This window comes from Bidens hawaiensis, unplaced genomic scaffold (assembly GCF_021521415.1).
Source record: "Bidens hawaiensis isolate Kalapana, Puna unplaced genomic scaffold, B.hawaiensis_p1.1 tig00032475_1, whole genome shotgun sequence".
NCBI lineage: Eukaryota > Viridiplantae > Streptophyta > Magnoliopsida > Asterales > Asteraceae > Bidens > Bidens hawaiensis.
This window is the reverse complement of record NW_027495544.1, coordinates 174,428-246,516: the sequence shown is the minus strand read 5'-3', so window position 1 is coordinate 246,516 and position 72,089 is coordinate 174,428. Positions and strand designations below refer to the sequence as shown.

The 72,089-nt window shown below is 36.9% G+C and overlaps 2 protein-coding genes and 1 pseudogene across 2 annotated transcripts; 2 read left to right on the top strand and 1 right to left on the bottom strand.

Annotated features, from left to right (window-relative positions):
* Positions 1-36,383: 36,383 nt before the first annotated feature.
* LOC143583640 (uncharacterized) lies at positions 36,384-38,269 on the top strand. Its single transcript, XM_077065887.1, has 2 exons — positions 36,384-37,631; positions 38,188-38,269. The coding sequence occupies exons 1-2, from the start codon at positions 37,257-37,259 to the stop codon at positions 38,251-38,253; spliced, it is 441 nt and encodes a 146-aa protein (XP_076922002.1). The 5' UTR covers positions 36,384-37,256; the 3' UTR covers positions 38,254-38,269.
* A 2,270-nt stretch (positions 38,270-40,539) lies between these two features.
* LOC143583639 (17.8 kDa class I heat shock protein-like) lies at positions 40,540-41,385 on the bottom strand. The gene has a single exon (XM_077065886.1). The coding sequence runs from the start codon at positions 41,142-41,144 to the stop codon at positions 40,671-40,673; it is 474 nt and encodes a 157-aa protein (XP_076922001.1). The 5' UTR covers positions 41,145-41,385; the 3' UTR covers positions 40,540-40,670.
* An 8,141-nt stretch (positions 41,386-49,526) lies between these two features.
* Positions 49,527-50,151, top strand: LOC143583638 (22.7 kDa class IV heat shock protein-like; annotated as a pseudogene).
* The last annotated feature ends 21,938 nt before the right edge of the window (positions 50,152-72,089 follow it).

Genomic DNA, 72,089 nt, shown 5'->3' with positions numbered 1-72,089 from the left:
GCGTATCTGCCTACCATTGGCTAGTTCTATAGTATAAGGCGTGTCTAGCCTACTGGTTGCTAAGCCTAGGGAGTTTTTAAACTCAGTGGATATGAAACTTAGGTCAGCGCCAGTATCAAATAAGACAGATGCAAAATGGTCGTTAAGTAGAAACGTACCGGTTACCACATTCGGTTCTTCTTTTGCTTCTCCCGCGCTGATCACAAAGGCTCTCCCGCGAGCTTGGTTTCTCTTTTGCGGGCAATCCCGACTGAAATGTCCTGGCTTCCCGCATGCGTAGCAGTTATCGTTTACTCCAGTTTCTTTGACATGGCAATTTATCGCCTTGTGCCCTGGTCTGCTACATTTGGCGCATACGATGCTTGCGCATTCACCCTCGTGGTGATACTTGCATCTGCTGCACCATGGGCGAGGCCCATTGTACCCTCTTCGTGGTGGCTCCAAGGCTTGTATCGCGTAAGCCCTTACGCTCTCCTGTCTCTTGAATGGTGGTTGCTTGGAGTCGGACCCTCGGTGGTGAGAGTTCCATTTTCTCTTGGGGTCAGAGGTTCGCTGCTCGTTCCCGCGCGAGGTCAACATGCCCGCACGGATTGTATCTCTTGTAAAAGTGATGGCCCGCGCCACTGCATCATCAAAGGTTGGAGGCGCTGCGGCATTGAGCGGAACTCTGATAACATGGGGTAACCCAAAGATATACCTCTCGATCTTTTTCTCCTCCGTGTTTGCCATATCCGGCACCATCTGGCAAAGTTCGTTGAATCGGTTGTTGTAGGCGTCGATATCAGCTCCTACCATGGCGTGGTTCCAAAATTCCTGCTGTAGACTCTGAATTTCGGCGCGAGAGCAGAACTTCTTCATCATCATATCCTTTAGTTCCTCCCAGGTCTTGTGGAGAGCAACTTCTCGTCCCAATGTTTTCGTTTGAAGCTTCCACCAAGACGAGGCCGCTTCTTGGAACATGCAGGTCGCGTAAAGGACCTTTTGACTTTCACTACACCCGCTAATGGAGAGAACTGTCTCCATTTTGTCGATCCAGTTGTAGAGCCCAATGGCCCCTTCGGTGCCCTTGAATGGCCAAGGCTTACAGGCCATAAATGCCTTATAGGAGCATCCTTTGTCCAAAGCTCCTGATTCGGGTTCTGGGGTTTCGGTCTCTTGACGGCCCTGACTGGATTCGGCCTTGCTGGCCTCATGCGTTGCGATCGCCTGTACGATTATTTCTGCGAGTTCCTCGGGTGTCATGGTAATTCCTTTGGCTCTGGTTGGAGGCATTCTCGTTTTTCTTGAAAGAGTGAAAATATATCAAACTTAGCGCATGTACCCTGAGCACATAATGTTTTTATCCATAGTGTTCACTAGACATTGTGTGACCCGTGTTCCTAAGTGTGTGTGATTTTTCTTTCGAAAATATTTTCTTTGAAAAAATATTTCATGCGATTCCCCTACGGTTATAGTCTAGGTTAAAACTTCTTTCCTAGTTCGCTATAACCAGTGCTCTGATACCAATCTGTCACACCCGGCCCTAAACGGCGGAAACAGCCGGGCGTGCGCGCGTGGGGATTGATAATCAAGCACGGGTCATTGCAAACATTCATATAAATTTCCCATTTCTCATGAAATGTCTAGTACAAAATACATTACATTGTTTAGAAGAACATATAAAAACATCCAAATATGAAAAACGTTGAAGATTTCCGCGCCATATCCCCTTACACGGCGGGAACAACCACGCGTGTGGAAGGGATAGAACTAAAATCTTCCAAAAACCATTTTTATAGCTGTTCTGCGTGAAGTGCTCTACGTGTGACCCCTTGCGCTACTTAATTACCACCTGAAAGAAACGTAAAAATATTTGAATCAGTATAAACTGAGTGAGTTCACAAGTTTCGGTGACTTGATAAATCATATTGCATCATATTCTTGATAAAACCATATTGAAACATAGTTCTGATAACATCATTAAAACATATTCTTGATAAAACCGTCCCGCGGGTTTCGCGCGGACATTTCTGAAAACTATGTGCTCGTCCATGCAAAGTGGCGCGGCCACTACAAGCGAATTTAACCAGTAGTACTACCCCATGACCATACTAGGCGCTCGTCTATGCAAAGAGGTGCTACCCCTACGAGCGGGTTGATCAAACCAGTAGTCCCTACTCTTAGAGTTCCATTGATAAAGTGATCACTTTCTCGTTCTAGCGCACTCACATTGATAACCAAGATAGACACTATGAACAGATAATCGTTTGCATTGCTTGTAAATATACCATGATAAAACATAATTTAAACACGTGTCCCTCGCTCCGAAAACAGTTTAAAAGCAGTGAAAATAGGGGCTGTGAGACTCACCTGTGATTCTTGTTAAGTGATGGTTTAGAGAGATTAAAAGAGATTCGGGTTTCTTGGTGTTAGCCTCGAAATTGGAAGTCTAGAATATGTTTAAATAACAAGAAATATGTGTATTAAGACCAAGTAATCGAAGAATATAAGGGCTGGTCAGAAAAGTAAATCTCAAGACTAAAGTTTCGGCTTACCTAGCGATGGAACTGGAAACGGATGCTTGGGAGATGGTTAGTGCAGAATTACAGGTTTAAGAGAGGAGTTTGGAGTGTGTTTCTTGTGGTTGTGATATTTTTATTCAAGAATTGATATTTATAGGCAAATTCAAGGGAACACAATCCCTTGATTTATTGAGATCTTATCATATTGGGTGTAGTGATGACTAGGTATGGGGTTTATTATTATTTATTTAGGGATGGGGGTGATGGTCCTAGGGAGTGGTTATGAAGATTCTGATTGATTTGACAGTACATGCAGGACTGTGGTTGGTGAGAGTAGGTGCGGCTGACAGTTGACATTTCGTGTTACAGTACTGTTCCTGGTACTGTTGTCAGTGTGCTGTCAAAAGGTAAAAATCTCTGAAACACGCAACTGGTTCTTTCTGGGCGGGGGTAATCCCCTTTCATCTGAAGAATAGACTAAGTGTTTTGTGCGCGTAACCTTGCGCGTATAGCCTTCTGCGTGTAGGCCATTTCTTTGAACGTTGTGGGTCCGGCGGCTCCAGTTGGTCTTCGCGCAAGCGTCCTTGTAGCGAATCCTGCGCGTATCACTGCGCAGGCGTCCTTATAAGGAATCCTGCGGGTCCATCTGGCTCTGCTGGAACTAGCGTTCTCAGAGTTTATTAACAGGGTGAACTTTTGGATTTAAGCGAAAAGGTGGTTGGTTTCTGTGCAGACGTTCATGCGTAAAGGGTTTAGTTTTAAGGTGTCCCGCGGGGATTCTTCCCGCAGGTGTCGCACATAACTCCTTTTTATTTGATGCGGGTAGGTGCGTAACCTTCTCGTAGTCAGGGACGTTGAGTTTCATTTGTAGATTCTCCATGAGGTCTTGGTATTTCAACATAGTGATCAGTTATGTTGAAGTCAATTCCATCTTGGAGCTTCAAACAAACTAGCTCTCAATGTTCCCGCCATGCGGGGAGGTTAGTTCCCTTTTTCCGCGCGCGCATAAATGATTTGGGTCTTAATTAGGAAATTAGGATATTGTTTGAACATAGTTTTACTTATTGATCAATGAAGAGGTATTCAACCCATTAGACAGAAACGACATAAAATTAAGTTGTCATGAAAACACAACAAAAACCTGTGCGCGTGGCGCATATAATATATGCCCGCGCTGATCATAACATGGCGCGCATAATATTCACAATCACCTAATAATTAGGTTGATTACTTGGTTGATGGGATTGGGAAATTACCGGGTGTCACAATACCTTTGATGTCGATAATCTTCCATGCAATGGTCTCCTTATACGCCCTGAGCGCCTTCAACAACTTCTTCTTCTCGCCCTCCGTCAATGCAGAAGCAATAATCACTAGAATTTCCTCTCTTCATCTAGAAATGCGTACTCCAAATGAGTGGGCAGATTTTAAGATCTAAGGAAGAAGGAGGACTCTCGACGGAAGGTCGGTCCTTCGAAGCGACTCGCGCGATATCAACCGATATGTCAGAATCAAAGGAGGACGACTCGGCGCCAGCATCAGGGGGATGCTCGGTCATGGCGACCATCTCAAACTCTAGAATCTCCCTATCCAGAATCTGTGTGTATGAGGCGGAGCCTCCACATATGCCATCGAAAAGCTCCACCACATGAGTCATGATCATATCAATAAAGTATAAGGAGGCATCAGCTGATTTGGGGTGTTTGAGAGACTGTCGTAAGTCAAAGGTGACGTTCTCATCCCCAACTCGAAGAATCGGTTTGCCATCGCGAACATCAATCAACGCCTGAGCGGTGGTATGAAAAGGTCTGCCTAGAATGAGCGGAACACTATCATCCTTGTTCATATCAAGAATAACGAAGTCCACCGGGAATATGAAGTTGCCAATGCGAACAAGCATGTTCTCAACAATCCCATGTGGATATTTCATGGATCGGTCCGCGAGCTGAATACTCATCCTTATAGGTCTTGGCTCGCTCAAACCTAGTTTACTGAAAACAGAATACGACATAAGATTAATACTGGCCCCAAGGTTGACCAACGCATGACTAACCTTATCATCGCCCGAGATGCAATGAATCGTGAAATCCCAGGATCGGCCATCTTTTCAGCCAACGTTTTTTGCAAGACGGCAAAGCATCCAACACTAAAAGGAACAGAAGAGATTTCGGCTAACTTCTGCTTATTCGTGAAAATGTCCTTGAGAAACTTGGTGCATTTAGGCATTTGAGTCGGTGCCTTAAGGAAAGAAACGTTTAGATGAAGCTGCTTAACAAATTCTAAGAATTTGGAGTTTTGCTCCTCGTATCTATCCATCCGAAGTCTCCTAGGGTATGGCAGTTTAGGCTTATAAACTCTTAGTGGTGGTTTGGAATGCCTCTCGACCTATGATGTACTTGTTGGGCTATGCCTTTGGTGAACCTTGGCCGGCAGGGACTCCGTATGGATCTCCTCGTCTACCTACTCCACTCCATCAACCGCAGGCTCCTCGGCGACTCCTCCTGAATAACGGGCTCGTCACGTGCCCCTGCACCACTCCTAGTCATTACTAATTTGGCAAATCCTCGTGGCTTTGTCTTTGTGTTGCTCGGTAGTTTTCCTAGCGATCTCTCTGATAACTGACTAGCGATCTCTCCGACGTGTCTCTCAATATTAGCTAAATTTGCGGCTTGGTTTTTCAACATCGCATCATGATCGGTGAATTTCGCTTTGTTTGGTTGCTCGACTATGTTCATCTAGCCTCAGAATCTCCGCCATCATCTCTTCCACATTGCTGTTGCTACTGATAGCCACCGGTTTGGCCTCCACGAAAATTATTCTGATTTCTCCAGCCAGTGTTACCATCGAAGGCGGGTTTTGATATCAAAAGGCGTTATTGACGAAGTCAACCACCTCCTGAATTTTACTAAGGGTCACTGGACAATCGATGGTGACATGGCCGCCTCTACATACCTCACACTTTTCAACACTCTTCACTTTAAGATCGTTCACCATTATATTTAGCGAGTCAATTTGAGCTTGGAGTGAGGTGTTTGAATCCACTTCGTACAATCCTTTGTTTATAGTGTTCGAGGCCCGTGTCTCTCGCCCCCATAGCTCACGGCAAGGTCCTCGAACAAATCAAAGCACTATGCAGGAAGTTTGTTCTTCATCAGATTCCCATTGGCCGCTTGATTTAGCATCTCTCTAATGTGTTGTGTCGCCCTGTTATAGAACTTCTCCATAATCATCAATGTTGCCAGACCATGATGAGTACAACTAAGAAGAAAGTCCTTGAATCTCTTCCAAGCCTCACAAAAAGACCCATTCGCCCTCATTTAGAAAGAACATATTTCAATGCGGATACGAGCATATTTGGACATAGGAAAGAATTTGTTCATGATTTTTCTTGCTAACCAGCCCAGTCGGTAGAGATTTAAGCCACACGAAGGCTTTATCAGTGAGAGAGAATGGGAACAAATAGAGATAGATGGAATCATTGCTAAGATTTCCAATGTTGAAGGTATTGCATGTTTGAACGAACATCTCGATGTGATTAGACGGGTCCTCATGTGCTATACCATTAAACTGGTATGAACTTCGGATCAGCTAGATGACGTGGGATGGGATCGCCTAGTACCCATTTGCAGCTCCAACATCGGCGGGTATGCTGATGCTAGTCCGGATGGTGGTGGCCGGTTTACCGTAGTCGGAAACTACTCTCCTATCAGGCTGGTCTCCGATATCCCTAATGGAAATAGGCGAAGAACGTGAAGTAGGATAAGAAGGAGCACTTACTGATGATTGGGCGCGCACCTCTCACGAAACTCTCTCTCGGGTTCTTTGAATTCTGAAAACTCTGGTGGTCCTAGAGAGCGAGTACGTCGCAATAACTAACTACAAATAAAAGAAAAAATATTTTTTTACTAAGTAAAAAATTAGCAAATAAGTCACTAAAAACTAACTAAACTAATTTGAACTAAAGACAAAATTAAAAACAATTAGCAAACAGGCAAGTCCCCAACTCGGGTCGTTCTCTAACCACCTCTAACCGTGTCCCCGGAAACGGCGCCAAAAACATAATTTGCGAATATATATATATATATAATAACACGAAACGCAATGAAGCTTTAAAACCAAACAACCTAACCTAGTTCACACAATAGGCAAGTGTACCAGTCGCGTGTAGCAAAGAGAAAGGAAGTCCGGGTATCGAACTCAAGGATACTAGATGTGGCTCGGATACTAAACCCTAACTAAGCCATGTCCTGAAAGATTTTTAATTGATTTTATTATTTTTATTTTATTTTCATTAATTTAAATTAACTTAAACGAAACTAACTGGAAACTTAACGGCACTAACGGAGCTCTCAAATATGATGAAGAAGAACCACTAAGGTTGGGTATCCTAATGATTAATAACGAGCCTCATATATTAACAGACATGTGTAACTGGGTTCAAAAATAGGTAAACTAAAGATACAAGGGCAACTAGATCTCCGGGTAGGTCTCACTAAAGAACCCCTAAGCAACTCTAGAAAAAACTTAACAAATACCGGTGAGAACTTAACATATCCAAATGCACCTCTCTTGGTAGGTCTCAATGTCACAATTTCCTCTAAGACCCGTATTCATAACAAATCTAGGGAAAATGGAACAATTCAATTTAAATCACTTAGTAACTTGACTTACAATTAAACCTAACCTAATAAAGATGAACCGATCGATGTCTTGCAACAGTGAACCTACAACCGCTAAGCAAATAGACAAGTTGACTCTAATTATCCTGGTAGGAATAAAAAGAGGTGGACTACCGGGTTAGACAAACTTGACCATATAAACTCTATGGCTAGCTAGACCATAAAAGAACCGAAAACATCTAGTAAACGGTAATACATGCAACCCAAAAACGACATGAAACTAATTCATGCAAGACGATGTCACACGGGGTTTAATATAAGACCAAAATATTATCATACACAACAGTATATCACAGAACCAAACGATAAAAATAGAACTTTACATTAAAACTCAACACATGTTCATCAAATAATCCAAAAACTCACCAAACAATCATAAATCAACCATAACCTAGCCAGTTCTAACAATTTTAGCCAATAACCACAATCAAAACAGAAGAAACAACAAAATAAATCAAGTTCAACATGTTCATGAATTTGTAATGACAAAAACTTGTATCCAAAACAATACCCGAATGATTAGACAAGACGATTAATAAACCGAATAATCAAACCTTGCTCCTGATCATGTTACTCGCCGAATTTGAACTCCAAACTTCTGCCATGTTTTTGCTTTGTCCAATACCAGCCTCCAAAACTCCAGGAAGAAATATGTTAATAATATGCTATTTTGAAAACCACAAAAAAAAACCTCGAATAATTGCCACGGCCCCAAGTTGTATATAATTCTCTTTCGTAGCCTCCAAGATAATCCCCCACCAACTTCCTTTTATTACTTCATTCGGCCCAACTAATTAAATCCTAAGTTCACATGGGCTTGCTTTACTGACTTCATTAGTGGGCCCCTCGTTGTTAGTAGGCCAAGTAACAATCAAATTGAGAAACAGTTTATGCGTGCACATGCTTTCATATTCACTCGTAGGCATGTTCAAAACGGTTTGGGACTAGGAACCGGAACCGGTTCTTAACCGGTTCCTATATTCAAAACCCCATTTTAAACCGGTTCCAGGCTCGAACCGGTTAGGGAACCGAACCGGTTCTCCCACCCTCAGACCCCTAACCTATCTAACCGGTTCTTACCGGTTCTTAACCCGGTTCCTGTACCGTAACCGGTTCCACCGGTTACAGTGTAAAAAAATTTTATTTTTTTTTCGTTTTTCGTTTGCGATTTGGATTCTAAACTATGATTCGTATTTGTATAACATGAAAAATAAAAAAAACAATTAACATAAAAATAAATAATTAACTGATGAAGAAAAGACAACTACTGAAGATGTTTGCCACTGAAGACAACTACTGAAGGTTGCCACTGAAGACAACTACTGAAGGTTGCCACTGATGACAAGTTGACAACTACTTAAGGTTGCCACTGATGATAACTACTGAAGGTTGCCACTGATGACAACTACTGAAGGTTGCCACTGATCACAACTATTGAAGACTGCCACTGATGAGGAATACTCATCAGTGGGAAAGTTGCCACTGATGAGGAATACTCATCAGTGGGAACAGTCATCAGTTGAATCAGTGGGAAAGCTGCCACTGATGACAACTACTGAAGGTTGCCACTGATGAGGAATACTCATCAGTGGGAACATTCATCAGTTGCAGAGTTTGTTGTCACTGATGCAAAATATGAATCAGTGACACGTCAGTTGCAGAGTTTCATCAGTTGGAACATCATCAGTTAAATATGTAACCATTGTACAATGTAAACTTGTTCATTGGATTTGCAATACAAGTGCATTTAGTTTTTTTTTTTCGTTTTTCGTTTGTGATTTGGATTCTAAACTACGATTCGTATTTGTATAGCATGAAAAATAAACAAAACAATTAATATAAAATTCATTTTATTTACTTTAAGAAGTTCAAAAAAAAAAAGGTTACATGTTTTAAAATCTTCAAAAACAAACTAACAAAACATTAAACTTATAAATATAAAGTCGTGACATATTATTTCTAGAAAAGCCTTCTTGTTCGTCGTAATTATTGAGCGGCGACTTCTTCCTCGGAATTACTTGTAGAAATGCCTTCTTGTTCGTCGTGCACTCGAACATCAAGTGGTGTTTCATCTTCGAGAGTGGTTACGTGTTGAATACGATCGATTGAGTCCAAGTGATCCTTTAAGCAAATGCACATCTCCACCGACTCCGAATTTAGTCTTGTTCTTCTCATCGATATTACCCTGCCACTAAGAGAAAAAGCGGATTCCGAAGCTACCGTAGAAGCTTGGACGGTTAGTAAATCACGGGCCATGGTGGCAAGAATCGGAAACTCGGTTTCCTTTACCTTCCACCAAGCCAAAACATCAAAAGTGTCATATTCCTCTTCGGATAAACCGTAGAGTAATCATTTGCACTATACCTTCCTAGTTCGCTTGAAGGGGTGTTACCCCTTTGTTTTTTAGCCGTTACGTTGCGAACGGTGTTCATAAGGCTAATCATGGGATCTCGTACTCTAGTAGCACTTGAACTTGATGAAGACACCCCCGGCATAGGCATGTGTATGTTTGACCCATATTTATTTAAATAAAAGTCATACATAAATTTAAAATTCAAGTTAAAATCATTTTTTGCCTCTGTTGAAAAGTTTAGGTCAACTTCATGCATATCTAAGGCTGAAAAAATTTCGTCTATCACACATTCAACCCCCGTAACATTTAACATTGGGTTTAAAGCGGCGGCGCAAGTAAAAACCGGTGGCAATTCAAGAAAGTATTTTTTTAATTTAAACTTCATTGGTAATATGATGTTTGAAAACATTGGACTTTTATTTTCAAATTCTTTAAGATTGTTAACGATTAAAAATAACTCCGAAAGAACCAAGGGACTTGTCGGATAATACGTTCCCGATAGTTTCGTAGTTGATGTTTTAAAAACTTCAAGAAAAGTCGATAAGTCATTGATAATTTCCCATTTCTCATTTGAAAAGGGGATTGCCAAATCATTCTCGGCAAGACTAGAATGAAACATTTGTAAAGTTTCTCTTTGTTTCAAAGCACTTTGAAACATTATGCAAGTGGAATTCCATCGATGAGGTACATCCCAATTAGCTCCCGAAGCTTTTCTTCCCGTATCTTTACAAAAGTTTCTATATTCCATTTGTCTTTTTTTACTTTTCTTAAAAACTTCATGTATCATTAGTCTAAAATCGTTTATAACCGATGTAACCTCATCCGAAGCAAGTCCGTCTTGCACGATTAAATTAATGATATGTGCAACACACCTTGAGTGAAAAATACACCATTGCAAATCGGCGTATATTTTAATTTTAATTTATCAACCGCCGATGTATTATTCGACGCGTTATCAAATGTCATTGAAAATATTTTATTTTCTAGTTTATAAGTTTTTATAACATAATCTAAAATTTCAAACAAATTATCTCTCGTATGTGGATACTCAAAGAGTTCGAAAGCAATGGTGCGTTTCATCATTTCCCACGATGACGGGTCTACCCAATGAGCGGTGACACAAAGATAAGATTCGGGTAGACCATGTGGAGCCGACCAAACATCACTAGTTAAGTTTATTCCCTTATTTATATTTTCAAAATATGCAATTAGTACCTCTTTGGCCTTCTTCCACAATTTTAAACAATAACTTTTAAGAGTATGACGACTTACGTGAGTGTATTGTGGTTGAAGCGTATCTCGAATCTTGGCGGTTAAGCGAGGGTTGTCGAAGTGGCTAAACGGCAAAGCTTCTTGAATCACAAACTTCGCCATACGATCTTGAACTCGATCAATTTGGTATGTAAATATTCCGCCTTCACTATCCATTTGCGTTTGTTGCGAATCGACGTTCTTTTTCAACGCCTTGCAATACGGTTTTTCGATGTGTTTCTTCAAATTTGAATTCGAAAGTGGATTTAAATAAATCCCACAAAACTTGCACCGAGCCTTCAATGAATGGTCATCACTCAATTCAACCAAATCTCTTGATTACGATTATGACTTACAATACGAACGAAACTTGGTTCGGCGTTGGAACCTTGACCAACCGATGATTGTGAGGCAGCCATAACAACAAATATGAATATAGAAGAAGAGAAAACAAGAGATTAGAGAACTCAAAACGTTGTAATAGCGTTTTTTTGTATTTTTTTGCGTTCGGGTTTGCGTTTTGAGTGTTGTGATGAACCCATGACACCAAATACCTATTTATACTAGTAGTGGGGTGCTTGGGGGAGCCAAAAAACGGCTATTTTTGACCCCAACGGTCAAAAAACGGCAAAAAAACGATTTCCAACGGCTATATTCGATCCAACGGCTAGAACCGGTTAGGAACCGGTTCCGGATGGTTCGGTTCCAGAACCGGTTCCGGTTCAGTTCCGGTTCCTACCCGCCCCCACTCAGAAATGCAAGAACCGGTCACGGATCATCGGGTTGAATCAGATAGGGTCCGGTTCCTACAAAAAAAGGGTAGGAACCGGTTCGGGTCCGGTTCGGGTCCACCGATTTGGTTACAGGAACCGATTTCGTTGAACATCTCTAATTCACTGTGCTTGTATTTTCTTATTTTCACTTTAACTTGGTGCTTTTACTCTAACGTGGCCTACAACATTTGTTATTATAAGAATCATTAATATATAACATTTGGAGTATCACATTTAGTTATTAGTTACTTTTTTATATAATAAAATAACTATAGTAAAATTATAATTCGTTGGGTAAAATTAAAGTTCTAGAAAATCAACATATAAAAGTTGTTTAATGTGTTCCTCATCGTCTCAAATTTAGTTTAATACACCGTTTTAGCCCGGTGTTTCTTTAAACCTTTAAAATCAAATACGAACCGATTAAGGAAATTATTTAATAAAAACAACCCTAAAGCCACTCAAAATTGTAGGAAATAATAATATAAAAAGATATATAATTAAGACCACAACAATTTGGGAAGTTTTGTTTGAAGACGGTGTTCTATTGTAGACTAAAGAAGAAAAACAAGAAACAAATGAAGCTACTGCCAAGGGGGAATCTGTTGGTGCATTTTGATGTGTCAGTACTTCAAAGGTTTATTGTCTGTCTTATCTGTAATAAACGATATGTTTTGTTTTGTATATTATGTTTAAACGGCTTAGTGGTTAGCGAAGTTAAGGTTTATGCGAAGTTGTGATAACTTCACCTATTATTTAACAGACGAAGATATGTGTTATATAAACATATCTTCGGCCTAGGGTAAGTGGTTGTTCATTCCAGCCGTACGAAATTGTGATGTGCTTTACCATGTATTGATTGATCCTAAAATATTTTTCAATACAAGTACATGTTTGCTATAATCCTTGTTTGTGTGTTTTTGTTAATTACTAATACTTGTAAATCAAATACTTAGGGGATTCTGCACCCTTTGTGTTTGTGATATCTACTGTAGCGATCCATCCCATAGACCTACATGCCTTGCTTAGCACGGTCGTGCCTTGAGGGTCTTATCAACCTATAAATTGAATGGTCTTCTCCTTCATTAAATGGACTTGAACACCCCTTTGAGGAGCATTCAATACTCTCCAACCAGTTCCTTTCACCACCATTAATAAAGGAATCAATCACATCCATCAAACACTTGAAGATTAAGGAGATTAAGCTTTTGGGATAAGTCATTAGCATCAAAGATTAGTCACCCAAATTGGTTAGACTGTTTCAATTTGATCATGTTTGTATCTATTACTTTGATAACTATCATTATGTCTATAAGTAGCTAAACTCCCATAGTATCATCTTGGTTTATAATGAATCTTAATAAAAGTTTGATAATACTAGTAAAACATGTGATCGATTTTTAATAACTAATGGTTGTGTTGTAATAATCACTTGATGAGGAATGTTAAAATACTCTTAAAAGATATCCCAAGTGCAAAGCTTGACGATAAGGCGAGAAATTGCTAGTCTTGTGAAACCTTGGTGAACCTTAAAATAGACATCAAGACCCCGAACTTGATGATAAGTCAAGAAATCGCTATTCTTGTGAGGACTTGGTTGATAAATTAAAAATCCTTAAAATCAACCCCCAAACGTCGAGCTTGACGATAACCGGTGTCACACCCCAACTTAGGACCTAGGCGTCTGACACATAGTTTGTACCTGTTTTGTAAATATATCAGAGTTGTGGGTTATTTAGCTAAAGTCTTTGTTTATAATAAAATATTAATTTGTTTTGAACCTTCTCGGATATTAGATATCTGAGTGATTGCTTTATAAATCGTGTTTAAATATGGTTTACAATATTTTAATAATAAAAATTTGAGTCATCTATACCTTGCAAGCATCTAACTCCATGAATGGCTCTAATTCCTTGCTACCTATGCTATTACGTTTCCCTGAAATACGGGGGGAAATACATCTGCGACATGCGTAGCGCGAAGAAACTAGTTTTCAAAAACATTAAGGCAGCTCTCAAGCGTGCGAAGTGCAAAGTGCGTCATCAAAGCGCCACATTGCGTCTGTACACGTGCGCGTCAGGTGCTTCCCACCATCCGCTAGGACCACTGGCTGCATGCTAGGCATAAAAGAACATTACTATGGAAACTCATTTCCTTTTAAAAAGATTTCAAATTTTTCTTACTTTCTATGTGGGAGGAAATTCTTTTTCCTTTTTATACCCATGTGGAATGCTTCCACTTTCTTCAATCTTTCCATGTGGGATGGATTCATTTTTCCCGTTTCCTTAATATGGGATGATCTTTCTCATGGAATATTTTTATTTTTTTATTTTCTTAACATGAAATGCTTTTATTTCCTTATCTAAATTTTCCCATTACTTGTTTTGAGAATAATCTTTATCGTTCAACCTTACTAAGTTTGTCAGATTTTGATCAAAATTGGGGATGTTACAGCCGGGTAACTGCCACTCTTGTGAGTGTTTGGGGAATAACTTGAGAAACTTTTAAAGAGCCGCCAAGATTCCGAATTTGATGATAAGTCGAGAAATCGTCATTCTAGTAAGGGATTGGTTGGGGAAAACATGAATCTTAATATTGACATGAACCAAATAAAGTATTAATAGTGATTGGCCATCTTATAATGAGGATTATCAACAATATTGTGGAAACGATTGTTGGTGTTCATCCACTAAGATTGGTTAATTACTCATTCAGTGAGTGTGCAACATACCAATTTAAAGCAACTCTTGAGTGGTTACAACATGAGTTCTATAATTGTTCAGGAGTTATGCGCGTTAAGATTTGGTAATTCAAGTTAATCCTTTAAGACTCACCTAATCATAATTGGTATTTCAGGTAAAAACAAGAGTTATTATACTAAAGTAACAAGGACAATTCACTTAGTAATTTAAGGGATTATGTCATCTTTAAAGTGAGTTAACTTATCTTTATTAAAAACCACCTGCTTACATAAAATGATGTTTTAGTAAAAGGGGTCAAGAGTCATCTCTTTCTTTAATTATCATGGAATAACATGACTAACTATGTTATTATGACATTTAATTACCATAGCAAGCTCAAGATCACATGTTTACTAATCAACTATTAAACCTAGTTAAGAGAAGTTATAACAAGATGATACCCTTTTATCTTTAATATTCTTTCCACCCTAAAATATAAAAACCCAAAAATATTGTCTTTTATTTTATTTCTCTTAGAACTTATTTACTAAAATCCAAAACAAAAAAAATGATCTTTACTTCTGGTTAAATAAATACAACGATTAAGTAGTAAAATTCTATAATTGTGTCTGTGGATCGATACTTGGTTCTTACATATACTTTACTACATATGCAATAGGTACACTTGTTTATTTGTGTGTGGTTTAGTTAATATATATAATAATCATTTTTATAAATTTAAAACTCAGCATTGTTTGAACAAACCTTTCAAAGAAATTAACACATTTTTTTACAACTTCCACATTGCATCACATATCATTCTTATTTACTCCCTGGTGTATAAGAATTTATAGATCTTTTCAACGCTAATAAAACTTTAAATAAGCGTAATATTAGCAAATATATTAGAATAAATGACCACTAACGTTTATCAATTCTATCTATAGGTAAATATAGCCTTAAGAAAATAAAACGAGCTGGTATACGAAGAAAAACGGAGATAAATGGTGAAAACAAATTCAACACACTCCATGGTGGATCAAGACATGGTCATGCCTAGAGCCTACGAAGTAAAGACAAAAATCAGGAAGCCAAAACATGGCCATGTTAACCTAAAGACACCCATGTTATCAAGAACGAGACGAAAAGACAAAATAGAATATTCTGAAGCAAAATATGGTCATGTCTTCCCAAAACGCGGCCATGCCTTCAGTATAAGAGAGAAAAACTAAACTAGATGAAATTTGGACTGTTGTGCATTCAACATGGTCGTTCCTTGCTTAACACGGTTGTGTTAACCCATGATGTATGAAGTAATGATGAAACATTTAATGCAACTGGACAAAAAAGTCACCATGGTCGTGTTATGCTTAACACGACTGTGTTATGGGCATCTGGACAGCCTAAAAATTGAATGCTCATCTCCTTCATTCAAGACACCTTCGAACCTCATTTACTCCTTACCCGGAATTAAACCGGGAATCGTTTAATGCAAATTCTGAGAACCGAGAACCGTCAGGTAACACATGTTAACGGTTCTGAGGCACCGTTTCAGTTCCGGTTCCTCGGCGCCCATTTTTTGCTTACCCCTAGTTTGTTTTAATCCAACAATGGATTGTGACAAACGTTTTACGATTTTGCCTGACGATGTTATGGAGGTTTATGATATTGGTTAATCGAGTGATTAGGTACCTGTATCTTACTGTCTTACTGATGTTGAGCAAGAAGATATTATTAGTGGGTCTACATAGTTTAACGTCAATAAATATTTAGTTCTCTGTTTTATATATACGTGGTTGCATATATGTGTAAATAACAATAAATTGCATATATGTAACGCGGATTTATGTAAGCTTAGTTGACTAACATACATGTAGTTTTCCATATGCACGCACACACGTCATATATGTTTACTAGTGTCCATTTGATTTTGTAACCTTTTAAGATAAACTATTATTGTTGTATTTATATTCTTATATTCAGTGGATACGAAGAACAGGGGTGCAACTTTTAAGGGTCAAAATACTAATACAATGGACGTTACTTCCATTAATCTTATTCTTTGTTGCAACTACAAAGTTACTAATCATAGAGCACGTATAAAATTGAGAATTTTTAAAGGTACTCCAAGTTTTGAGTTAACTGAATTTGACGAGACTCATTACTCATAAGTCATAATCATGGTCTTGTAAGGTCTTAAAGCCATTTCTCTTATAGGGAAATTCATTGATTTTAAGTTGTGTTTGTTCCCATATTGTTTTTCTTCTCGGCCCATTTACAAGTTATAGTTAATAGACTCCGCTTATCATTTTAATTTTATCGCATTAGGCTTGAATGTCCCCTTGCCCGCCTAATATTAAGTTTGGTATAACATAACCAATCTCTTTATTTGTTGGCCCATAACTAACATTCGTACTTAGAGGTGCACAATCGGGTATTTCAAATACCCGATTACAGGTATGGAACCGGGTTCGGGTATAACCGGGTATTGAAAAATCGGGTATTAATAATATATGGGTCGGGTTCGGGTCCGGCTATTGTCTCTAAAAGCCATACCCTATGCATCGGGTCCGGGTCGGGTATAGAACCGGGTATTTGAATACCTTATTTTCGGGTATTGAAAAAACCTTATTAATTTTCGGGCTTTTTTCCAAGTATTTATCGAGTATATATTGGATTTTTTAAAAGTTTGAATTTTTTAAGGGTCTTTTTAAGGTATTTTTTGGGTATAGATCGGGTATTGGAAAAACCAGGTTCCGGGTATGGAACCGATTCTGGTTTTATGGTATTACTGGGTATAAATCGGGTCCGGTTTGGGTTTTAGTACCAAAATGCATACCTTATCCGTACCCTACGGGTAGGGTTGGGTACGGGTTCAGGTATTAAAAACCCGAGTTTAAAAAAAAACCTGTTCTAGGTTTTTATTTCCGGTCCGGTTCCGCGTTCTGATTTTTTTCCCACCTCTATTCATACCCCCAACCACTAAATTATGATCCAAAATGCAATCCAATTGTCATTCCCCTTCATTTTAATATTACCAAATTCTCTATAGATCCCATTATCAAATGGAGTTTTGAAAACAATAGCTAGAGTTGGGTGACGGAGCACTCCAAATTTAAGAATGTGATGACCTTATTAGTGAGTGTTTGGTTGTGACTAATTTTTAATAATATTACATCTTTAGTTTATATATTTGTTGGAATGCAACTACATTAATTGTTTTTATATTTTTATAAGTTACGAGCAAAAACGAATTAACCAAGTTTAATAATCTTAACACTAATGAATATTTATAATTTAGTATATTATGCAGTATACAAAATATTAATGATATAATATGTTAGTTTAATTCATTATTTTGTAGTTTCATGTATCAATAGTTTTTTTTTATTCTTTGCTAAATAGTTCTAATGTGTTTTTTATTATATTGAATATGAGTTAGGCCTGGAGCTGTTAAAAGAAAAGATGGGCTTGTAGTTGATCAAGTGTGGGCTTGTAGCTAGGCTTGTAGATGTTGTCTTGAAGTCTTGAGCCTGGCCCAAGTTGCTAATTATATAAGCAAGCAGACAACGTGTAATTAGTTAGTTCAGATATATTATTCATTCATTATATCATCTCATCTCCTCTCAAGTTTTAGATCTAACCGATTGTTAGGGTTTGATTAGTTTGTTATAGATTCTTGAGAGTTTGTTCTTAGATCATTGCGATATTGACCTATGGTTAATGAAGTCGGAGTTGTAATATTCTTCGTCTTTGCGGTTGGCGTTGAATATTATTTGTAATTGAAGTTTGATTTTGAGAAATAAAGAAGTATGATTTATGACATGGTATCAGAGCTTCGAATCTGATCGTCGCGTTCTTCCGTTTATTTTTCGCACCCAGGTTCTACGTTAGGGTTTCGCATTTGAAACCCTACAAATTGGGCGTTTCTAGTTCATCTTCTTGAAGATTATTCTCTGGTTATTCGTTGGTGCTAATGTGAAGTTCTTCTTTATCTTCTGAATACATATTACTCTGTGTCCTTACTTGTTAGCTGTGGAAACCGTTGTGAGATTGTTCCTTTCATTTTCAATTTTCATCTACTGTTGGCTTTAGGCATGTTGAAGTTGTTGGGCTATTCAGACCAGTTTTACAGGGAGAGACATCTCCTGCTTTTTGTGATAATATTTGTGCATCGCTGTTTGTGTTTTTAGTTTATTGTTATTGTGTCATTGCATTTGTCTTCTTGGCTAATCCTTGATCTGCCATCATTGAATGGATGTGAATACCTGGCTCTGGTCTTGTTAGACTTTCTGTGTGTATGCTTGTGTGTGAAAATCATTCTAGTTGTTGATTTGTCTTGATAAATTTGATTAAAATAAGTGAATCTAGTGGTCTTAATAGTGAAACTCTAATAAGTAAACTTGATGCTAGTAATCCATTATACTTACATGCTAGTGATTTTAATACTATGACTATTATAAATTTCAAACTTAAAGTAGCTGAAAATTATTCTGTGTGGGAAAATGCTATGAAACTGGCTCTTCAAGTTAAGAATAAACTAGGGGTTGTCAATGGTACATGTGAAAGACCTACTGATAATGATGTTCATAAAAGTCAATATGATAGATGTAATTCTATAGTGTTGACTTGGATACTTAATTCTGTTTGTGATGAGTTGTATGTTGGGCAAGTGTATTCACAACTTGCTTTTGAAGTATGGACAGAACTGGGGGAAACTTATGAAAAGATTGATGGATCGGTTGTTTTCAATATGTTTCAAAAAATTTATATGTTAAAACAAAATGGAGATTTCGTCACAGATTATTATCATAAATTTAACACATTATGGAAACAATTTGATGCCATGGTCCAGTTGCCCTCTTGTTCCTGCCAAGCTTCAAAGGGATTTAATGATTTCAATACCTTAATAAAAACTAATGCAATTTCTTATGGGCTTAGATGAAATTTACCAGCCTGTTAGAAAAGTATCTTAACTCGTGAACCTCTTCCTTCTGTCAAGACTGCTTTTTCAATAATTTCTTGGGAAGAATCACATATGAATGCAAATAATAACTTTAAGGGATTAACAAGGTGTTGATGTTGTTAAGTCTACTTAATGATAGAAGTGAAGGAGGACAACAAGGTGTTGATGTTGGAGGTAAATCTTTGTGTGTGTTTTCTATTTCTCTAATAAAAAGAGGTGTGTACTGTTTTAATAGTAATATTGGGCCTTTTGTTAATATTTGATTGGGTTATTGATTCTGGTGCTAACCAACGCATGGTAAGGAGTGACAAAGGTATTTTTAATCAAATTGACGTGTAGGATTTTAATATAAGTGTAAAACATCCAAATGGATTCAATTCTCTTGTAACTAAATTTGGTTGTTTTGAGCTAAATGATGAAGTCACCTTAACTAATGTGTTTGTTGTTTCATATTATTATGTGAACTTGTTGTCTATGTATAAACTTGCTAGTGATAATAAGTTGTTTATGATCTTTAATGAGAATAATTGTTACATTCAGGACTCACTCACAAAGAGAATCCTGGTAGTCAAGTAGATAGGTTGTATCTATGTGGTGATAACTCTAAAAGTTTAAAGGTGTGTTTTACTAGTTATTATCAATTTAATTTATGGCATTCTAGATTAGGACATCCTTCCAGTTAAGTGTTAAAAGTACTAAAGGATGGATTGAATTTGAAATTGATAAATGAGGATCACCCTTTTGATGTGTGTCATAAGCCCAAGCAACATCGTGAACCATTTCCCTTGAGTGAGCACATGTCACTCGAGGTTGGAGAGCTTGTTCACCTTGATGTTTGGGGTCCATATAGAGTTAAAAGTAAAGAAGGATTTAGATGTTTTTTTACAATTGTAGATGACTTTTCAAGGGCTGTTTGGGTGCATCTCTTAAAGGACAAAACAGAGGTGTTTTATAATTTGGAAATTTTTTTAAGAATGATTAAAAATTAGTTTAATATCACTGTAAAGGCTTTTCGTAGTGATAACGAAACAGAATTTGTGAACAAACAAGTACAAGAGTTTTTTTAAGAAATAATGGTATTCATCATCAAACCTATTGTACATATACACCCCGACAGAACGGAATTGTTGAAATAAAGCATCAACATTTGTTGAATGTGGCTAGATCTCTTCATTTTGAAGGGGGAGTACCCTTAAGTTTTTGGTCGAGTGTATTCTAACTAAAACATACTTGATAAACAGGACTCCCTCATATGTGTTCGATGGTAGATATCCGTATGAATAATTATTTGGTTTTAAACCCTCTTTGAAACATTTAAAAAACCTTTGGTTGTCTATGTTACTATACAATTTTAAATAATCATAATAAATTTGATAAACGTGCTAGTAAGAGTGTGTTTTTAGGATACTCATTTAATAAAAAAGGGTATAAATTGTGGGATATTGAACAAAAACAAATTGCTTTTTCTAGAGACGTAAAATTTTTTGAAACTGTCTATCCATTCAAGGATAGTACTATTTTACACAACTTTAAATTAGTTTCTGATATTTCAATTAACAACTTTAATTTTTTTTATATGTATGGTGATAATTATAAGCATAGTTTTTAAATAAAAGACATGCTGATGAAGGATGGAGTGTTTCTAATGACAATAATGTCGATGAGCCTCCTGGAATGACTCAGGAGTAACAAGGAGGGCTGATGATCAACATCCTAGTAATCATCAACCTGTTAATCCTAAGAGTTCCTCTAGTGAGGTTGGTCCATCTAATGTCTTAGATGGTGAAACTTATCCATCTGAGGGCATTTTTTTTATCAACACTTGTAATTGTGAGGAGGTCGACTAGGAGTACCTATTTGCCAAAAAAATTGGATGATTTTTTTGTTAAAGGGTAAGGTTAGATATCGATTAGAGAAAGTCTTAAATTATTCTAATTTGTGTGTGGAAAATTTTTTGTTAGTGTCTAGTTTGAATAAAAGTTTTGAACAAAACATTATAGAGATGCTATAACTGATAGTAATTGGGTTACAGCAATGAATGAAGAAATGTGTGCTATTAATAGGAATAATACTTGGGAATTGGTTGACTTAACCGCTGGTAGTAAACCCATAAGGTGTAAATGGGTGTATAAAATTAATTATAAATCTACAGGAGAGATAGAAAGATACAAAGCTAGATTAGTAGCAAAAGGTTTTAACCAAAGGGAAGGAGTAGATTTTGAAGAAACCTTCTCCCATATGGTTAAAATGATCACTGTAAGATGCGTTACGTGTTTAGCTGTACAATCTGATTGGTCGTTGTATCAACTTGATATTAATAATGCTTTTCTTTATGGAGATTTATTTGAAGAGGTGTATATGTCTTTACATGAAGGGTTCTTTTCTAAAAATGAAACAAAGGTTTGCAAACTAAAAAAATCATTGTATGGTTTAAAACAAGCGCCAAGGATGTGGAATGCAAAACTTGTTGGAGTTTTGTTAAGTATAGGATTTATTCAAAGTAGTAGTGATTATTCTTTTTTTATAAAATCTGAAAAAATGTTTTAGTAATTCTGCTTGTTTACGTGGACGACATAGTCTTGGCAAGTAACAATCAAGTTGAAAATATTAAAAGTTTATTAAGATAAAATTCTTGATTAAATATTTGGGTTTGTTAAAATACTTTCTAGGAATTGAAGTTTTAAAAACTAAGGATTGATATTGTTTATCTCAAAGAAAGTATTGTTTAGAATTGTTGAAAGAATTTGGGTTAACTGGTTGTAAATATATGCCAATTGAACAAAATTATGTGATATTTGCTTTAAATAAAAGCGATGATAGTCCTTTGCATAATATTTCTAAGTATCAAAAAATGGTTCGAAAATTGATTTTTTTGTCTCACACACGTCCATACATTTCATATTCAGTACAATATCTTAGTCAATATATGCATAGCCCTACAAGTGTTCACTTGGGGCTTACATTAAGATTACTAAGATATTTGAAGAAATCTCCAGGGACAGGTGTGTTGATAAAGAAATCTGACAAACTTAATTTAACTGCATATTCTGACTTCGACTGGGCAAAGTGTTTGACCAGTCGGAGGTCCGTAACTGGTTATTGTGTTATGTTGGGTGAATATTTGCTGACTTGGAAAAGAAAAAAACAGCATGTCGTTTCAAGGTCTTTAGTTGAGGCTGAATATCGGGACACGTGTGATGCAACTAGTGAAATGACTTGGTTGACATAGATGTTAATTGAGTTAAAAGTGTGTGTTTTGTTACTTGTTAAGTTGTATTGTGACAACGTTGCGGCAATATCCATTGCTGCAAATCCATTGTTTCATGATAGAACTAAACGCTTTGCAGTCGACTTGTTTTATTTGCGAGAAAGGGTTACAGCTGGTGTGGTTAAGATCGATTAAACCAAGTCAGTTAATTAGCTTGCTGATATTTTTACCAAAGGTTTGTACCCAACTTAATTGTCTGTTATTTTTTAAAAAATGGGTTTGGTTGATTGTTTTAAATATTGAATTGAGGGGGAGTGTTAAAAATATTATATGTTAGTTCAATTCAATATTTTCTAGTTTCAGGTATCAATAGTTTTTTTTTATTCTTTGCTAAAATAGTTCTAATGTGTTTTTTTATTATACTAAATATGAGTTGGGCCTGGAGCTTATAAAGGAAAAGATGGGTTGTAGCTGATCAAGTGTGGGCTTGTAGATGCTGTCTGTCTTGACTCTTGCCAGTTGTTGATTATATAAGTAAGCAGACAACGTGTAATTAATCAGTTCAGAGATATTATTCATTCATTTAACAACTCAACTCCTCTCAGGTTTTAGATCTAACCGATTGTTAGGGTTTGATTAGTTTGGTATAGATTTTTGAGAGTTTGTTCTTATGTCATTGCGATATTGATCTATGGTTAGTGTAGTCAGAGTTGTAATATTCTTCGTCTTTGCGGTTGGTGTTGAAGATTATTGGTAATTGAAGTTTGATTTTGAGAAATAAAGAAGTATGATTTGTGACATGGTATCAGAGCTTCGGTTCTGAACGTTGCGTTCTTCTGTTTATTTTTCGCACCCAGGTTTTACGTTAGAGTTTCGCATTTGAAACACTTCATTACCGAAGGATTGTATCGTCGATAGCCTTAAAAATAATCTAGGTAGCCCTAAAATACAGGAGTGGATTGAGGTGAGAATTTACTTGTTTGCAACCTAGCCAAATAAACTCTCAACTCAATCTACTATTGTATATTTTTTTGGCTATCTAGCTTATTTTTGAAGCTATCGGTGCTACAATCCTCCGATAACAAGGAGGGTCCACCTATACTAACACATTTCCTTTGACGAACGTCTTTCCCATTTAACAAGCCCTTAACACTAAATACATACTCTTTCTTAGACGAACCTTTTTACTTTAACACACACCTTTAGCACCCACCATAGCCATAATTCTTCCTCTAGCACATCAGCCCACTATATGTTTGTATCCCAACATACACATACACCACTCATGATGCGGGTCGTCATCAGCCCCGATCGGTTCAACACATTACAGGTCGTCGGCAGGTTGTGTCGGGTTAAAAAGTTACGGGTCGGTTGCGACATCAGTGATCGGTCAAAAATTCCAATTGTTTTACTTGAATTGCGTCACATGTTGAGAGGATTTTGAGTACTTTTAATTAAATGAATTTGAAGAATTTCATTTACAATTTCAATTCCAATTGCAATACATTTTTAAACCAAACGAATTAACAATGGGATTAAGATTCCAATTCAAACAAAATTTGTGAACCAAAAATTTGAGAGTTGGAATCTAGATTCCAATTCCAATACTGAATTCCATTGAATTCTTGTGAACCAAATATGCCCTTGAATGGAGTGATTACCCTATCCATAGCATTGTAGTATTAACGAACTAAGGTGGGTACCTTATTGATTCTTCATGGCAGGGGTGAAGGTTCATAAGGGACCCGTGGTGACCCCGCCCCCGCAGTGGCGGATCTAGACAATTATTTCAGGGGTTGCGTAATTTTTTTCTTAGCAGTATATTACGAAAAAAATTTTGTTGGTTTTGCGTTTTTCGGGGCCTAATTACGTGTTTCAAGCGTAGCGAGTCCGGTAACGTGTTTCGATCGTACTGGCACCCGGTTACACGTTTGGCGTGTCCCCGACCCGGTTAAGCGTTACGCGCGTACCGGCGCCGGGCTATACCCGTTTCCATGCGTACATGCGCCTGGGTATTTGCGTGACGGATCCATAGTTTTTATCAGTTGGGGCAAAAATTAGGAGGTCAAAACAAGTCGGTTTAAGAAAGGTGAGGTCAGAAAAGCCCAAGCTTGTTTGCTTAACGTTATTATAAAATTATTCAAACTTATTAACTTAATAATAAAATAATTATGTTACTATCTTTCTACTAGATCAAACACGTATTATTGATGGTAGTTTCAAACTTTCATTACTTGATTAAATTGAAAAATAAAAGACAATTGTAAATAAAAAATAAAAATAAAAAAAAAACATTATGTCAGTTAACGAAAAAGTAAAAACAAACATTTTATTTATCTATTCAATTTAACTAGGTTTGATGAATAAGAAATATAAAATGTTTAATTACAAGGTGACTTGAAAATTCAAATCTAACTAAAGGGTATAATTTGTAACATTTTTAAACTAAAAGGGTTTTATAACAAATTTACATCTAATTTACTTTTTTTAGTTTATTTTAACACACGATCACTTGTCTTCCCCAACTCCTCTTTCTCTCTCTTTCAACCACCATGGATTCCAAGCAGGTTTTAAAACTTTGAAAACTATTGTTGTGGGGTTTCAAAAGGTTTCAAAATTTGTTGATGGGTAACATAATATAATTTCAGGGGTAACGTAATTCATAAAACGCAACAAAAAGAAAAAATTTCCACTTCACCGGAAAAGTTGAGGGGTAGCGGGTGCTACCCCTCCCATTAAAGTAAGTCCGCCCCTGCCCCCCGGCCGCTGTCGTTTTCTCGGTTAATAGGGTTTCGTGATTTTTATCCGAAATATTTTTTAGGTATTGAGCATGGTCACCCCCAATGTATTTCTCCAAAAATTTACCGGTCACCACTGAATTTTTTTATTTTTTTTATAATATCCCAGCATTTTTTTATATAAAACCTCGCATTTTTCTAAACAAATGCTAGTCAAATATTAAAAGTTTTGCTTATACAAAACTCAAACTTGAAGGGGGCTATTTGTGACATCCGTCAAAATCGTTTGTATAACATCAAAATCATATATTTTTTGTATAATATCTCATTTGTTTGTATTCGTTTATGATCAGTTTATCATGTAAACCGGCCCGTTTTGTAAACCGAAACTTATGATATAATCAAAATGATGGTTTTATGTTACAATATTGTTTTACACTTGTGGGGTCTTGAAAACATCCTTTTCGGTACTTAAAACGCGTTAAAATCACTTAAAACGAACTTTGGGGGCCAAAACTGCCATTTTTGAAACATTTGAAAAATCCACCAGCCACCCCACTGCGCTACGCGATGGGGGAGACCATTGAGGTCGCCCGGTGCGACGGTTCCCAGACCAGACCAGCAAAACATGTTTGTTTGTTGGTTCTATTGTCCATTAAATCCGAGTTTTAACCAATAAATCATTTGTTTAACCCCTCTAAGCTCTTCCTATAAATACCCAACCCTTTCCCACATTAATCCCTGCTCATAAACTATTTCCTTACTCAAATTCGAAGATCATACAAGGTTATTTTCATGTTTATGTCGGGTTTGACTTTCAAAGTCAAACTGTTGAAGTTTTTCATTTTTGTTTGCTTAACTTAGTGTAAATCAATCTTGAATCATATGGCACAACATATATATATAATATACACCCCTTTTTACCTTTGGTGGTTACTTTTCCGGCATCGGTTGGTTAAGTTTCGGGCCTCGTAAGGCAAGGCTACATGGAGGACTTTCGTGGTCTTTGTTATATATTTTCCGCATATAACCATCTAACTTTATTATTGCTTACTAACCATGCTTAACTTATGCTCATCTTGCTTATTTATTAAGTTCCATGGTTATGGGTTTGAAGAGACTAGCCTCGGTTTAACCGTAAATAGCTCCAAACCGTAAACCAAACTTTATTTACTAGTTTTGTTAAATAATTGTTTTAAACATGCTTTATGTTGGATTTAAGTTTCTAAAATCATTATTATAAGTTCTTTGGTTATGGGTTTGTAGATTATAACCTCGGCCGTAACCCGAAACTAGATCCGAACCAAAAACCGAACTTCGTTTAAAGACTTTATTGTTAACTTTTTGGATGTAAAACTTAAGTTTCGTTATTTATAAGTTATTATACAAGTTCTTTAATATTTAGGCATGTGGAAACCATCTATGAACTTCTTGTGAGATGGAAACCGAACTAAACTGATTTTCACTCGCTTAAGACACACAAGTGTGTTTTTAGCTATCAACACTTGTATATTTATTTAAAAATACTTTACAAACTAATTTTAAATATTTTATTAAAATACTTGGAATGTTGAATCCAACTTGATCTTATAACAAAGTTTGGACCGACAAAACCGAACACTCGCTTAACGTGCGTTGTTAGTTCTAAAACAATAGAACTACGTACTTGGTTAAGTGTTAATATATTTTTATGAGTTATCTCATAACATTTAATCTTTTGGAAAGTTGACTTTGGGTTTGACCAATTATCAAGACCCGAACCAACAACCCGGACACTCGTTAAAAACCCGTTTTAGTATCTATATTCCAAAGGGACTTGCATTCTTGCATTTTTTTCCCACTTTATTACTTAACATAGGTTGAGTAAATATTAAGGTTAGATACTTTAACCCGGTTTCGAGCAAACTTACATTTTTAAATGGTTATTATTATAATTTTTTAGATAGTTACATTTTAAACTTTAAACTTTAATTGTTTACATTTCTTATCTTTTATTTTAAAGCTTTCGTTAAGCAACCTTTCTAATTCAAGGCTTTTTTTTTATTTAGGCTTTGCTCGTTAGACTCGTCCTTCCGTTTTCCCGCCGTTTTACTGACTAAGTTTTATGTTTGAACGTGAGTACTTTCATACCCCGTTTTTCCATCTTTCGTTTTGGGTGTGACATTTCATACTCATCCAAACTAAATTCTTTATACTTGGGTCTTAAACCACAAACGTGATTGTATACTTTAATTAAATAAATGCTCGATTTGGTGTTCTATGCTTACATGCTCATGTGTTTATGTGTTTACTGCTTTTGGTTGGTTGATCTAAAAATCCTAGACTATTTGGCATCCTCTTATAGCAAGGTGTCGTTAATGTATTCTTATTAATGATAACTATAAATCCTATACTATTTGGCATCCTCTTATAGCAAGGTGTCGCTAACGTATTTCTATTAGCGATCTCATCTCTTTATCCAAATTATTGCTATTTATTTATTGTTTCGTATACATGATTGTGGCTTTCCTTATTATATACATATATGCTCAAAACTATGAATTGCTCACCAACATTTGTGTTTATAAACTTTATTTTATGAAATGTTACATGTTTGCATTTAGGTTGATATTGGGAGCTTGAAGAAAACGTCATAAATACCTTTAGGATATTAGCAAAATGAACAATATATTTATTTGCTATATTTTTTGATGATTATTGTATGAACAAGTATGTTATGTGACGTTATGATTTTGTGAAATTAAATGAGTTGTTAAATACTGTCGCTTTAAATAGAGTCATGCGCTTATGTGCAATTTGTCGCATCCCGGCATGTTCCGCCGCCTTTGGTATCAGAGTCGTGACTATAGGATAGGTGGTTAGACATAACGACCTAGTATAGTATGCTTTAGGGTCCTATACGTGCGCTTATACGTGTTTACTCTATTTTGATTGTTCATTTCGCATGTTTATTTATAAACTTGTTTAAAATTCACCAATATCATAAATGTTCACATACACACACTTTCATAGTATGCTCAAGGTATCCTTACCTTAAAACGCTAAAGTTAGATTTCATTGTGTTTTATAGATTACAAGTCTAACTTGGATCACGTTGTTTAAAATCCTTAAAGGTTGCATTTATATTGGGTTTGTATCCATTATAGAAAACGAGACACTATGAAACGACCATTTGACAAAAATATTCCAAGAATCGAAGGTGATTTACTTACCTGGGATGGTTGAATTGTAGTGGTCGTTTTCTAGGCCAACGAACCGTGTTATATATGTCAATACTTTAAGTAGTCGAATCTGAGCGTTCCGGTCGTCATCCTAATTTTCGGTGTTAAAACAATAGAACCACGGTGGTTCGTGGACTAGTGTTTTGACATGACGTTGTATCTCCGTTTTATTATGTCTTATTATCGTTATTTGAGTCGAAAACATGAAAAAGACGCGGTGGTACGTGCACATGTTTGGACTCCAACGTGGTGTTTTTAAAAAATATATATATATATATATTTTTAGTTCGGAATAACAAATCATGGTGGTTCATAAAATCTCAAATTTTCATGCTTTAACATCTCGAAATCATTTACGTTTTGTTTACGAATTGTTATTTATATACATAGTTTTATATTTTTTTAACACTAACATCTCCTCCTCACTAACTCTAGGATTCACAATTAAAAAACATTGAAGCTTTATTTTACTTTTATACACCCTCATATTCATTATTTTTACCTCAAACTTATCTCATTCCTTTATAATTTTTTAGCATGCCTCCGGTAAGCCGTCACTCGCGCAAGAACTCCAACCGATGTATGGCTGATTTCATCGTCAAGCAAATGGCCGCTATGATTCCCGAACTTGTAACCCAAGTCCAAGCTACCCAACCTCCACCTGTTGTTGCACCCATTGAACCCAAACCCGCATCTTACCTGTTTAAGCAATTTACAAGTGTTAACCATACCGAATTTTTTGGAACCAACTATTGTGACCACTTTGTTGCAATGGTTCAAATCGATTGAGAGTGTGTTCCTACACAGCGAGTGCCCCGATGCAAAAAAGACAAATTTCGGCTCTTACATGGTGGGGTAGTGTCATGCACCTCCAAGGATCGGAAACGGCTAAGGCTCTTCCATGGTCCGATCTCAAGGCACTCATGATGAAGAAATTCTGTCCTAAACAGGAGCTCCAAAAGCTCGAGGAAGAATTTTGGAACCTCAAGCAAGATAGTGGTGATAATGCCGCTTATTCACTACGTTTCCAAGAGCTGAGCATCCTCTTCCCTCACTTGGTTACCCCTACCGAACGTGAACTTGACAAATACATTGGGGGCCTACCAATGCAAATCCGGGACTCAGTAATGAGTAGCAAACCCGTGAACCTTGAGGACACTATCACTCTAGCCGGTGCGCTATCATAAAACCATGTGAAAGTGGGTACACTAAACCTCAAGAAGTCAACTGAGAAAGCCAAGCCAGGACCCGCACCACAAGCCAAAGTTGACCCACCACCTCAAGCCATTAACTACTCAAACTCTTCCCGCCACAACAACAACAACAACAAAGAGAAGCCCAAAACCAATCACCGAAACTTTGCTGTTACCTAACCTCAACCACAACAACAAACCCAAGCTTCATCACAAACCCGAAGACCTTACACCGGTACTTACCCACTTTGCAACAACTGCCAACTTCACCACCCCTCACACGTGCCTTGTCGCCATTGTACCATTTGTAACCGTTTGGGTCATCTCAACACTACATGCCGATCCGCACAACGAACCCAAACTAACCAACCAAGAACCATCCCCCAAAATTCCCAAAACCGATATACACCCTACCCACCAAACCAACCTCAACAACCCCGAGCTTGCTTTAACTGTGGTGATCCTAACCATTTCCAAAACAATTGCCCACGCCTAGCTTATGCCAACCAAGCCCAAACCATGACTGTACCCTACTACCAAACCCAAGCTTACCAAGTACAAACCTACCAACCCCAACTTCCCCAACTCAATGCACCCCTCATCCAACCCGTGCAAGCCATTCAAGCACCACCTCCTCCTCCACCGCAAGTAACTCAAGGAAACCATGGCAATAAAGGGCGAGCTTTCATGATGAACACAAATCAAGCTCAAGTGGCAAACGATATTGTGAATGGTATGTTTTGGTGAACCATCATTTGGCTTTTATTTTATTTGATATTGGTGCCGATAGAAGTTTTATTTCTTTGAAATTTGAGTCTAAACTTGCTATGCCTCGAACCAAGCTTTCCCGACTGTTTTCTGTTGAAGTCGCTAATGGCAATTCTATCACCATCAATTCTGTCGTCCGCGATTGTACTCTCATCCTTTCTAATCATAAATTCTCCATCGATCTCATCCGATGCAAATGGGAAGTTTCGATGTCATAGTAGGCACAGATTGGTTATCTTTGCACCGTGCCGAAGTCGTTTGCTTCGATAAATACATTCACATTCCGTTCGTTAACGGTAAAATTCTTAAAGTCTTCGACAAAGCAACTTCTAGAAGGCTTAATCTCATGTTGTGCTCCCAATCGCAAAAATACTTACGTCAAAAGTATGTTCCGTTCCTAACTCTCGCGGTGGTAAAAGACAAAAAGGAAAAGAAAATCCAAGATATTTCTATTGTTCGCGATTTCCTCGACGTCTTTCCCGATGATGTCTCTGGTCTTCCACATGTTCGTCCGATTGAATTCCGAATCGATCTTGTGCCCGGCGCAATGCCCGTGGCCAAGACTCCTAATCTTTTAGCCCCGTCGGAAACGCAAGAATTGTCGAACCAACTCGAAGAACTTTCCGATAAAGGTTTCATTCGTCCAAGCTCTTCTCCTTGGGGCGCTCCCGTTCTCTTCGTGTAAAAGAATGATGGTTCGTTTCGTATGTGCACCGATTATCGAGAGCTTAACAAACCCACCATTAAAAATCGATATCCCTTTCCACGAAGCGATGATCTTTTCGACCAACTTCAAGGCGCAACTTGTTTCTCAAAAATCGATTTTCGATCAGTTTATCATCAATTGCGCGTTCGTGAAGAAGACATCCCAAAAACCACTTTCCGAACTCGATATGGACATTTCGAACTTTTGGTCATACCCTTTGGGTTAACCAACGCACCCGCGATATTTACGGATCTCATGAACCGCGTTTGCAAACCAATTCTTGATAAATTCGTTATTGTCTTTATTGATGACATTCTGATATTTTCTAAGACCAAAGCCGAACATGAGCATCATTTGTGTTCCATTCTCGAGCTCCTTAGAAACGAACGACTCTACGCCAAATTCTCCGAATGTGAATTTTGGCTCGAGGAAGTTCAATTTTTGGGACATATCGTAAACGACAAAGGTATTCATGTTGATCCCACTAAAATTGAGGCCGTTAAGGATTGGAAAACTCCAACGACTCCACGGAAATTCGATCATTCCTTGGTTTGGCCGGATATTATCGGCGTTTCATTCGAAACTTTTCCAAGATCTCTTTGCATCTTACCTCCCTTACTCATAAAGGAAAACCCTTAGATTGGGGTTTGAAACAAGAGGAAGCTTTTCATACTCTCACGGACATGCTTTGCAATGCTCCTTTTCTAACCCTTCCCGATGGAAACGACGGTTTCATTGTATTTTGCGATGCATCCCATCAAGGCCTTGGTTGTGTTTTCATGCAACGAGGTCAAGTCATCGCTTACGCATCAAGGAAACTAAAGGTAAACGAGAAGAATTATACGACTCACGATCTCGAACTTGGTGCCGTCATTTTCGCTCTCAAAATCTGGAGACATTACCTTTATGGTACAAAATGTGTGGTTTTTACCGATCATAAAAGCCTTCAATATATATTTGACCAAAAATATCTCAACATGAGACAACGACGATGGGCCGAATTACTTAGTGATTACGATTGCGAGATTCACTACCATCTCGGTAAAGCGAATGTTGTCGCTTACGCCCTAAGTCGAAAGGTTAATGTTAAATCCGTTCTGCTTTTAAGCGTTGTGGTTCAAACCGATTTTCAAATCCGTATCTTTCAAGCTCAGCGTACCTCCGTTGAAGAAGGTAACATGTACACGAAATGTCGTGTGGAGCCGAACTCCAACTCGAAACCAAACCCGATGGTCTTTTGTACTTTCTCAATCATTTGTGGGATCCCAATCGCGATGATCTTCGTACTTGTATACTCGACGAAGCTCACAATTCGCGGTATTCTATTCATCCCGGTGCGGATAAGATGTATTTCGATCTTCGTGCTACCTTTTGGTGGTCGGGTATGAAAAAGTACGTAGCGTTGTTTGTATCTAAATGTATTACTTGCTCAAAAGTTAAAGCCGAACATCAAAGACCATTTGGTATACTCGAGCAACCACCGATTCCCGTTTGGAAATGGAAAGACATTGCTATGGACTTTATCACTAAACTACCCAACACCCGAAAAGGATATGATAGTATTTGGGTGATTATCGATCGTTTAACCAAGTTTGCTCATTTCATTCCGGTCCGCGAGAAGTATTCTGTCGAGCAGCTTGCTCAAATCTATATTCGGGAAATTGTGTGCCGACACGGTTGGTCATTGTCTATCATCTCCGATCGCGATGCTCGTTTTACCTCTCATATTTGGCGATCTCTTCAAGAAACTTTGGGAACACGTCTCGAACTTAGCACCGCTTAGCCGAGGGTAATCTCCATATACCTCTGGGACTTTTCATCCGACTTTGGGAACTTGTCGGTGTTCATCCGACTTTTCATGTTTCGAATCATAAAAAGTGCTTAGCCGAGGGTAATCTCCATATACCTCTTGACGAAGTACATGTCGATGAGTCGATGATCTTGTTTGAACGACCCGTTGAGATCATGGATCGCTACGAGAAGAAAACCAAGCGTAGTCGTATTCGTTTAGTCAAAGTTCGATGGGAATCACGGCGCGGTGTGGAAGTCACTTGGGAACGAGAAGACACAATGAAAGAGAAGTGTCCACACTTGTTTGCATTGTCATCTTCGTCTTAATTTTGGGACGAAATTTCTTAAAGTAGGGGATACTGTGACATTCGTCAAAATTGGGTCCCGTTTGTACTCGTTTGTATTCGTTTATGACCCGTTTATCATGTAAACCGACCCAATTTGTAAACCGAAACTTATGATATAATCAAAATTATGGTTTTTATGTTACAATATTGTTTTACACTTGTTGGGTCTTCGGGCCTTAAAACGCGTTAAAATCACTTAAAACGAACTTCGGGGGCCAAAACTGCCATTTTTGAAACATTTGAAAAATCCACCAGCCGCCCCATCGCGCTACACGATGGGGGGAGGCCATTGAGGTCGCGCAGCGCGACGGTGCCCAGACCAGACCTGCAAATCATGTTTGTTTGTTGGTTCCATTGTCCATTAAATCCGAGTTTCAACCAATAAATCATTTGTTTAACCCCTCTAAGCTCTTCCTATAAATACCCAACCCTTTCCCACATTAATCCCTGCTCATAAAATTTTTCATTACTCAAATTCAAAGATCATATAAGGTTATTTTCATGTTGATGTCGGGTTTGACTTTCAAAGTCAAACTGTTGAAGTTTTTCATTTTTGTTTGCGTAACTTAGTCTAAATCAATACTTGAATCATATGGCACAACATATATATAATATACACCCCTTGTTACCTTTGGTGGTTACTTTTCCTGCTTCGGTTGGTTAAGTTTCGGGCCTCGTAAGGCAAGGCTACATGGAGGACTTTCGTGGTCTTTGTTATATATTTTTCGCATCTAAACATCTAACTTTGTTATTGCTTACTAAACATGCTTAACTTATTCTCATATTACTTATTTATTAAGTTCCATGGTTATGGTTTTGAAGAGACTAGCCTCGGTTTAACCGTAAATAGCTCCAAACCGTAAACCGAACTTTGTTTACTAGTTTTGTTAAATAATTGTTTAAACATGCTTTATGTTGGAATTAAGTTTCTAAAATCATTATTATAAGTTCTTTGGTTATGGGTTTGTAGATTATAACCTCGGCAGTAACCCGAAACTAGATCCGAACCGAAAACCGAACTTTCGTTTAAAGACTTTATTGTTAACTTTTTGGATGTAAAATTTAAGTTTCATCATTTATAAGTTATTATACAAGTTCTTCGATATTTGGGCATGTGGAAACCATCTATGAACTTCTTGTGAGATGGAAACCGAACCAAACCGAACTAAACCGATTTTCACTCGCTTAAGACACACAAGTGTGTTTTTAGCTATCAAGACTTGTATATTTATTTAAAAATACTTTACAAACTTATTTTAAATATTTTATTAAAGTACTTGGAATGTTGAATCCAACTTGATCTTATAACAAAATTTGGACCGACAAAATCGAACACTCGCTTAACGTGCGTTGTTAGTTCTAAAACAATAGAACTACATACTTGGTTAAGTGTTAATATATTTTTATGAGTTCTCTCATAATATTTAATCTTTTGGAAAGTTGACTTTGGGTTTGACCAATTATCAAGACCCGAACCAACAACCCGAACACTCGATAAAAACCCGTTTTAGTATCTATATTCCAAATGAACTTGCATTCTTGCATTTTTACCCACCTTATTACTTAACATAGGTTGAGTAAATAGTTAGGTTAGATACTTTAACCCGGTTTCGAGCAAACTTACATTTTTAAAGGGTTATTATTATAATTTTTAGATAGTTACATTTTAAACCTTAAACTTTAATTGTTTACATTTCTTATCTTTTATTTTAAAGCTTTCGTTAAGCAACCTTTCTAATTTAAGGTTTTTACCTTTATTTAGGCTTTGCTCGTTAGACTCGTCCTTCCGTTTTCCCGCCGTTTAACTGACCAAGTTTTATGTTTGAACGTGAGTACTTTCATACCCCGTTTTTCCATCTTTCGTTTTGGGGGTGACATTTCATACTCATCCAAACTAAATTCTTTATACTTGGGTCTTAAACCACAAACGTTATTGTATACTTTACTTAAATAAATGCTCGATTTGGTGTTCTATGCTTACATGCTCATGTGTTTATGTGTTTACTGCTTTTGGTTGGTTGATCTAAAAATCCTAGACTATTTGGCATCCCCTTATAGCAATGTGTCGTTAATGTATTCTTATTAATGATAACTATAAATCCTATACTATTTGGCATCCCCTTATAGCAAGGTGTCGCTAACGTATTTCTATTAGCGATCTCATCTCTTTATCCAAATTATTGCTATTTATTTATTGTTTCGTATACATGATTGTGGCTTTCCTTATTATATACATATATGCTCAAAACTATGAATTGCTCACCAACATTTGTGTTTATAAACTTTATTTTATGAAATGTTACATGTTTGCATTTAGGTTGATATTGGGAGCTTGAAGAAAACGTCATAAATATCGTTAGGATATTAGCAAAATGAACAATATATTTATTTGCTATATTTTTTGATGATTATTGTATGAACAAGTATGTTATGTGACGTTATGATTTTGTGAAATTAAATGAGTTGTTAAATATTGTCGCTTTAAATAGTGTCATGCGCTTATGGGCAATCCGTCGCATCCCGGCATGTTCCGCCGCCTTTGGTCGGGGTGTGACACTATTTATAACAATAATAAACTTGTTTAAACAACAACAAAAAAAAAGAACGGGATTGCCATCGGGTTAGGGTTTGAAAATCATCCATCATTCATTCAGCACAGAACTCAAAGTCATTGTCTCACTGGAGACCACCGGCCACCGCTAAGCATACACCGTCGTCCGCCGTTGTCAGCCACCACCCTGGAGACCACTGGCCACAACACACAGGAAAACACCTTCAACCTTGGACACCACACACACCGCAGTATCGAGTACTCTCGCATTATCATGAATATGTTAGGTCTTTCTTAGTTAAAAAAATTATCTAGTTTTTTTTTTTAATTTTTTTAAGAACAATCATTTGAATGAATGAAGAAAAATTAGATATTTAGATTTCATATTGTTCGGCCTGTATGACCCGAAACTCTGGACTGACCTGAATCGCCCACCCCACACGAACCAAGTTGCTAAACCGAAAATTTTTAGGTCCGTGACTTCGGTGACCGCTGTGACTAAACCCAAACTTCGCCACTGCTTTATGGTATCGTTTAGTCCCGCTTGTTTCTGTGTTTTAATTGTCATTTGAACCTTATTCCATCTTCTTACTAGTTTTTGAAAGATAGTTTTAATTACCAGTAAAAGAAAAGGATATTATTAATCAACTCCACCTCACCAACTATAAGCTACCGTAATAGCCAAATTTGGAAGAAAAGAACAACACACAAAAACCATCCAAAAGCCGTCCAAGCACAAATGCACAAAGAATATACTTTTCACACCAAGAAAAGAAGGCTGACCTTGCATAAAAAACTCAGCCAAATGGCCGCCTAACACATTGAAATAAACTCATCGCCCCATCATTTTCAAACCCCAACAAACCTATCTCCAAATGCCCCAAACCAATAATAAATTGCATCACAACAAGTTCAACAAAACCATTGAAAATGCAGTCCAAAGACGAGCTCAGGTTCCACCATTTCAGCCACGATCATTCCCTAGACTACACCAAACTAAAGCCCCACCATGACGCCATTTGCTCCGGCTGCCAACACCCCATCGCCCCGGGAAAGTTCTACTACCGGTGCAAATTATGCGGTTTTTACCTTCATCAAGTATGCTTTAGTATGCCCGAAAATGTCACTCATCCGTCCGACCCGAACCACAACCTCACCCTTGAAACATTCCCTACACCTTCCAGAGTTCCCATTACATGCAAAAGTTGTGAAAACCCTATCAAGGGTTTTTACTACCGTTGTTCCAAATGTATAGATTATTACCATACTTTATGTTTAGCCGCGCCTTTGTCGATGAAAACCCCTTTGCATCGACACTCGCTTAACATCGAATTCGTACCAGTTTACGATTCCAGTGTGATTTGTGTGATAAGCCTAGTTACAGTGGATGGGTGTACCATTGTAATTTATGTGAATTTGATGCTCATCTTTCATGTGTTCTTACTAATAAAGGATTGGCTCAGCCGACTGATGATCATCCGGTTCCAGTGACGGGTTCTACGAGGGGTAATCAGCGACAAGATGAGTTGATGGAGTTGCTAACAAGGAGTTCTAATCTACCACACAATCAAGATCTATCCATGCAAAGTTTTCAGCTTAGCGAAGCGTGTTTCTCGATAGATTTTCAGAACTCGTTGATCGGGAACGGTGGTGGTAAGATGCAGGCGGGTTCGGGGGATATTGTTGGGATTCCGGAAGAGAAGAGGATGTATGGAGGTGTGGATGATAGTGAAGGTTTTGAAGAGGAGTCTAAGAGGTTGGAGAAGGGTAGAGGTTCGAGTTATAGTCGGGAGTCGATGTCAGTGTCTTCGAGTGTGATCGGGTCTCATATTTGGTCGGAACTGGAGCAAGCTACCGAGAAAAGGAATTCAAAGGCTGGAGATAAACGAGATGAAATGGACACGGTAAGTCATCATACCAATCAGTGCAAAATGTTTTTTTTTTTTCCTTTTTTAAATGGATCGGATATGAAACTGGTCGCCTTAATAGTTCACTGGTTATACCGGTCAGATCAGCCGAACTAGATTAAAAAAATAAATATGTCATAAATGATTTAAAAATAAACATTATAGTATTAAAAAAAAAGTCAAATAAAATATATCATCACTCTTTTGGGTCAATATTCATAAACAATGAATCCTTAAATATTTATGCTAAATAAATTAATAAATGATACTTTATAAGAAAAAAATTAAATTCCTTTTCAAATTGGGTCAAACCACCCGGACCTATATTTTTCGGTCTGAGCTTTAGCCAGCGGGTTCGAATACACACAACTGAACTAGTTATAAGTCTGGTTTCTGATTCGACCTATTGGTACAGTCCGGTTCTAAATGTATTGGAAATTTTATATCACTTTTTTATATAAGTTTTGAAGCGTTAACATATTGAAATATCATATAATATCTTTTAGCAAATATGTAATTATATTAATTAACATGATATCCTATTGTTTTTTAGAGGAGACCGAGTTCAAGTTTGCCAAAGTTCATGTGTTGCTTCAACATCGGGAAGATTATGTCATGAGGCCGGTAGGCAATTACTTTAAGGATTTAATTTGGTGATATATATATATATATATATATATATATATGTAATAATATTTGAAAATTTGTTTCTCACGGGTTTTATGCAACTGGTTCCTATATATCAACCCGATTATTTTTAATGTATATAGTATTTAATATACATGATTTATTTCAAATATATACATCATATAACTTGCTAACAAGCTTGAAAGTTGAAACCCAAGAGTATGCCAGATAATCAACGGGTTGTTACCCGATAGATCTTTGGCAGGTTTTAGGCTGGGTTTGAGACAAACTTTTACAATTAAGTTAAAGGTTAGGATTGCCTAAACCCGTCCCAAAACCAAAAATTATCATCCCTATTGGTGTTAATTTGATGTGATCTTTTAATTTCGTGTTATACTGAAAAAATCCATGCAAAATTAAGTAGACTTTGTATCACTTTATGGGCTGAATGTTAGATTAATTAGTGGGCCACCTGATACTATAAAATTCATGCAAAATAGACTCTTTTTTTTAATAAATTTTTTATTAACATTTAACACAAATCAAATTACATCTGGATAATGGGTAAGCGAGCAACAAGCTGCGCCGCTATCTCCTTTTGGATCGTAAAGCCTATTCTACTAAATATAAATCCTTGGTTCCTCGGGCTCTGCGAGTCACTGTGGACCACCTTCTGCACCCGCTCAAAAAAGCGAACCGTCTCGGGAGCTAGGGATCCAAATGTGTCAAAGGCAAATGGAATGAACACATGCTGATTCTCCAAACACGCTGTCTCATGCTTAGCAACCTTCCTAGATTCCGCCCTAAAAACCGTCTGTCTGGGAACGAAGCCACTGTCTCTCAGCCCCACCAATGGGGACACCCCAGTGAGGTCGACACACGCATGCTTACCCCCTGTCCAACCAAACACAAGAACGTCCGCAGGACGCAGTGTAGATCTTCCCTCTCTCGGATCAGTCAGAAAGTTAACAGGTGCCTCTTTTTGGGCCGAGATCCTAGCACGCCTAAGCACATCCCATAACACATCTCTAACCCAGTCGTGACGATACTTGAACCCCGGCAATTCCTTACAGTGAAGGGCATGCTCACCAAATTTATCCAAACAGGCTTTTTTACAAATTGGGCATGATTCGTCTTGAGGGAAAATAGGAATCATGAGCCGGTATTTAAGGATGGCTCTGTAATCAACTGCCGACATCCGTTGCCCAAGACCTTCAATGGGCACAACAGTCAAAAAATCTTGGGCATGAGCCCCCTTGAGACAAGCAAAAACTGTCTTTTGTCTCGGAGTCATATCAAATCGCTCCTCCAAATCATGTATGTGTTTAACATAAAGAGCACTCGCCAATGTTTGTTGAGGTTTCTTGGGGGCGGTGTCCTTATCAGTAAAACCGTCTAGATCAACGTCCGGAAGAGTTGTTCCAATATTACAAAGTGCAAGGGAGTAGTCAGAATCTACCCCCATAACATCAGCCCTTCGCAAGATGTGATCCTGCAATTTCCACGACTGGGCCCTGGAAGCCACAAAGACATATGCAGAGACATCCTCAGCCGAGAAAATTCCTAAGCCGCCGCAACGCATAGGAAAGGAAGCCAACCTCCACTGGAGGTCCCAAAATATTGTCCCCAAAATAGACTTTGAGTTTAATTCGGGCCATAATAAATAATAATTGCAGCCCATGCCACGTCATAAATTCAGCTTATGCGTATGGGCTTTTCATTACATTTGGTTAATGTTAACAAATGATCTAGAAGACCAAATTAATTAATCTAGATTATTTTCCAACACATATCTCCAGTTCTCCACCAGAGATTCATTAGTTTCGTATACATCTTCTAATGAAAGTCCAAGGCTTCGAAACTTTTATAAGGTATATGACTGTATGAGAATCAGAGAAAGCTTTGGGCTTGACTTTATATATGTAGCCAAATTCGCACTATTTGTTGAAGTTGATCCAATATGAAACCTAGAAAGAACCTAAAGGTATGATCTTCATGTAAAGATAAAGTTTAAACGTAAGTGAGATTAAGAAATTTTGTGTACGTGTTACTTTGTTTTTAACAAAATATGTTGCCAGGTTTGTTTTTGGTTTAATGCTTCTCTAGGTAATTACACGTGGCTGAGTTGATTTATAAGACTATACACGAAGTTTCTTAACTTGTATATAAAGCCTTTCTTTTTATGTGGATGTACTTGTGGTTGTAAAAGTTGCATGAGTTAGTCATTTGAAAAAAAATAATAACTCATGGTTATAAAATTCTTGATAGTAAAACGTAAATGAACACACAAACTTTTATTACTTGAAAAAGAAGTTACATTTGCTCAAAATACAGATTCTTCAACACGTATATTTGATCATGCGCGCGCACACACACATTTTCTTATTATTCAAAACCAGGAGAAGATGCCTAGTTAGATGAGATGTCAATGGCCTTAACCTCCGGCTTCTTGATTTCATGCTTAGGCACAGTCACAGTCAGCACTCCATTCTTCATCTTCGCTTTCACCTCTTCAACCTTCGCATTCTCCGGCAACCTGAACCTCCTGAGGAATTTGCCGGAGCTCCTCTCCACACGGTGCCACTTGTCGTTCTTCTCCTCTTTCTCCTTGCTCCTCTCTCCACTTATCTTCAATACTCTATCCTCTTCCAACTCCACCTTCACCTCCTCTTTCTTCAACCCTGGAAGATCAGCCTTGAATACGTGAGCTTCTGGTGTCTCCTTCCAGTCAATCTGTGCGTTTGCAAAAGCCGAGGTTTCGCGGGCGGAAGAAGGAATGATGTCGGAAATGGAGGTGTTGAAGAAGGGATCCCACGTGTCCAAAGAGAAAGGATCAAAGACGTTGGTTCGACGACCACCGAAGAAGCTTGGAATGATCGACATGATTGTTTTTGAAAACAAGATTGATTGATAAATGTAAATGTAGGCTGTAGTTAGAATGAATTGAGAGTTTTGTTGATTTGATGATGGAAGTAAGTGTTGGATGATGGTGTTATTTATAGGTGAAGGAAGATTGTTATGGGGTTGTGGAGACACTTCATGCTAGAGGTTTCTGGCACTTTGTGGGCCTTTATGTTGAAAAAGATATTGTTGTATACTCATAACTTTACTTTATTGCATCTCTTCTAGACTTGTGAACTTCATTGTTCATTATTCTCTTACGTCTCCAAGCCTTCTCAATCCTTCTATTTTATAATCTGTTTATAGAAACTCTTTCAATAATAATGGATTTTTAAATATTTATTTAAAACAATATTTATAATTAAGTTAGCATTGTTTGACAAGAGACCTGACTAGGTGAGATGTATTTATTTCTAAAACTTACATGTAAAAAAAGCTTCATTAATAATTTAAAATTAGTTTTTTAGTTAAGTAAATAAAATAGTCTTTAACCGATTCAAAGGTATATTAATGAAACTATTAAGAGAATATCCTATATCCTACAAGCACCATCATATTACAAATTTCATCAAATGGTAAAATCATGTTGTGTGATTTAAGTGTAGATGGGTTTAACCTTAGACTAACTTTATTGACGACCAAAATTAGATAGGAATGTGTAAATGGTATCGGGTATCAGTACCAAATTGGTCTTAAACCGGAACTGTCAGTACCAATTCACTGCTCACTTTTTGAGGTTTTAGGATCAGTACAGTACCGATATTTTATCAATTCAATACTCTGGAACCATCTTCCATTATTTCATACCAAAGACTACCTACATGTTTTAAGATATTCAATCTTTTAGATAAGGCATTATTTTCTTTACGAAAATAGTTATTGAAAAATATTTTAAGATGTTTAATAATGCTTTTCGATGTTGAAACTATGTAATGTTTTAAAAATGCTAAATAATATATTTTTTATCATTGTTTTTTTTTTGTATTTTATTTATTTAAACAAAATTAAAAGCAAAATTAGTTATTAGAACGGATACAAACAATTGAATGTTAAAGTAAATGGTTATTTGAAAAAATAAAAAATAAATTCTTTTCATATTTAAAAATATTTTTTAGAACTGCGAGTTTCATGTGTGTTTAAGGTTATCGTACTTTCCAAATTAGAGAGTCTTGTTGTCTCATTCTGGTCAGACTATGTTGTCTTAATCGAGTTCACGTTGGTTAAGAGTTTGGCTTGGGCGTTCCCCCGAAAACCATATTGCCGGCTGCCACTTGACAGTTATTGTACCGTCACAAGAGCATAACTCTCTAGCGTAATACATTTAACATTCGTTGCGCCTTAAGTGCATAAATAGAAAATTACCAAGATAGATAAATTTAACCATTTATTTGAAAATAATATTAAATATGAACTTTTAGTGTACAACATCATTGACAATTTCATATTTGGCTAATCATAGGTCACCACATATGCTTAATAGGTTAAGAAGGCAAAGGCTTAGTCCACGACACTGAAATTGATAATTAAAATGCCAGTGGTACCCCCCCCCCCCCTAGCAAACCAGGAGTTGATACGTGTCACCTATAGGATAAACTTACCCTACAAATGCATTTTCTTAGCCATATGTCTTGTATGCTTGGAAGAAACATGTTGGCTAAGCCTATCTCCTCTTAACCTCGCCAAGAAGAGCAAGGCGGAGCCACCTTCTATGGGTTGGGTTTATGGAACACATTGGTTTCAAACAACTCTGTAGAGGCAATGAATCATTTTTGAATGAACTAACGATAATTATATGAGTGACCCAAGTTCAAGAGTGTTATAGTAATAAATACCATTTTCACTAGGTTTAGAGGTCATTATAAGGTCGAATCCTAGGAGCCCTACTTTTTTTAAAACTTTTTTTAAACACAAAAATTGGAACAAGGAAATCATTCAAATGAATTTTCCATTACCAAGTTATGAATAAGGGTGTGTTTGTTTACGTATGGATGGGATCTGAATGGGCCAAAAGTTTGATTCGCTCAGACATAGGAATGTTTGGTTCCTCACAACGCCAAATCTGAATGGCTGAATGAAGCTCTTAGCCATTCAGATAAAAAATATCGTTATGTGGAAATTTGCCATAGTTACCCTCTTCTCTCTTGCGACTTCATTACGCTCGCCATCTCCTCTTCGCCTGCTCCATTAAGTTTTGTTTCTATCGATTTGATTCATCTACACTTGAACCACTGATTCAATTATGCCAAAAAATATTAATTGATTGTGATATGGACGAAGGAGAATTGTGGAGGAGGCAGTGGTAATGCGGTGAAGAAGCTAGTAGAGTATGATGCAAAGTATTGAGAAATTAAAACCCTTTGTTTTGAAACCCTAGCTCATTGTTTTGCCCTACTTTTCAAAATTATTTAAATTCGGCAATTTTTTTGCAATTAGTGTTGATTTGTTGTAATTACTCTTATGTTTTAAGAAATTGCAATTAGTCTAATGCAATATTGTCATAATGTAACTTCCCGACTTATGGCCTAGGCGTGTGACCAATAGTTGGTACTTGTAGTGTAAATATATCAGATTTTAGCGGAAGTCTTTAATTTATAATAAAATATTAATATATTTTTGAAACGATACTTTAATTGTAAAACATTCATTTATAATAATAATATTTATTTGAAAAGCTTTTCGGGTAATAAATACCCGCGTGTTTAATTTATAAACATGTTTAATTTTTATAAATCATATCATTTACAATCTTTTAATTTAAAACTAAGTCATCTCTACCTTGCGAGCGTCTATCTCCTTGAATGACTCTAATTTCTTGCTACATGTACTAACTTTTATTTCCTGTAACATGCGGGAAAAATACGTCAGCTATATGCTGTTAAATCGTTAATTCTAAAAACATTTTGTAAATATTTCTCTACTTGACAAGATAGTTTTCTGGAACACACTCAGCAGAAACGTCTATTATTTCTGGGATTTGTTCCACTTGCCATACACACACAATTTTGGTTCTCCGGGAGCTGATACCCATTGGAGAACTTTTATTATGATCTCTAGTATGCGGCCTCGTAGCCTTGATTGATACACTAGATTAATTATGTTTGGATCCAGACACATGTGTACTCGGTCTGAGTTTTGTTTTTATTCTCTATCTTGTATTATAATAGGGATCATGTAATCCCAAAATCTTTATTTGACTGTCTTTGTTTAAGATAAACAACCCGTTTATCTTGACTGAATAAGGTTTAACGTATTCACCTGTGACTGTCTGTTCTGAATGATGTGGTGATCTCGTTTGAAAACCTTTGCGAATGAATGAATGATTGAATGATTGACCTATAATAAAATAGGTTTATATAAATACCCGGATTGTCTCTTAATCCGGCTACAGACCTTTAGTCTGGTTTTGATAGCTTAAACCTTAATTAATCATTTGTATAAAATACTTTGGACATTAATCTTTTCTCTTTATTTGCTAATCATGTGCTATGTTTCTTTTTCAAGAAGAAATGTCTATGATATGTTTCTTCTTCAAGAAGAAACGTCTTTTTGTCTATAACCTTTGTATATAAAATCTCATGTTTCTTAATTATAAAGAAACACTATTTTTAACTATACCTCTTATAGGTAAAACTTATCTTTTTTACTCTTGAAGAAATATTATTTTAATTATATCCCCATGTATATGAATACTTATATTTCTTAACCATAAAGAAGTTATGTTTTAGTTATAACATTTGTTTATATAACATTTTGTATTTCTTTAATTATAAAGAAATCTTATTTTATTATTATCTTTTATTTTGATCAAGGTCTAGGCTATACCCTGACTAGGGTCTAAGCCTTGAGATAATAATATTTTATTTGGACAGAACTCCTACCTTGCTTAGCTTACTATTTTCTTAGATTCTCGGGCAGCACTTCGACGCTTGCACGTATTTTGAGAATCTTGATTAACAACTCCTCGGCACGCAAATCGAGGAAACGTTCGAGGGTCGCCGGGTCATGCACGTATTTCGAGGCAGAATGTCGGGTTATCTCGGGTCGGCACAATTTATGAGGTCGTCACACGTCACGAGGCCGGCACGCAAAACGAGGTGCGCCGGTCGTCGAGATTGTCGGCACGAACTTCGAGGTGTCGTCGGTATATGGTGCGGATTACGAGGTTATTATTTTCGGGTCGGTGGCACGGAAACCGAGGTAGAGAGAGTAATTCTAGAGAGAAAAAATATTTCTAGAGAGAGAGTTGGGTGGTGTGATGGAAATGAGCTATGAACCGTCCTATTTATAGCTGAAATCTGGTCCTATCGCGAGACGTTTCCATCGCGTATCGCGATGTCTTCTTGGCTATGCCCATCGTGTATCGCGATGGGTTAATAAATCAGAGTTTTTTATTTTTATTTTTAAACCCCTTTACTTTTACTAACTTGTCATTTTTGGATCGAAATTTTTAGGGATGTTACACATAAATATATCAAAATTAATTTGAGCATGTGGAATCAAGGTTTCGGTTTCTCAGCAGCCATGCATATGTCAAAATTATTGTTTAATATCTGAAGAGTTTTGGCTTGGAATGGCAGTTACATCAAATATGTTGGTTTTCTGTTTTTTCTTCATTGTTTTTATTTGTATTATGGAGTCTTTGATATGTTTAAGGTGCTTACTAAATGTTTTAAGATAATGTTTGCAACCCAAATAAATGAATTTGAAACGGAAACGTACTTCCGATTCAAGGCTCGAGTTTGGACGCTATAACTAAATAAGCTTTGTTTAAGGGTTGGCTCGAGCTTAATAAAGCTCGGCTTATTTTGAGTTTTTTATTGATTCGATCTCAAGTTGCTCGTTTGCACCCATTTTCATATTTCGTTTATAACTTGCATATCCTAGATTTCCAATAATTAAATATACAAAACACAAAGTCTTGTCCAAAATCAATAAAGTAATCCAAGGGAAAACTTGCATGAAATTGTGAATGTTGTATTGAATGTAAATTGATCTAATGTATATGATATGTAGTAAAACTTATGTGAGTGTTCAAATTTGATGCATGCTTTTATTTGCAATTGGCATAATCGAGTTGAGGTTCAGGGACATTCAACTATATTGTTAATTAGTTTTAATGTGTGAATTTACAATTAGCCTTTATTTATCTGGTTAATATGTTTAGATTTGTTCACTATGTAGGGTTTCGAGATAATAAGTGTATTTCCATCTCATCACGATAGAGCTGCAATTTCCTTCATGGATCTCATCACGTAATCGAGTTGAGGTTCAGGGTCATTCACGTATATTCTCTCTCTTTTTTGTTCTTTTTTTGGAATCAATCTAGATTCAAGTGCTTATAATTATAATAATTTTGTTTCAGAATTCAAATGCATGAATCACTGATTCACTGCATGTATGACACTTGAGCCAACAAAAATTATATGTTTTGAGTAATTGTAATATTTGTATTTAATTTGTGATTAAGAATTCATACAACGTGTTGACAGTTATGACCTGGAATGTCTTATAATAAATTTTTGATAGGTGGAAACAAGGGTTAGATTATTCAGTAAAGAGAAGAGACCAATATCGGTTATCTTATAATATGCTTTTGCATTTATAGCACCAGTGTCTTTCTGTTTAGTGAATGCAAATAGAATTATGGCATGAGATTGATAGTAGAAAGACAATATGTTCAATATTCCTGTGATGATGACAATGCCTTTTTCTATTCCTGGTGATCAACTTGCAAGTAACAAATGGAATTTACAGGTTTTCATTTTGTAATATTTTGTTTGTTTGTGACAGTGGTAAGGCTTTAATAGTAACCTTTTGTTGTTTGTGATAGTGTGAATGCTCAAAAAATCAAAAATTTGTTTGTTGTTTGCTAGCTTCAAAATACTGGAGTTGTTAAGTCATATGTGATATGTTGCTTAGATTCACGAGCTTAACCGGAGTTGGTGGTATTTTGTTAATGGGGGCGCATGGTACTCAATCATGCGGACATATTTTTAGCTTAGAAATACATTAGAGACCTGTTCTTTAGATGTTATATACGTAGTTTTTCTACTTTTTTTGTTCCTTTACATGGAATTAATTCCAAGTCTACCATGCATGTTGTTTTTGAATAGCTAATGTTACCAAGTAGGTTAACATTGTATCTCTATTTGAGGTTTGCTAACAGCTTGGGATGTAAAATTCTATAGCAGATGTTAGCCTTCTACAATAATAGAACTCTATTACAATTCAGTTAAACACATCCAAATTAAATTTTGTTTCTAAAGTCTAAACTGCCTGTGCAACACGCGGGTTGAAAAAACTAGTTTTATATATATATATATATATATATATATATATATATCATAAATGGTGTTATGTTTATTTGGTCAAGTTTTGTTCTTTGTAAGGATTACCCTTTATACAAACGAGTCATGTCAAAATTTTCTAAAATATGTTGTTAAGAGCTCTGACTAAACATATATATTTCATTCAGCACAAAATAGTTAAGGGGTAAAATAGTCATTCTACACATTCATTCAGATGTCTAGCCAAACAATACTTACTGGCTCGGACTCTCTTAATCATTTAGACCTCTTATTGGTTCAGCACTTGTCAAACAACCCCTTAGTGACCAAAGTGCTAACAAGGTTCAAAACTTCAAACTATGAATGTGTGTAGGATGGGTTTTCTAATTAAAGCAAGTTTACTTCTATTATTCATTGTATTCTTTTTCTTACATAATGCATATTCGGGTCCTAATTGCTCTTGTTTAATAACATTCGAAGGGCACACAACGTGCACTTTAATAGTTTCGTTTTGTTAAAACTTGAATCTCAACATATATGTAATTTTGTGTATATAAATTTTGAATATGTGATTCAGTTTTGTAAAAACTTGAATTTTAGAACTAATGAAATGAAAATTTTAATGTTTGGTTGTTAAAGATTTGACATGACCCAACCCGAAAATTTTAGCGTTGGAATTTGAGAAATTTAATCACTGAAAATATTTGAACCTATAGTATAAAAAAGTCATTGGTGATTTGATGCACCACTAAAAGAGAAGTTGGATTACCAACGTGTTTTTTCTTAGCCTATAAGAGTCAATTAAGGAAATACATTCGTAGGCTAAACTTTCCTGGTTGGTTTGAAACCGGTTACCGGTCCCATCATTTATATATGATTTTCAGCACAAAAAAAGATCGGCCAAGGTTTAGGCTCCTTAGCCTACTTAGCATATGTAGTGACTTCTTATTGATTAAATTTCCAAAATGTCTATGGTCTTTTAGACTAAAATACCATTATATTGAAGTAAAAAAAGTAAAAGAAAGAAAACTACTTGTTGAAAATATCTGTTTAAATAATTTTTCCCTAACTAAACATGTTCATTGGGTATCTTTGGTTTACACTAGATGATTTAGCCTCAAGGCCCACATGAATCCATAGGCCTTGATAAATATATACCAGCCCAATTGTTAAAGCCAAGTCCAAATACATAACAAGTTAACAACCCAGTTAACCGTCGAGGTCTTCAGGTTCAGGTCCAGGTCCTTGTAAAATAGCTTTTAAATTAAATAACGATTTAAGGTTGAGAACTTCAGGAGTTGTGAGGGTTATGGAAAATTAACAAAAACGAGCACTCGATTTAATTTCCATACTTCTTATAGTAGTATAGATTACTTTTGGACTCCAAAGGTCGGATACAGATAAACTTCTCAACAGATTCTCTATCCTATCTTTTTTCTTTGTTTTCATTATAGGATAACACGATGATTAGAAATCCTTTACTTTTTTCAACCCAATCGCTCTTTTGATTTTGGAAATTTTTTTATCAATATACTGTTTCTTATAAACATACTTCTCCATTATGGAATGGAGGATGGTAATATTTAGGATTCATTAAAAAATCAAGAATACATTCCTGAGAGAAAGCCTTCCCGTATTGGACACTAATATTTTTTTAACGTCTAATTAGATCGGATAATCATTCAAATTGAAGATTTTACAACTCTAACTTCTAAATTATGCATAAACCATAACACCACGCATTTGTTTAAGAACTTAAGATATAATCTTTAGACAGCAATTATTTTTTACATTCGGTTATATAGATTTTATATAAAACTATGTTTAGTAATATAGCCATGGATTCTTGTATTTTGTGGCTTTTACGATGTAGAACTTGTGTGTACCTTGGAAGCTTCCAGATCGCGTCTTCCTGCAGTCTCTCGAAACTCACCGATCCTTCCTTATAAAATAAAAGAATACTCCAGAAATCCCCAACACTATCTCTATCTATATAAGCCCAACAATCCTTTTACCAACCCAGAAGCTGAAATCGATAGATAACAAATATTTACTCACATACACACATTCAAACAACCAAAAATGGCGATAAAGACGAGCATTCTCTTCGTTTTAACAGCAATGGCGTTGATGACGATCATCGGCTTAATTCCCACAAAAACAGAGGCTCTGATCCCTTACATTAACAGACCACCTCTATGGGACATGATGACTGAAGACCCATTCAAGATCCCTGAACAAAACCCACTCAACAACATCGCTTCTAAAGACCTCGACACTATCAACCTGGCACGCGAAGGAGACATCGGGCCATCACGTGATCTCCCTGGACGTCCCCGGGATGAAGAGAGATGACATTAAGATAGAGGTCGAAGACAACCGCCTGTTGCGAGTCAGCGGAGAGAGGGTGACAGGTGGCACCGGGCGGAGAGGACCAGTGGCAAGTTCTGGAGGCAGTTTAGGCTTCCGGCGAACGCGGATATGGAGAAGGTAATGGCGCACCTAGAAGACGGCGTGTTGAAGATCATGGTGCCTAAGTTGGCTCAGGTCAAGAAGCACTCCAAGGTTATTGATATTATGGAGCAAGGGACCACCTCTGGTGGTGAGGATATTAAGGCAACCAAGGCTACTGCTTGAATAGTTGAATCTCATCGTGACATACGACGTTTGTTGGTACTTGTCTTGGGGTTGTTTTTATTTTTGTTTTTGATGATGTATCTTGCATTTGCATTATAAAAAGGTGGTGGTAATAATATACAGCTTTTACAATTAAGTGTTGGTGTATTTTTTTACCCGTTAGAAACCCTAACAAATATTTACTTTAGAGCAATTCCGATAGCTCATCTATCTTTATAATTACACCATAAATCGTGTTTCTTCAAATTTATTCATCTCTTAAAAATTTTATTTTCCCTCCACTCATAACCTCTTACAACCCTATAAAAAATTTAGAGATCTCTCTCGTGGTATTTTAGTGGAGCTGTTGTGAATGCTCTTATATGGTTTATATTATTTTAGAGGTACTTCACTCATGCATTATATATAGATATATATTACAACTTAAATTAAAATTACAGGAACTACAAAAGAGACGTTATGCAAATACTTCACAAATAAGAAAAAATTTCTTTATACACTACATTCGTGGTTATATTGGTCAGAATACCTTGTTTATCAAGAATCAAAATCTTTAGCCCAATTCTGCTTGTAATTCAAATTATTCCAAAAGCACATACATTGTCTCCAAAATACCGTTACAAATCAATAATTCAAAGCATAAATAATTTAAAACAAAAGTATTCTTCATTCATCAAATCAACCTAAGGTCTCATCTAACTTTCAATACTTGATTCATTCGATAAAGCTACATGCGTCATGCGTTAATATATATATATTTTTGTCAACATAAAGTTGAGCAAGTAAACCACAGTTTTTGAGTATATATAATAATAAAAGGACAATTCCATGCAATAATCGTAAATTACCACAACTAGTAAACAATAAATAAAAGTTGTCTTTTCAATTGAATCGCATTGATAACGGTTTACTTCAACAGCGTATGATCATGCTAATGAGGATGAGGATGAGGTACCAGCCAACATAAAATAAACACAGTCATATTCGCACGTAACAACTAATCGAGCAATTACAATTATGCATATAACGGAATTGTAGTGAAAACAATAAATTGATTTTGAACGTATAACGCCCCCAAAACTGTAAAGCGGTATAAAGGGGAATGTGAATTTACTTACCTTTAATGAGTAGGATAAACGAGGACGAGATAGTAAAAGAAAAACTAGGATGGAAAACGATCAAGCTCCTCAAGGTTCACCGACAAATATTCCTAGTTATTAACGATAGAGTGAGTTAAATATAGTCATAACGAAATATTGAGATTTATGGCGGGTTTCGATTTGGTTAAAAATATTGAAAGTTACATTATCGTTAAATATAAAGGTTATTATTATATTTATAAATGTTATTGTTATTATTATTACTATTATTATTTATGTTTGCTTCCTTTATAAAAATAGGTATTTTATAAAATGATATAGAAGTTGTAAAAAAAAAGCTAAGACGAAAACGAGTCTTTATAATGAATAAAAATTTATTAAGCGAGTTGTCATCACACATATATTCATATATATATATACATACATATATATATAGGCTTTTATGGAGAAAAATTAAGGTTCAAATACGGGAAAAACAACAAGACTAGAGACTCGGTTTAACAAATTTTCGTTTATTAATGTTATACACAAATATTTATATAAAAGACAATTGTTTAAAGGTGTTAAAAAATAAAAAATTTAAAACCGCGTCCAGGACGGCTCGAACCCGCGCCTGGCCGGTCTTAGTGGTTTAACCAAACATGCACCAACCATTGGGCTGGTGCTACAACTTGTGAAAGGAACAATATCAATAATGTAAATACAGACAAGCCAAAGAAACCCCCAAAATCACATATGAACCCTTAATATGGGTTTGTTTAATTCGTTCGTAATTGATTTAAATTGAGTTAGGGGTTTAGTTTATAGATTAAAACCGAATACCAAGGAATGTTTTATTACCGTATATGATGATGGGTTAAGGGATATCAATGAACTAGGGTTTGCGGCTCAAAGTTGATCTCAAATCTGATATTAACCGAACTAGTGTGTTGTAATTAGGTTAGGGTTTTGATTAGCGATGGTTTGAGGAACGTGTGTGTACGATTAATTGAGATATAAACGAGTTTATATAGTGTATTGAGTCAATGGCGGCCGCGGTTCATTCTCAACGAATTAGTTGTCAAATGTTCATAATTTACCATGTTAAGGGTGTCGGTAAGATCGTATTAAGGTAAGGATTGATATGGGATGATCAATTACGCGTTTAACGAGTCCGAAGTTGAAAGGGGGTATGGCGTCTGCAGGAATGTGGAGAAGAGAAGAGTGAGATATTTTGAATATAATTTGCAATTTGGTCCCTGGGGTGTATAGATGGAAACGAGAATGGATTAAAGTTTGAGTTTGGGTGAAAGTTGCAAGTTCTTGTAAGTTTAGGCATTAAAACTACTAAAACAACAAAAATACTCAATAAATACGTCGGTTTTATTAAATGAGTGACCCGAACCCTTAAACGGGTCAGGTATAATTACAAGAATATAAAAAAATAAAAACCCGAAATGTTACAGTACATTTGCATACAAAGGCATGTGGATATATTCGCTAGTGGGTTGATGATAATATTAGAACTATATTAGCGGGGAGACTCGTGCTCGAACTCTATGGACCAAGCTTGAAGAGTTGTATGCTCAGAAGACCAGGAACAATAAGTTGTTTTGATTAAACGGTTGATAAACTTAAAATACCATGATATAACTCATGTTACTGATTATTTAAATGTTCTTCATGGTGTTATTAATCAGCTTGCAAGTATGATTATTAAGTTTGAAGACGAGATACAAGGTTTATGGCTTCTTGGTACTTTACCGGATTCAAAGGAGACTTTTAGGACATCATTGTCCAACTCCGCAACAAATGGTATTATTACTATGGAATTGGCTAAAGGCAGTGAAGAGATATGGAATGAACTCGTGTCAGGTTAAACGAATGTTCTCCGGTCTTCAAGATGAATGAAGTCAAACCTCAATTTTCTTCTCATGGTTTCTCCATATCTACCATGGAAGATTGGGGGAGTGGAGATGACTGCCTAGAGTTTCCTCTTATTCACAGACACAAAAATTATGGCGGAGGCCAAGAGTCCCTTCAAATAAGAGATGAAGACCCCTTATATAAGGAACCTCATGGCTGTGACATTCGTCAATTTCGGGTCTCGAATAGTAGTCGTTTTGTAAAATTTTATTATGTAAACCGACAAGTTTTGTAAACCGACACTTCGGAAATCATCAATATGATGGATTTTATGTTACAATATTGTTTCACACTTGTTGGGTCTTGAAAACATCCCTTTCGGTTTTTAAAACGCGTTAAAATCACCTAAAACGAACTCCGGGGACTAAAACTGTCAATTTTCAAACTTTGGAAAAGCTGGTGGTCAATCCCATCGCGCTACGTGATGGGGGACACCCTATCTCATCGCGTGGCGCGACCACAGTGTCTACAGCAGCTGCGTATTTTGTTGTTTTGTATTCGCTTTTAACAAACTTTTTCATGCAAACTCTTGATATAAACACCCATCTTTGACCCAACCCCTTCCCCTGTATATACACCACTATTTTCATCCATAATTCCCTGCTACATCTCTCATTTCTATCTCAAAACATCAAAGATTCAAAGGTTGTTTATTAGTTGTTCTTGAGTGTTTGACTCCTAAAAGTCAAACTGAGTTTAATCTTTCATTTTAATTTGTTTATCTAACCTTATTAATACTTTTTTATGGTGGTATAACATTTATATAATACACACCCCTTGTTACCTTTGGTAGTTACTTCTCCGACTCCGGTTGGTTAAGTTTCGGACCTCGTAAGGCAAGGCTTCATGGAGGATTTCGTGTTCTTGATATATATACACACACATAACTTGCTTGCACATATTATTTATGTTAAACTTCTGCTCATTTTAGTTTGTTAGTCACATTACAAGTCATGGGTATGTGGAGACCATCTATGAACTCATTGTGAGATGGAAACCGAACCAAACCAAACTTTTGTTAAAAAGACTTGTTGTTGACTTTTTAATTGTAGAACTTAAATATTTCCATTTGTACATTATTATACAAGATCTATGATATATGGGTATGTGGAATCCATCTATGAACTTGTTGTGAGATGGAAACCGAACCGATCCGATTTTTACTCACTTAAGACACATAAGTGTGTTTTTAGCTATCAAGACTTGTATATTTCTTTAAAAACAGTTTACAAACTGATTTTAATTATTTTCTTAAGTACTTGGAAATGTTGGATCCGACTTGATCTCATAACATAGTTTGGACCGACAAAACCGAATACTCGCTTAACGTATGTTGTTAGTTTAAAACAATAGATCTACATACTTGGTTAAGTCTTATAAAGTTTTAATGAGTTATCTCATAACAATTAATATTTTGGAAAGTTGACTTTGGGTTTGACCATTTGTCAATACCCGAACCAACAACCCGAACACTCGTTAAAGACCCGTTTTAGTATCTTTAGCCCAATGGAACTTGCATTTTAGAATTTTTCCCACCTTATTACTTAACATTGGTTAAGTAAATATTAAGGTTAGATACTTTAACCCGGTTTCGAGCAAACTTACATTTTTAAGGGTTATTATTATAAATTCTTAAATAGTTGCATTTTAAACCTTTAACTTTAATTGTTTACTTTTTGCAACAATTATTTTATTTAAAAATCTTCAAGACAACCTTTCTAAATCCAAGATTTCCTTTTATTTAGGCTTCATACGTTAAACCCGTCGTTCCGACAAATCTCCAAATTATCAACTTTTCAAGTTTTATACTTGAACGTTAGTACTTTCATACCCCGTTTTCTATCTTTTATTTTGGGGGTGACATTTCATCTTATTTAAACTAAATATTTTATGCTTGGGTCTTAAACCACAAACGTTATTGTATACTTGCTTAAATACTTTCTCGATTTGGTGTTTTATGCTTATATGGCTATGTGTTTATCGCTTTCGGTTGGTTGAATCTATAAATCCTAGACTACTTGGAATCCCCCTGTAGCAAGGTGTCGTTAACGTAATGCAATTAACGATAATCTATTAAATCCTAGACTATTTGGTATTCCCTTATAGTTAGGTGTCGCTAACGTAATTCTATTAGCGATTTTATCCAAATTATGGCTTTTATTTATTGTTTCGTATACTAGTTTTGTGGATATTTCTTACTATATATCTATACGTTCAAACTTATGAATTGCTCACCAACCTTTGTGTTGAAAAACTTTATTTTATGAAATGTTACAGGTTTACATCTTGGTTGATTTTGGATGCTTGAAGAAAACGTCACAAATACCATTAGGATATTAGCAAAAATGAATAATATTTGATTTTCTATATTTTGTTATGACTTATTATGAATATTGTTATGTGACATTTTTGATGTTGTGAAATGAAATGAGTTTATTAAATAATGTCGCTTTAATAGTTTCATGTGCTTATGGGCAATCGTTACACCTCGGCATGTTCCGCCGCCTTTGGTCGGGGTGTGACAGATTGGTATCAAAGCCATGACAATAAGATAGGTGGTTAGACATAACGACCTAGAATTGTTATGCTTAGGGTCCTATACGTGTGCTTATACGTTTTTACTCTATAATTGTTTGTTCATATTTCATGTTATTTATAAACTTGTTTAAAATTCACCAATATCATAAATGTTCACATACGCACACTTTCATAGTATTTCCAAGGTTTCCTTACCTTAAATCGCAAAAAATAGATTTTTATTGTGTTTTCTGGATTACAAGATTAACTTGGATCCCGTTGTTTCAAATCCTTTAAAGGTTGCGCTTATTTCGGGTTTGTAGCCATCATAGAAAACGAGACGTTATAAAATGACCATTTAACAAAAAGATTCCAAGAATCGAAGGTGATTTACTTACCTGGGATGGTTGAGTTATAATGCTCGTTTTCTAGGCCACAAATCGTGTTATAAATGTCAATACTTTAAGTAGTCGAATGCGAGCGTTCCGGTCGCCATCCTTATTTTCGGTGTCAAAACAATAGAACTACGGTGGTATGGACTAGTGTTTTGACATGACGTTGTATCTCGATTTATTGTGTTATTATCGTTATTTGAGTTGAAAATATGAAAAAGTTGTGGTGGTATGTACACATGTTTAGACTCCAACGTGGTGTTTTATAAACTTTTAAGTGTTGGAATATCAAGTCATGGTGGTACATGCACGATTTTCCGACTCTATAAATCTCAAAATCTCAAATTTTCAAGCTTTAACCTCTCAAAAACCATTTACGATTGTTTTCGGTTTGGTTGTTTATATACAAAGATTTACATTTTTTATCTAACACTTACACCTCCTCCTTACTAACTCTTGGATTCACAAACAATAATTTAAACTTCATCTTATCTTATTTTTATACACCTTCATATTCATTTTTTTTACCCAAAAACTTATCCCATTTTATTTATAATATTTTAGCATGTCTCCACTAAGATCGCGCAAGAACACCAACCGACGTATGGCCGCATTTATCGTCAAGCAAATGGCCGCTGTGATTCCCGAACTTGTGACCCAAATCCAAGCTAACCAACCCGCACCCGTTGTTGCACCCGTTGAACCCAAACCCGCATCTTACTTGTATAAACAATTTACTAGTGCCAACCCGTCTGAGTTCCTTGGAACCAATTGTGTGACTACCTTGTTAGAATGGTTAAAATCGACCGAGGGTGTCTTCCGACACAGTGAATGCCCCGACGCTAAAAAGATAAATTTCGCGTCAAACATGTTTAGACAAACCGCTCTAACATGGTGGGGTAGTGTTATGCACCTCCAAGGTTCGGATACGGCTATGGCTCTTCCATGGGCCGATCTCAAGGAACTTATGATGAAGAAATTATGTCCCAAACACGAGCTCCAAAAGCCTCAGGAAGAATTTTGGAATCTAAAGCAAGAAAGTGGTGATAACACCGCTTACCCACTCCGCTTCCATGAGTTGAGCATCCTTGTTCCTCATTTGGTTACCCCAACCGAACGTGAAATTGATAAATACATTGGGGGTTTACCTATGCAAATCTAGGACTCTTTCATGAGTAGCAAGCCCGTGAACCTTGAGGACGCCATCACTTTAGCCGGTGCGCTATCGGAAAACCATGTGAAGGCGGGTACTCTAACCCTCAAGAAACCGAGTGAGAAATCCAAGCCCGAGCCCGCATCTCAAGCCAAGGTTGAACCCGCATCACAAGCCATAGACTACTTCAACTCATCATGTGCCAACAACAACAAGAAACCCAAGACTAATTACCGAAACTTTCCCGTCACCCAACCCCAACCTCAACAACAAACCCAAGCTCCCCAAAACTGAAGACCCTATAACGGTACTTTCCCGCTATGCAACACTTGCCAAGTTCACCACCCACCAAACATGCCTTGTCGCCATTGTACCATTTGTAACCGACTTGGTCATCTCAACACCACTTGCCGATCCGCCCAACGAACCCAGCCCAACCAACCTAACCAACCAAACCAACCGAGAAATTTTCCCCAAAATGCCCAAAACCGCTATGCACCCTACCCACCAAACCAACCCCAACAATCCCGATCTTGCTTCAATTGTGGCGATCCCAGCCATTTTCACAACAATTTCCCTCGTTTAAGCTTTGCCAACCAAGCTCAAACCGTGATCATTCCTTACTACCAAACCCAAGCTATCAAGTCCAAACCTACCAACCCCAAATTCCCCAACTCAATGCACCACTCATCCAACCCATCCAAGAAATCCAAGCACCACCTCCACCTCCACAACAAGCACCTCAAGTCAACCATGGCAATCAAAGGAGAGCTTTCATGATGAACGCGAATCAAGCTCAAGTGGAAAACGATGTCGTGAACGGTATGTTTTTGGTGAACCATCATTTGGCTTCTATTTTATTTGATACTGGTGCCGATAAAAGTTTTATTTCTTTGAAATTTGAGTCGAAACTTGTGATGCCTCGAACCAAGCTTTCCCGACCATTTTCCAGTGAAGTCGCAAATGGCAATTCCATTACCATCAGCTCTGTCGTCCGCGATTGTAATCTCATCCTTGCTAATCATAAATTCTCCATCGATCTCATTCTGATGCAAATGGGAAGTTTCGATGTCATAGTAGGCATGGATTGGTTATCTTTGCACCGTGCCGAAGTCGTTTGTTTCGATAAATTCATTCGCATTCCGCTAGTCAACGGTAAAATTCTTAGTCTTTGGAAACGCTACTTCTAGAAGATTTAATCTCATGTCGTGATCTTAATCGCAAAAGTACTTACGCCAAAAGTATGTTCCGTTTCTAGCTCTCTCGGTGACAAAATACAAAAAGGAAAGGAAAATCCAAGATATTTCCATTGTTCGTGATTTCCTCGATGTCTTTCCCAACAATGTTACCAGTCTTCCACCCGTTCATCCGATGGAATTCTGAATCGATCTTGTGCCCGGCGCGATGCCCATGGCCAAGGCTCCTTATCGTTTAGCCCCGTCGGAAATGCAAGAATTATCGAACCAACTCGAAGAACTTTCCGATAAAGGTTTCATTCGTCCTAGCTCTTCTCCTTGGGGTGCTCCCGTCTTATTTGTTAAAAAGAAGGATGGTTCGTATTGTATGTGTATCGATTACCGAGAACTTAACAAACTCACCATCAAAAAACGATATCCCTTGCCACGTATCGACGACCTATTCGACCAACTTCAAGGCGCAACTTGCTTCTCCAAAATCGATCTTCGATCGGGTTATCATCAATTGCGTGTTCGCGAAGAAGATATTCTTAAAACCGCTTTTCGTACTCGATATGGACATTTCGAATTTTTGGTTATGCCCTTCGGGTTAAAAAATGCACCCGCATTTGCAAACCATTCCTTGATAAATTCGTTATTGTCTTTATTGATGACATCCTTATCTTCTCTAAATCCAAATCCGAACATGAACATCATTTGCGTTCCATTCTCGAGCTCCTTAGAAACGAACAACTTTATGCCAAGTTCTCTAAATGTGAATTTTGGCTAGAGGAAGTTCAATTTTTAGGACACATCGTAAACGACAAAGGTATTCATGTTGATCCCGTTAAAATTGAGGCCGTTAAGAATTGGAAAACTCCAACGACTCCCACGGAAATTCGATCCTTCCTCGGTTTGGCCGAATATTATCGGCGTTCCATTCGAAATTTTTCTAAGATCTCTTTGTCTCTTACCTCACTCACCCATAAAGGGAAACCATTCGATTGGGGTTCGAAGCAAGAAGAAGCTTTTTGTACTCTCAAGGACATGCTTTGCAATGCTCCTATTCTAACCCTTCCCGATGGAAACGATGATTTCGTTGTATTTTACGATGCCTCTCATCAAGGGCTTAGATTTGTTCTCATGCAACGAGGTCAAGTCATCGCTTATGCATCAAGGCAACTAAAAGTCAACGAGAAGAACTATACGACTCATGATCTCGAACTTGGTGCCGTCGTTTTCGCTCTCAAAATCTGGAGACATTACCTTTATGGTATGAAATGTGTGATTTTTACCGATCATAAAAGCCTTCAACATATTTTGACCAAAACGATCTCAACATGAGACAACGATGATGGGCCGAATTACTTAGTGATTACGACTGTGAGATTCGCTACCATCCCGGTAAAGCGAATGTTGTAGCCTACGCTCTAAGTCGAAAGGTTAATGTCAAATCCGTTCTACTCTTAAACGTTGTTGTTTAAACCGATCTTCAAATTTGTATCTTCCAAGCTCAACGTGCTTCCATTGAAGAATGTAACATGTACGATGAAATGTCATGTGGAGCCGAACTTCAACTCGAAACCAAACCCGATGGCCTTTTGTACTTTCTCAATCGTTTGTGGGTTCCTGATCGCGATGATCTTCGTACTTGTATACTCGACGAAGCTCACAATTCGCGGTATTCCGTTCATCTCGGTGCGGATATGATGTATTTCGATCTTCTTGCTACCTTTTGATGGCCGGGTATGAAAAAGGACGTAGCGTTGTTTGTATCTAAATGTCTTACTTGCTCAAAAGTCAAAGCCGAACCTCAAAGACCTTTTGGTCTACTCAAGCAACCACCGATTCCCGTTTGGAAATGGGAAGACATTACTATGGACTTTATCACCAAATTACCCAACACCAAAAAAGGCAATGATAGCATTTGGGTGATCATCGATCGTTTGACCAAATCTGCTCATTTCATTCCGATCCGTGAAAAGTATTTTGTCGAGCAGCTTGCTCAAATCTATGTTCGGGAGATAGTGTGCCGACACGGTTTACCATTAACTATCATTTCAGATCACGATGCTCGTTTTACCTATCATTTTTGGCGATCTCTTCAAGAAGCCTTGGGAACTCGTCTCGATCTTAGCACCGCTTATCATCCTCAAATGGACGGTCAATCCGAACGTACGATCCAAACACTCGAGGATATGCTACGAGCGTGTGTTCTTGATTTCGGTGGGAATTGGGATTCTCACATTCCGTTCATTGAGTTTTCCTATAACAATAGCTACCATTCTAGCATTGATATGGCTCATTTTCAAGCTCTTTACGGCCGTAAATGTCGATCTCCGATTAGTTGGAACAAAATTGGTGAAGCTCAAATCACGGGACCTGAAATGGTCCAAGAAGCTACCAATGTGACGATCAAATCCGTAAGAACCTCTTAGCCGCTAGAAGTCGTCAAAAGAGTTACGCCGAAAAACGGCGCAAACCTATCGAATTTAATGTTGACGATCTTGTCCTTCTAAAATATCTCCTTGGAAGGGGGTAGTCCGTTTCGGAAAGAAGGGTAAGCTAGCTCCTCGTTTCGTTGGTCATTTCAAAATTCTTGAGCATGTTGGGAAGGTAGCTTATCGACTCGAATTACCGCAAGAACTTGCCGGTGTTCATCCTACATTTCATGTTTCGAATCTCAAAAGGTTCCTAGCCGAGGGAAATCTCTATATACCTCTCGACGAAGTACATGTCGATGAGTCGATGATCATGGTTGAACGACCCGTTGAGATCATGGATCGCAACGAGAAGAAAACCAAACGTAGTCGTATTCGGTTAGTCAAAGTTCGATGGGAATCACGGCGTGGCGCGGAACTTACTTGGGAACGAGAAGACATTATGAAAGATAAGTATCCACATTTGTTTGCATCATCGTCTTCGTCTTAATTTCGGAAAGAAATTTTCTAAAGTAGTAGATACTGTGACATTCGTCAATTTCGGGTCTCGAATAGTAGTCGTTTTGTAAACTTTTATTATGTAAACCGACCCGTCTTGTAAACCGACACTTTGGGAATAATCAAAATGATGGATTTTATGTTACAATATTGTTTCACACTTGTTGGGTCTTGAAAACATCCCTTTCGGTCTTTAAAACGCGTTAAAATCACCTAAAACGAACTCCGGGGACTAAAACCGTCAATTTTCAAACTTTGGAAAAGCTGGTGGTCAACCCCATCGCGCTACGCGATGGGGGACACCCTATCTCATCCCGTGGCGCGACCACAGTGTCTGCAACAGCTGCGTATTTTGTTGTGTTGTGTTTGTTTTCGACCCTTTTCTCATGCAAACTCTTGATATAAATACCCATCTTTGACCCAACCCCGTCCCCTATATATACACCACTATTCTCATCCATAATTCCCTGCTACATCTCTCATTTCTGTCTCAAAACATCAAAGATTCAAATGTTGTTTATTAGTTGTTCTTGAGTGTTTGACTCCTAAAAGTCAAACTGAGTTTAATCTTTCATTTTATTGTTTATCTAACCTTATTAATACTTGTTTATGGTGGTATAACATATATATAATACACACCCCTTGTTACCTTTGGTAGTTACTTCTCCGACTCTGGTTGGTTAAGTTTTGGACCTCGTAAGGCAAGGCTTCATGGAGGACTTCGTGTTCTTGATATATATACACTCACATAACTTGCTTGCACATATTATTTATATTTAACTTCTGCTCATTTTAGTTTGTTAGTCACATTACAAGTCATGGGTATGTGGAGACCATCTATGAACTCATTGTGAGATGGAAACCGAACCAAACCAAACTTTTGTTAAAAAGACTTGTTGTTGACTTTTTAATTGTAGAACTTAAATATTTCCATTTGTACATTATTATACAAGATCTATGATATATGGGTATGTGGAATCCATCTATGAACTTGTTGTGAGATGGAAACCGAACCGATCCGATTTTTACTCACTTAAGACACACAAGTGTGTTTTTAGCTATCAAGACTTGTATATTTCTTTAAAAACAGTTTACAAACTGATTTTAATTATTTTCTTAAGTACTTGGAAATGTTGGATCCGACTTGATCTCATAACATAGTTTGGACCGACAAAACCGAATACTCGCTTAACGTATGTTGTTAGTTTAAACCAATAGATCTACATACTTGGTTAAGACATATAAAGTTTTATTGAGTTATCTCATAACAATTAATATTTTGGAAAGTTGACTTTGGGTTTGACCATTTGTCAAGACCCGAACACTCGTTAAAGACCCGTTTTAGTATCTTTAGCCCAATGGAACTTGCATTTTAGAATTTTTCCCACCTTATTACTTAACATTGGTTAAGTAAATATTAAGGTTAGATACTTTAACCCGGTTTCGAGCAAACTTACATTTTTAAGGGGTTATTATTATAAATTCTTAAATAGTTACATTTTAAACCTTTAACTTTAATTGTTTACTTTTTGCAACAATTATTTTATTTAAAGATCTTCAAGACAACCTTTCTAAATCCAAGATTTCCTTTTATTTAGGCTTCATACGTTAAACCCGTCGTTCCGGCAAATCTCCAAATTATCAACTTTTCAAGTTTTATACTTGAACGTGTGTACTTTCATACCCCCTTTTCTATCTTTTATTTTGGAGGTGACATTTCATCTTATTTAAACTAAATTTTTTATACTTGGGTCTTAAACCACAAACATTATTATATTCTTTATTTAAATACTTTCTCGATTTGGTGTTCTATGCTTATATGACTATGTGTTTATCGATTTCGGTTGCTTGAATCTATAAATCCTAGACTACTTGGCATCCCCTTGTAGCAAGGTGTCGTTAACGTAATGCAATTAACGATAATCTATTAAATCCTAGACTATTTGGTATCCCCTTATAGTTATGTGTCGCTAACGTAATTCTATTGGAGATTTTATCCAAATTATGGCTTTTATTTATTGTTTCGTATACTAGTTTTGTGGATCTTTTCTTACAATATATCTATACGTTTAAACTTATGAATTTCTCACCAACCTTTGTGTTGACAAACTTTATTTTATGAAATGTTAGAGGTTTACATCTTGGTTGATTTTGGATGCTTGAAGAAAACGTCACAAATACCATTAGGATATTATCAAAAATGAACAATATTTGATTTGCTATATTTTGTTATATTTTTTTATGACTTGTTATGAATATTGTTATGTGACATTTTCGATGTTGTGAAATGAAATGAGTTTATTAAATATTGTCGCTTTAATAGAGTCATGTGCTTATGGGCAATCGTTACACCTCGGCATGTGCCTCCGCCTTTGGTCGGGGTGTGACAATGGCCACCATCACGAAACCCTAACCTTAGTGGGTCATGCCCGATTAGGGGTTACCTCTACAATCCCCCCCCCCCCCCCCCGAGCCATTGGGCATTCGTTAGTAGACAATAATAATTTAATAAATACAACACATAATACAATAAGTAAAGGTCCTACATGGGGTCTAGGACCCTACCTCCACAAGTCCCCCAGTCCAGTGTCACTCCTAGGCATGTAAGCAATTAGGTGGAGTTCTGGACTTATTCGGAGTGCTCGAAGGTGAAGATTAACAGTATTTTCGACGCAGTGCTTCCCACATGTACCTTTTTGCATGTATGTATACTTTGTTTCGGGTTTATGCGAGAGCAATAAGCTTATATTTGCCTTCTGGTTTTAAGAGGTTTTAGAATATGATGGCAAGTTTGCGTGAGGGCAACATTTTGCTCCGCGTCTTAATGGAGGAGCTCAGTGCGTGTTGCGGCTTGCGAGTTGTGGCATAGTGATGCTTGCGCATGTAGTGACTTATGAGCTACACAAGTGTTTAATAATGAAAACCATAGGCTTAATTTGTATGGAGGTAATGTTGAGGTGAGTTTTGCATCAACAAAGATCATTCAACCCGACCTCAACACGTGGTCGTACGATGAGTCTCCACTCCAAACGAGCTTGGCTATAAATAGGACCTCACATCCAAATGGTAAGGGTTCTTCTTCCACCCTCTATTACACCACGTTCTCTTTGTGCTCACTATCTGCAAAGAGAGACTTAGAAGAAGGCGATGATGACTCTTTGCTTAGCTCATAGCATCTCTCTTTTAATCCACAATTCACAGCTTGTTTCATGTATCTTGCTCATAACTATCTAACCATCAACCAGATCTCGGACTCAGAGTCTCAGCGACGACCACCCGTGGAAGTCATTTTAGCCCCGGTTGATGCCGTGTATCTTCACCTGTGAACATTCAACTTCTTTGTAACATATAAAAACATACTTCTGATTTCAATGTGGCGCATTTCACATATTCATGAGCTGTTTGAGAGCTACCTTCATGTTTTTAAGCAGATACAACTCCATCACACCTTCCACCGAATGCATTAATTGAAACAGAACGTGCTTTCAAGTTTCGATCAAGATTTATAAAACCAAATAAATTGAACCTATATAATGCAATATATTGTTACAAAACGTGTTGTTTCAGACACACAAACCGGCCCACGCCAGACTGTCCCATACCCATCACGTGAGAGATAAATCAGCGTCACTCAGCGGCAAGCAAGGTGTAACGATTCCGACGAAAACAGGTATACCCTAACCGGTAGACGTTAGTTACGTCATATACAATGTCGGGTACACGGGTTACCATGGTAATTATACGAGAATACATGGTTCATTGTATTGATTGTACGTGAATATATAATTCACCGTATTGATTATGCGATCAAACGATCGATAGTTATTGAAATCCGAATGAATCGAGGGTTCAATTATAGACGGGATATATGATATTTAGAGATGTTACGAAGTATTAAAGCTTCGGGATAAGTGGATTAAAGCACAGAAAAAGGATTTCGATTTAATAGTACGTCTGTACGTTAAACGAAACCTTTAATACCAAACCGAGCAAGAGATGATCGATCAAGCCGAAAAAGATGCGCGATAATTAATAACATGGTATTTTAAGTTAATGGAAGTCATGGTTTAAGTTTTTAAAGTGGTTTTATATAAATTTCGTTTTTAGCCGAAAAACGACCGTTTTAGCCTCGTTTTAAGCCGAATTAAACATTTAACCGAGAAACGAACTGAACCAGATTATCCAAAACATTATCCGGATATCCGATATCCAAATGAGTGGCCAAGAATGAAGAGGTGGGTCCCACCCCACCCCCTCACTACCTCCGGTCGCAACACACTACCCCCAAACCATTTTCATTTTCTTTTTTTCACACACCCAACTCAACAAACCTTCAACTCTCTCAAACCTTTGATCAAAAACCCGAGTTTTCAAGCAAGAACACAAGGTAAAAACCGAGTTGTAATCGTGTTTATCTTCCTTTCTTAGGTTTTCTTTCAAGAAAATGAGGTTTCAAATGAAAAATGGGTGAAAACCCGAGATGAAACCGATTCTTGCATGACCAAGTGATGTATACGGGTTATACAAAGGATCTTGGTCCAAGAAATGAGTTAAACGAGTCAAAAACGAATTTTTACGGTTAAAATCTTTGTTTTTATATCATAACCGTAACCATGAAAGAAATGGCTTGATCGTGAGTATAACTTGCTTGGTATTGTGGTATGTTGTTTGTAGGCTCTGTATTTAGTGGTAGATAAGGCGGAAAGAAGAGTTTGTAGCTTGTAGTGGCGGAAAACGAAAGGTATATTCGGTTTTTGTCGACAAAATAGTGTTTTTGGACAGATTATTGGTCGTTTAGAGTTAGGTCACGAAATTTTACGGAGGTGTTAAACACATGGAAATATGAGTTCTGTGAATTTTTGGTAATTTTTGGATGAAGGATGAATATTTGGTGAATTTAATGCTCGGTTTTGGCCAAAAATGGTGAAAAATAGTTAAATATCATGAAAAATTCTGGAAAATTGTGGATAAGCTTTTCATATCATGTATAAGTCACACACAAAATTTGAGGTCCGTTGGAGAAGTCTAAATAGGCTTTTTGGTTAAACGAGTTCTAGGGATTTCTAGCTCGGTTTTAGTAAAAATGGCATGTAAAAGAAGATTTTGGTTCTGGAAAAATTACAGGGGACTATGTGGATGGCAGGGGACATCCAGGAAAAATTTGGGATTTTTCTAAGATCGTTTGGTATTTACGACATATTTAGTGTTTAAATGGTGTTTAAAAATAGATAAATAAATTTTAAATATAAGAATTAATTCTGGAAATATTTTTATAAAATTACCCACTGTTAAAAAGTGATTTGGGCAAAATTTCAAGATCCTAGAGTAAACGGATAATTAATCGTGCTAATTATCAAACTTTTAAAGTTAAAACGCGTAAACCGGTAAAGTTCGCATAAGCGAGCTGACTGGTGTATAAAAACCTTAAAAATGAACTATTTTCATATAAATAAGCTAAACAAGTAAAAATAAATCATCCGAAAATAATTCGGATGATTTGAGTAATTTTAATCTATTTTAACAGTTTCCGGTACGCCAAAGACGGAAACGGGTCCCGCGGCCAATCGGGACGTCTAAACCGAGCTATAATTTCACATCTTTAATTAAATTATCCGTCAACCACTATTTTCGGGTCGTGTGTGACCAAACTCATTTTTGAAACATAAAAACGGATAACAGTGCTAGGCACGCAAAACGAGAAAAACGACTAATAGTAGTTGTGACCTTGGAACTCTAAACGACATCACAATCTGAGTCCGGAGAAGTGTTTCCCAGAACGGGTACAGTGCTGGGTTGACAGTGTCCCTAGGTGTACCGATTGATAAGATTAAAGATTATATAAACAATAATTGTATAATAATGATCGTAGGGATCATATTACAGATTGGACGAGTTAACTGATATTGATTGTTGTTACCTACTTGCATGTGGTAAGGTGAGTTTTCACGAGCCCCTTTACTGAACTGTTTTAAATATTTTCCCGGGGCGGAAAGCATGTTTTTATCAAAGTGTTTAAGTACATGCTGATCGCATGGAAATGAACGTATTTATATAATGTTTATTGTACGGGAATCATACGGTAATGAATTAAGATGGTAATTGTCTGAGTTGCTAACAGTGTAAGGCCCGAAACAGTGTTTCTGGGGTAACAGAGTTCCCAGAGGTTATTAAATGTGTTTCTGGGGTAACAGAGTTCCCAGAGGTTATTGGAAGTGTTCTGAGGTAACCGAGTTCCCAGAGGTTATTAAAAGTGTTTCTGGGGTAACAGAGTTCCCAGAGGTTATTGGAAGTATTCTGGGGTGACAGAGTTCCCGGAGGTTAATCGATATGTTTTGGGATTAACAAAGTTCTCACTTGTGGGCTCAGCATAATTATATCGATAATAATATTATTTTATGATAATGATTTATCATGGTTTATTTCGAATTGTGAAACTCACCAACTATTCGTAGTTGACCCGTTTTCTCACATGCTTTTCAGGTACAACTAAGATAAAGTGATTGACTACGTGCTAAGTGCTTGATGTGTGTAAGGTTTGCGCGCTGGACGTTAGGATACATTATAGCAGATAGAATTATGAACCGTATTGTATGATGTGTGTATCACCTAGACGGTAATGAAAGATGAGATAATGTAATTTTGAAGTATATTAATGCATTCGGTTTCCTTTATAAACAATGTGGTTGATATCAGAGGTGTCTGTCGCATCCCGTTTACGTTTCCGCTGTGGTTACGGGGTGTTACAGAACTTGGTATCAGAGCCATTGGTTATAAAAGAATTAGGATGTCTTTAAAAGATACCTAAAATATAACCAGTAGCTCAAGTATTATAGGATCTGAATATCAACTAATAATTTATAGTGACGAGGTCTGGATGAACTTGGATGGACAAGTGAGTTATTATGGTCCGGAACATAATAACAGACTTGTCCGCACGAGGGAATTCAGGGGAAGTCACGGGGTACTTTAATAGGTAAAAATGGCAACATACGTGTAAAGTATATAGTATTATTTATACGTGCTAATGTGTATATATATATATGTGCGTATCTTGTGGGTACAAGTATTGAGAAATAGGACCCGGATAAGGAACCGGGGAAGGAAATAATAAAAGTACCGAGGATGCTGAAATTTTTAGAGCATCGGTTGATAATAAGTCCGACTTATCGGGCCATAGTTATGATAGTACCAAGTTAAATCTCCCGTTTGACATTAATCAGAAATATTGAGTAACCGTCACTCCCAACCAAAAATTAGTAGATCCCTTACCCTACCAACACCGGTACCGTATATCCTAACAACCCCCTGTGTTCACCCACACCGCCGACCCTCACGTACGGATGGACCTGTACCTGACCCCATTCTTATTTCATTAAAGTAAAGGAGTAAATAAATAAAATAAAATAAAATAATATATTGAAATATATATATATATATATATATGTGTATTGCTCACTCACAAACATATGAGACGGACCAGCTTCAGATCGAGAATTACCGATTTTAGCAAACCTAGAACGCCTGAGGACATTGACTGAGCGAGTGTAGAGTTTCCCATAATAGTAATTAATAATATTTGAAGGCAACCCATGTTGCGCAATTACCTTGAACCTTGCAACTCCCTATGTTATCCTTACATCCGTTAGATGTTTACAACCATGTATGCTTGAATAGAATGATTTCCTATACACAAAGAAGTGTTGGAATCATTATAGCATAGTTGGTTGTTTGTTCGTAGGAGGTATACTGTGTATGCCGGATATACGAATAAACACGGATATTATAACTCCGTGGTATATAATCGTTTGGTGCTCACGGTGAGCATGTATCGGTTATGCTAACATGCAGAAGGATATTGAAATCAAGTATATTAAACGTTGATCTTTGTTGAGAAAGATCTATATGTCGGCTGGTGACAAGAGTATGAAAAATGTTTAAACATTAACCGACGTCAGGTTAAGTCCGTATGTTATTATATTTATGGGACATATATATGCTAGATGCCGGTATGTGTAATATATATGATAATATTTGGTGTGTTTGTGTACCTGTTGTTATGATGGAGCTGACAACGAGCTATACGGTGAGATTAGTATTGATTACTACGTACAGGATGAGTACGGCAGAATGACATAAAAAGAGTAACTCCAATGATGGAGATTGATATGATTCAGTTGATTGCTCAAAGATAGCAGATGATGATACCAAATGTTGTATCACAGATCACTGCTAGTGTTGATGCAAATGTGATCACAGACTTATAGATCGAGCAATCACATGATTATGAATATTTCAATTCTTAGTGTTATTACTAAGAGTGTTAATGTCCCACCAAATACTATTATGACTACAAGTATTAGTTATAAACTAAACATGAATAGTAGTCGTAATGAATTAGATCCGGTATGAAGGATATGTTTATCGGTTGTGTTAAGGGGATTATTAATGGTTTACTGTTGGTAAAGGGAGGAATAGATTAGCGAGTGGATAGAAAAGATCGAAATGGTTAAGGATATTGGTAAGAGTCTAGAACATTGTGTAGTGAAATATGCTACAGCTATGTTGGGAGATTATGTTGTATCGTGATGGAACACGATGGTACAAAATTATAGTTAGAAAATTTTGTTCAGATAATATGGTCAGGATTTAAAATTCTTGTGCTAGAGCACTTTTATTCGAGTAATTGAGTTCAGGGATTTGAAACTGAGCTATGAAAGATAGAAATGTTGAGTGCTGATCGCTTAGAACACGCTAACCGTTTGAAGGAATTGTCATGTCTGGTAACATGGCTAATTACTCCTGAAACTAAGCGAAGTGAGCACTATATTGGGGACTAACTCCATCGATAAGGAGTATAGTCAACCCTGTAAAATATACAACATTTGGAAGGGTTGTGTCACAAGCCAGCATTGATATATTTTACTCTATGGGAAGTGGACTGGAAGGACGTTAGGTGAGACGTCGAGTGCTAAAGAAGAGAAATGATAAAGGTATAGTGCAAAATAGACTTGTGAATAGGTAGGTATGCCCTACAATCCAGAATTATACCAAGACTAGTTCTGGTGTGAAAACATGAACCGCATGAAGGGTCCTTCCCTAAATGTGGAAAATACGGTTATCGGCGGGAAGAAGAATGTCGAGTGATAATAGGCCACAGGTGTGGTAAAGATGGAAGTAATGCCCCAATTGTAGAACCAATTGAAGCCATGTGAACCGGCAACCCTAACCCATTCGTGTGCAACCACTCCGAACCCAACAACTTCAATAATAATCCATCCAAAGAAATCAAATTATGCCAAACAGTTGTACTTGCTATGAATGTGGCAGTACAGAACGTTTCAAGAGAAATTTCCCAAAGTTGAACCAAGGTGTCGTTGAAAGACGAACCTCATGACAAACATCAACCTCTGATCAAGCAAGGAGCCGTATTTACGTGAGTAATTCGAATAAAGCACGTCATGATCCAAAGGTGGTATTAAGTATGTTGTAGTTTTAAATCAATATGCTTCAGTGATATTTTTACGGTCGTCGATAGAAGTTAGTTCCTGCTAACCTCCTATCATTTGAAAAGATACCGATTAGTGAAACTATAGAACCCTATACTGTAGAATCGCTAACGGTAAATCCCTAATGGTTAACTAAATTGTTCGGAATTGTCCTATTATTCTGAACGATTAACCTTTCCTTATTGACCTACGATCAGTAAAGTAAAGAAGTGTTGACGTAATAGTTAGCATGGATTGGCTAACTCAACATGAAGCTGAAATCAAATATGAAAAGAAGATGATTAGAAGATCTCCTTCGGACGATGAAGTGATTTGATACGGAGAAAAGTGTACGGTATTATGTTACCACTCAAATCTCATCTTGAGATGTTATAATATTTACGACAAGAAGACGTGGTGTATTTAACAAACGTGATTGCCAAAGTATTTTAAAAGAAAACATATAGAAAATATCCCGGTGGTACGCAAATTTCCACAAGTTTTCCCAAAAGAACTTCCTGGATTACCGCCAACCCGATAGGTTGAATTCAGAATCGATTTATTGTCTCAAGCTGGCCCTATTGCTAAGGCACCCTACCGACTTGCACTGTCCGAGATGCAAGATTTATCCAACCAGTTACAAGAATTGTTGGATAAGATTTCATACGACCTAGTTAGTCACCATGGGGTGTACCAGTTTTAATTGGGAAATGAAGGACGGAAGTGTTAGGATATGTGTTGATTACGGAAAATTGGATAAAGTGATGATCAAGAGTAGGTGCTCACTTCTTCGAAGTAAATGATCCGTTAAACCAACTGCAGAGGGCGTTTTGTTTTTAGAAAATTGGTCTTAGATATAGTTATCACCAAATGAAAAATCCGAGAGGAAAACGTTGCGACAACAGTGTTTCGGACTCGCTACGGCCATTATGAATTCTTAGTTATGCCTTTCGGGCTAACAAATGCGCCGGCAGCATTCATGGAACTCATGAATCGAGTCTGTAAACTTTATTTGGACAAATTTGTCATAGCATTCATTGATAATATTTTGATATATTTGCAACGTAAGGAAGAGCACGATCGACGGTTAAGGAAAATTGTGGAAGTGTTAAAGCAAGATGAGCTATACACGAAGTTTTCGAAATGTGATTTTGAATAAAGAGGGCATAATCCCTTGGTCATGTTGTGAAGCAACAAAGATTTAACAAAGACCCAATTAAGATAGAAACCATTAAAATTGTGCCAAGCGCCGATTTTAAGTCTCCCCAATGGAGACGATGGTTTTGTCACGTATTGTGATGCATCGCGTAAAGGGTTAGAATGCGTGTTGACGCAGT

Excerpts from the sequence above, each read along its gene's own strand:
- LOC143583639 (XM_077065886.1), bottom strand. The coding sequence starts at position 41,144 with ATGTCGATCATTCCAAGCTTCTTCGGTGGTCGTCGAACCAACGTCTTT.
- LOC143583640 (XM_077065887.1), top strand. The coding sequence starts at position 37,257 with ATGGAGTTGCTAACAAGGAGTTCTAATCTACCACACAATCAAGATCTA. Across the intron at positions 37,632-38,187 it reads AACGAGATGAAATGGACACG|AGGAGACCGAGTTCAAGTTT; the intron begins GTAAGTCATCAT and ends ATTGTTTTTTAG.